Source organism: Eschrichtius robustus, chromosome 17, assembly GCF_028021215.1.
Source record: "Eschrichtius robustus isolate mEscRob2 chromosome 17, mEscRob2.pri, whole genome shotgun sequence".
Lineage (NCBI taxonomy): Eukaryota > Metazoa > Chordata > Mammalia > Artiodactyla > Eschrichtiidae > Eschrichtius > Eschrichtius robustus.
In genome coordinates, this window is record NC_090840.1 from 5,501,355 (window position 1) to 5,573,443 (window position 72,089).

General features: G+C 41.3%; 1 protein-coding gene across 1 annotated transcript; it reads right to left on the reverse strand.

The window, feature by feature from the left end:
• Positions 1-25,093: 25,093 nt before the first annotated feature.
• On the reverse strand, positions 25,094-56,879 carry BPNT2 (3'(2'), 5'-bisphosphate nucleotidase 2). Its single transcript, XM_068525545.1, has 5 exons — positions 56,242-56,879; positions 43,227-43,389; positions 42,063-42,158; positions 32,579-32,740; positions 25,094-31,036 (listed from the first exon to the last, which is right to left on the reverse strand). Exons 1-5 carry the CDS (start codon positions 56,626-56,628, stop codon positions 30,765-30,767), a joined length of 1,080 nt encoding a protein of 359 aa, XP_068381646.1. The 5' UTR covers positions 56,629-56,879; the 3' UTR covers positions 25,094-30,764.
• Between the last annotated feature and the right edge of the window lie 15,210 nt (positions 56,880-72,089).

Here is a 72,089-nt window from a genome sequence, read left to right on the forward strand (position 1 = left end):
CTCCTGATTTTTCCTGAAAATGACCTAATATTTTTTTCACAAGTTCTCCCTATGTGTTGTTTTTCATGGTACATGACATTAGAATTTTGTTGGCATTTTTCTTCCTGGCTTCTTGTTTTAATTTGAAGAACTTTTGATCAGCCATTGATAGATTATTATTGAGAAGCATCAGTGAGCCTGGAACTACATTAAGTAGTTTACATATATTATTTTACATTTTTACAACAACCTTACCAAACAGGTATTAGTAAATTAATTTTATACCTTAGAGTATATATATGAGAATATTGGGACTAAAGTTAAACGACATTCCAGCCAACATAGCTATTAAGTAAAAGAACGATTAGAATTAGGTCTGACTGGTTCCAAAGCTTGTGTATTTCTTCTTCTAGAACTGTCCACTCTACCAAGCTAGTTAGTCAAACAGATACTTGGCATTATTTTAGGACACACTGAGGTGACATAACTTTCTTAGCTTGACTACACAGATGAACAAAACCAGCATGAACGTCAGCTCTTGGTTCGGCAATGGGATATTCAAATAGTGACTAAAAGTACGGTGACTCTTGAAATACTATTTTGGGAAAAACCATGGCTGCCAGCAGGAGCACCGCAGTGGCTTTAAGAACATCATGCCTAGCTACACACTTTATCTTCGCGATGGAAGACAGAAGATAAAAATGCAGAAGGCAGCTCACCTCATCTTCTTGCCTGTCCCAGGAAGAGGGTAAGAGAGAATGATTCATTCCTCTCTTGACTATTTTGACCTTGCCTGGACCGTAGTGGCAGGGCTATTGACACCAGGAATAGTCTCAGCCTACTACTCAAGCATGCAAGAAAGATATTTTTTGTTATTTTTATATAATTCAACCTACATATTATTTTGACCTCCTCCTAATCTGCAGGAGTGACAAAAACTGGATCGTAGTTATTTTAAGAGTTCTGATCTCATTTCCGCCCTTCCCTTAGGGTTGGGTCTAAGTTTCTGGGATATAAATAGTACTGACATTGGGGATGGGCAGCCTTATGGTCTATCTCCTCCTCCCTATCTTTCAGCCACATCAGCCCCTGTGACATGTCCATCTCCCATCTGGTCCTCTGTCAGCAGTGACAGCACAGAAAGCCCCACGGAATCCTTTGGGGTAGAGATCTCCGGGATAACTTTTGTTACTCTTGGGTACTTGTAATATACTCTGCTGCTCACATACCATGCTTCAGGAAAATGCGAGGCTTCCTAGAAACATTATGCAACCGTTTCTCCTCTGGGATCTTGTTATTTCCCCAGGACCATACCTGGGGAAATAACAGGGGATCATACTACTTATTCAAGTTAGTAGCTTACAATCTAGGAAGGACATATATTAAAAAGTCGCTAACATGTATTGACTCTTAGTAAGTTCTAAGAGCTTTCCATGTATTAACTCATTTGATTCTTAAAATAATCCTCGAAGGATGATGCTAGGAAAAGACATTGTACTCATTTTATAAACGACGAAACTGAGACAAAAGGAAGTGAAGTAACCCAGGCAGATCTCACTTGAGAATTCAGACTCTTTAGCCGTTATGATGGATGTTCAGAATGGGGTGGTATAAGATAGGAAAGAGTTAATTCCAACTAGAGCCAGAGGTTGAGGGACAGTGAGAAAAATCCTTCATAGGATAAAAGGCCCTCGAGTGCACTCTTGAAAGACGAGTGTGTAAGTATTCCACAGGCTAGCACCATAACACCTGAGAAAGAAATCACTGTTTTAGTTCTCAGAACTTCGGTCTAAGCAACATTTCTGAGCAGTACAGCTGGAACAAAGGAAAGGCCAAGCGGTAGGAGACAGATCCCAATTCAATTCACCGCTGACTGCTCTGTGTGTCTGCATGAGTCACAGACTCTTTGGTAAATGAAAACGTTCTCGAAGATTAATGACACTGACTACAGTGGCAGTGAGTCAGGAGCTAGATGTCTAATAATCTCCTTCACTAGAGTTTCAATAATATCAGGGGAAGGATGAGAAGAGGGAAATTATTTAGGCAAATGTGACATGAGATAGGGACTGTCACATTAACTCATCCTAAGGACTAGAAAATTCCAAAAAGAGGAGGGAACAGTTTGCAAAGTCATTTCATTAGACTTTATTAGTTCACTAGCCTTCTCTCCAGCATTAGCAGGCGTGGACTTTGGCTCTATAGAGCACAGTGAAGACTGAAGTACCATTTGGACAGGATTCAATTATTTGTTCAGTTCCACAAATTTTCCCCCTGACAATGTTAACAGCATTTAGAGATGTGGAAATTGTGGCGCACAAAAGAAGTTAATGTGAAGGAACACTAACACGGGAGATATTCAACCCGGTTTCCTCCTCCATTGATTATCCCATCAATCTTTTCCCAACATTGTAGTTTTAAGGAAGTCTCCTAGCCTTTTCTTCCATCCCCTCTAAAACCATTGCCGTCTCATTCTTAATACTCTGCTGTTGTCTATTACTGAAGGGTACCAGGGACCTGCAAACCACCGGATGGGACGACCGCTCTCAGACAGGGCTCACTGGACTCTATTTCTTCTACTTCTATTCTTCTTCTATTCCACTCTTCTGTTCTCTAGCTTTCTGTCTCCTCAAATTCAAGGTATCCCCTCAGGAGATGGTCCCTGATCTTCAATCTAAAGCAGCCCTCAAGCTCTGTCCCAAGGCTGTATCATGGCTTTTATGAGCCCTGGGCACTTTTGCCTCTGCGGTCCCTTCCCCCATAAAAGTATACGTAAACATTATATTTTACAACTTCATTGGTATAAAGACAAATATAAAATATTGTCTTTGACCTAAAAGTTGTTTTTCTTCTGATTTTAAAATAAATGGGGAATTCCCTGGTGGTCCAGTGGTTGGGACTCCACGCTTTCACTGCCGAGGGCATGGGTTCAATCCCTGGTCGGGGAGCTAAGATCTCGCAAGCCAAAAAATAAAAAAATAATAAAATAAGATAAATTAAAGTACTAGGTGGTCAGTCCCAGGACGTCAGGGAGCCCATTACCTTATTCACTGCTCTATTCCCAGCATGAGGAAGAATGCCTGGTGCATCAATCATATACTTTAGCCAAGGGAATGTTTTAGAAAGAAATGTATCTGTTAGAATAGGGAAGGGAAAGACAAGAGACGGCAGAGACTGGTTGGGAGGCTAGTGTGTTTGTACCGGCAAGACTTACGGAAGGTCTAGGCCAGGGTAGTGGCCACGTGGAGGTGAAGCAGGTGTTCCTGGAGTGGCACAAGCAGGGCCAGCAAAGCTTGGACACAAACTGGATCTGTTGTAAAGCAGAAGGAGCATCTGAAGGTGACGTCTGTCGCCTAAAAAAATACGTTCACAACCTAGAAGCTGTGTTTTCTTCGGTGGGAATTTTTAGGACTTCAAGCCCAGGAGGTAGCAACTCAAGTAACCCTGAGAAAACTGCTCTGAGGAGGTGACGGGGGAGCTAAGATATATAGGAGTTTTGTGACAAAGTGCAGGTAGTAAGAACAAAAGACAACTGTTAAGAAAAGAAAACCAGACATCCCAAGTTAAGGAATTTAGTGCTTTTCTCTGTATGGGAAGATGCAAGAGTCTGGGCTCACTGAAATCATTCCTTTGACATGCACCTCAGCTCTCTGGGGCCAGTATCCTGTGTTTTCTCATCCTGAGTTTCCGCAGGGCTCACCTAGGGAGTGGCTGCAGTCTGATGGCTGCTAGATGGCAGGTAGGTATTCTTTGTTTCCTTCCTGAGTTCCCTGAAGCTCACCAGCGCACCAACGGAGGTGACTGCAATGGCAGATGACTGTGACATCCTTTGTTTACTGATGTGGCAGGCAATATTCCATTTCTCATCTGCATTCTTTTTTCAGACTACTCTTTCTCCCTAGAAGGCCACCCCCGTCTCCCAATGTACGTGCATCTGAATGCACCACCTGAGCACAAAGCACTAGCAGGTAGCCATTCCACCTTGACTCCGTGCCCTCTCTGGTACTCCTAGGGCAGTATATGAAGGAGAACATTAGTAGATGTTTATTCAGTTGAACTTAAAATGAGCAAAAGGAAAGTGAACATAAAGGGTATCATATTTTATGTCAAAAGATGACAATTTTAACTTCAGAACAGTAAAAGCAATAACCAAACAGCAATAGTCAATTCAGGTAAATCTACTTAGCTCAGTATAATTCTAAGCTTTACAACCATTTAGCATGACAAACTCGCAAAGCTAATTTCAACCTGGATGAATATTTCCATTTCAGAGTTTTAGTCTAATCAAGCAGAGTAAATTAATCAGAAACATCTGCCTTGTCTCAAGAAATGCCTTGATCACTAAACCAGCCTTAATGAGACAAGCAACTAATTATATTATCCCTCTAATACAAGACAAGGAAAGGTTAGGGTAAAGGAAGAATAATGTGCTTTCATGTAAGAAAACACAGATAACGTGCAATGATAATTCAACAATCTAAGGATTTAGAGATGACCTTTGTAATAAAAGGTGTTCCTCTTTTTGTTAAATTTGAGTTTTTCTTATTTCATAAAAAAAGCCCTTATGGTTAGCAAGTGGGAAAGGTGGGGGGGAGGGAATAAATTGGGAGATTGGGATTGACATATACACACTACTACATATAAGATAGAAAGAACCTACTGTATAGCACAGGAAACTCTACTCAATACCTTGTAATGACCTAAATAGAATAGAATCTAAAAAAGAGTGGATATATTTATATGTATAACTGATGCACTTTGCTGTACAGCAGAAACACAGCATTGTAAATCAACTGTACTCCAATAAAAATTAATTTAAAAAAAAAAGCCAGCTTTTTCAGTAGAAATTTTGTATAGCTCAAGCAAGTTAAACTATGAAAATGGAACTAACAGTAATCACACCTCCCAGAGAAAATCACCGTTTACATTTTGTTTTAGAGGTTTCCAGTCATGGTTTTTCTTTGCCGTGTGTGTGTGTGTGTGTGTGTGTGTGTGTGTGTGTAAGGTCATACATTTTTCTGTGTGTATAATAAAATTTCGATCGTAATGTACATAATATTTTTAACTTCTTTATTTTTTGACAATATGCCACACACATGTTCCCATGTCATTAAGTATTCTTCTGTAACATTTTTAATAGCTTAGTGATCCATTTCATTATTGTGCTATACTATACTCAGAATGTTTTCAGTCCTTCACTGTTATAAATAGTACTTTGAAAGGATCCTTACACTTAATTTTATATGGACACTATTTTTTTATTCCATTAATGTACATTCCTCTGTGTGGAATTTCAAGACCAGAGACATACAAGATATTAAGTCTTTTAATAAGTATGGTTAAACTCTTTACAAGATCTTTTTATAAAATTACATTGATATTGACATTCCTTGGGTTGGTCTGCATTCTCACAATCCTATGAATAATGAACAGCAACATACTTTACAGGTAAGGCTGAGCTACTTAATATGCTTAATCATCATTTGCTTTTTTCTTTTGTGAACTTGTTTGCGTATCATTTGAACATTTTTCAGCTGGGAATATTTTTCTTTTCCTCTTTGATGTGAAGAGCTTTTCAAATTCTTATCATGAAATATTTCAAATATTAAGGCAAGTTCGTGTGCACCAAGCACAGTGAGCCAGACAAACTGAAACGTCGGAGTTTGGATCAGCGAAAGGTTTATTGCAGGGCATGCAAGACTCACGCCTTTACAGCAGCTGATGCCCTGAAAGCCTAGCGCTCCCCGAAGGGTTTCCGCAAAGTATTCTTAAAGGCCAGGTGAGGGGAGTCACAAGGTAAGTGATCAGCTTGTGCACAATTCTCTGATTGGCTGATTGTGAGGCCACAGGGTGGTGTCACAGAGGTTAACTGATAAGTCCTTAGGCTCCAGGAGGCCTGGGGCTATGTGCTCAGGGTCCTCAAGTAGTTAACATCTTGGTGGAGGGTTTTCACATCTGCAAAACAACTCAGGAAATGTGCATCAAATACTATTATTCAGGTACTTCAGAGACGAGCTAAAGCAGAGGGTATGGGGAAGGCCTGTCCCCCCACCCCGACCCCCCCCCCGAAGGCCCCATGGGGTCCTGCTTGGTTACACAAATAAAGCATAAAGACTAATATAAAACACCTTTAAATCTACCATCTAGCTCTATTAAATCTCAAGAGTTCAGAATACTTACTCCAGTCTTTTTGTTTTTCAAGCTACAATACGTTACCCATAAAGTCAAGCCCTTGTTTACCGCCAATCTGAGATACAAATTTCTTCCCGCCTGAAGGGAGTCATGTTCTTGAACCCAAGTGCTTTTGATACTAATACCACAGTTGTAGGTGTTTATATACTTATAAATTTTAAGGTTTAGACGGATAACATATAAATGTACAATCTTTAAAGGATTTGAGTCATTAGTGTCTAATGTAAGATCTTGCATCTGTATTTGTAAATGAAATCGTCTTATACAAATCTTTTCTTATGCTTTCATCTTCTGGTTTGGGTATGAAGCTTATACTAACCTCATAATTAACTTGGCTGTGGTTCCTCCCCTTTTCTCTATAAAATATTTTGTTTAAGAAATGGATTATCTGTCCTTTGAAGGTCTGACAAAAATGGACCTATAACACTGTCTTTGTTTTATCTGTAGCTCTATCTGTCCACCATTCAAAATATTATTTACCCTTTTTCTCTCCTTTACCTGATAATAGAAGTTCTTCCAGTTTATCTGGGATATTGTCTTTTTATCTGTCCTGTGTGTTACAAATATGTTTTTCAAAGTTGTCACTCAAGCATCAATTTTGTTTATGGTGCTTTTTCATATAGAAGAATTTTTCAATTTATATCTTTGTATTTGTTTATTTTTAAACTTTTATATATTCTCTAGCACTATTTATTTAAACATTTAGTATACATAAATATTTTTTAAAAGTTAGTTTATATTGGAAACTACGGATCTCCAATAACTTTTTCCCAGGGTGTTACCAGTATTCCAACATTATTTATTGAATTTTTACTCCACTAATTTGAAAAGCCAGTTTATTATTTCCTAAATTCTATTTATGTTTGACTCAACATCTATTTGAATTCATAGATCTGTCCTACTGCTTTATTATTTTATATTTTATAATGTTTTCATATGAGTGAAAGGAAAATGACCCCCTGCCCTATTTTCTTCTTTTTTAAAAATCGTGTGGTCTTTTTTCAGACTCACCTCGTAATCATTTTTATATTCCAACCAACTTTTTAGAACTTTTAATCTAATTTGCATCAAATATATTGACTAAAAATGTATTCAGATAATGTTTTTACAATATTAAGTTTTCACGTTCAGGAAAGTAATGTCTTTTTCATTCATTCAGATTTTCTCTTTTATGTTTGTTAATAAGGTTTCGTTGCTTTTTTCATAAATATCATTTAAGTTTTCTGTTAAATTTATCCATATATATTTATTTGATATTTTCCCAACTATTGGAAATGTAATTGTTTCTTTTGTTTGCTGGTTTGTTTGTTTTCACTCATTTTCATACAGGGTCCAACTACTTGTTTTCTTTAAGGAAAATTGTAAACAAATTGCAAGTAATTATTGACATATATTCTCACCTGATTAAATTACTTGAATTTGATCTCTTATCTCACATTGCCAAAATTCAGCCATGGCAATTTTTCATTTTCAGGTGGTTTTGTGACTTTACTAAGTGGGTCTTGGGGTGCCCGGTAAGCTTGGCCCTTGGCTGGGGGGCTGCCCCATCCTTTTTCAGCCACTCAGTTCAAATCTAGCTTCGTATTCAGTTCTGCTGTGTGCCCAGTACTATGCCTAATGGCTCCATGTCCGTAGTCATCTTATCCTAACAATAGTCCTGTGAGGCTGGAAACATTTGTATCACTCTTAGGAGAGCAATCTCCGGTTCAGGAGGGGTAACAGTGTCAGACCAATCTTCTTGTCACATGAAATAATTTGGCAACTTCATCCATTGCTTTAAAGAACCAACAGAAAACATAAAGGGTATCTTGAGTTCTTACATGGGGTTAAGCCTAGCCTAATGCAGCAGATTTACTACCATGAGAAACTTGGGAATTTAAAGTTAGCGAATTTAGAGAATTAAATTTAGAGAATTTAAAGTTAGAGTGTGTGCTCAGAAAATATGCAGCACAAATATTGCCACTGAACATCAATTAAAAATAAAAAAAATGTAGCTCCAGCTCATTAAGAAGAGGTCTTTTAGTCATTTCTGAACAACTGGCATTCTGTTCCCAATTATACTACTGGCTTATTGAATAAATAAGCATTAAAGTCTGTTTGTCTTCAATAAGAACTAGTCTTATGTTCATACATGGCAAATTATACTTGTGTATTCTCTTTTTTCTCCAGCTCTAATTGCTGGGTGAATGTGATTTGAATCTATTTTTTTAAGAACACTGCTTTATATGTATCATATTTTAATGAGAATCAATGTGATTTGAATCTGTATTTTTTAAGAACATGGCTTCATGTGTATCACATTTTAATGAGAATCACTAGAGCCTGACCTTTAAGGGCTTGAAGAACTGATCATTCTTTTAGAGAGAGTAAAGCTAAAATGACAAATCCATGAACATGGAAGAAATTGACTTAGGGAGGGTTATTTAATTTTTTTATCAATTCCATACCTAAAAATATTATTAATGAAATTTTGAAACATTAAAAAAAACTGGAGCACATAGAAGAATAGGGTCAGCCTACATAATTTATTTTTGGGGGGTTGAGGGGGGAGACAGCTCTCCAGCTTTGAAAAAGAAAGTTTTATTTTTTTTTCCTTGTCAGGTTCTTTTTTTATTATTAATTTTTATTGGAGTATAGTTGCTTTACAATGTTGTGTTAGTTTCTGCTGTGTAGCAAAGTGAATCACTTATACGTATACATACATCCCCTCTTTTTTAGATTTCCTTCTCATTTAGGTCACCACAGAGCACTGAGTAGATTTCCCTGTGCTCTACAGTAGGTTCTCCTTAGTTATCTATTTTATACATAGCAGTGTATATACGTCAATCCCAATCTCACAATTCATCCCACCCCCCTTTTCCCCTTGGTAACCATAAGTTTGTTCTCTACATCTGTGACTCTATTTGAAAAAGAAAGTTTTGTCTACTCAGCTGTTTATACCCGCCATTTCTGTCACTATGAAGAAGGAAATTAACATCATTGAGCACCTCTGTGTACCAGAGCCTTTCAACACATCATCTTGCCTCACTAGGTCTTCAGGATCTGAGACTCGCATACCCTGCTCTTGGTGGGGGAGAAGAAGAGGGAAATGGGATACCTTTATGGTCCTGACAACCAATCAGTCTAAAATAGAGGATGGGGCAGTGTATATAGATAATCTCTACTCTGTGTCCAGCAGTCATGGCTCCTTTTCAGACCGTATAGAACCGTATAGGGTCTTTGTTCAAACACAGCTATACTGGACACGACAGAGAGAAGCCAAGCCCTGAGAGGTGAACCCTGAATTGAAGCCAGGGGCAGGCTGAGCTCACATCGCGAGCCTGAGGACCACCCCACGGAAAGCCCAAAGCTGTGGGGACTCATAAGCTCACCCAGGACCAGAGACTGCCAAGGTCTGGGCCACGCACAGTAGGTCCTTCTCATGCTCAACTTCCACAGCCAGTAAGCACTCTGAAGGCGTCCTTTTGGAGGGAGCCAAGGAGAGGGGGAAGGTTTGGGAGGGGAGGTAGAGCCCCAGAGAGCTGCCCACACGTCCTGGGTTTCCCTGTGCTCCCAGGGATGAAGGATGAGGCATGAGGGGTTGTTCTAAATGCTTCCCACCAGCCTGAGGCAGTGGGGAAGGTGGCTGAAAGCTGACAGAAACTCATCCAAGAGATATTTGTATACAAGCCAAGTCCCTGAAGCAGAAGCCACGGATTTGGGAGTCCCAGGCAGGGTCCAGGTACGGGGCACAGCGGAGCCTGGGAAAGTCAGGACACAGTGTGAGCCAGGCATGCGGCAGAGCCCAGACAGAGACCAGAGACCTTCCCCGAGGGGGCTGGACAAGCCAGAGGCCAGGGGTCCTCCCTTAACCCTGGGTCCCCCACGAAAGGGTGGGGAAGAGGCGAGGGAGACTTTGGACTTACTGGGTATTTATCCAAGAGACACCCAGTTTAAACCAGAAGTGACTGAGTTATGTCAAAGTGGCAAGATTTTCCCGTCCAAGAAATGGAAGCTTCTGGGTTAGACTGAGTTCAGCCACAAAGAAACAACAAAAGTTTTATGTTTGCCCTGATAGGTTTTTAGTCCATGAAATCATACTTGACTGTATCAGATAAGAAAACTCTCTCCTTAGTAAAGCAGGTTTTGGTGGCCTTTCTATCTCATTAGAACCACACAGCAAGCCTCAACTACTTCCTTTATTTCCTCATTCAAGATATTTCTTGAGCAGGGACTTCCCTGGTGGTCCAGTGGGTAAGAATCTGCGCTCCCAATGCAGCGGGCCAGGGTTCAATCCCTGGTTGGGGAAAATAGATCCCACATGCTGCAACTAAGAGTTCACATGCCGCAACTAAGAGTTCACATGCCACAACTAAGAAGCCCGAGTGGCACAACTAAGACCCAGTGCAGCCAAAATAAATAAATATTAAAAAAAAAAAATTTCTTGAGCAGCTAATAAGTGTCATAGTTGGTGTCCTTAAGAAGATCAGTGAAATGCGATTAGCAGAAGATTCAACAGAGGACAGTGATAGCTCCCACAGAAGAGGGTACGATTTGAGCACAAAGGAAAGGGTAGTTAAACCCTTATTAGCTAAAAGAATAAAGCAGTAGGACAGATCTATGAGTTCAGATAGATAGAGTCAAGCATAAATAGAATTTAGGGATTAATAAACCAGCTTTTCAAATTAGTGGAGTAAAAATTCAATAATTAATGTTGGAACACTGGCAACGCATTTGGGAAAAGTTATGGGAGATACCTAGTTTCCAATATAAACTAGAAATTTAAAAATCTTTGCATATATTAAATGTTTAAACAATACAAGGATGTATTGTACAGTATGGGAAATATAGCCAATATTTTGTAATGACTGTAAATGGAGTGTAACCTTCAAAAATTGTATAAAAAATTAAAACAATTTAAAAATTTAAAAAAATACATTTGTAGTATCAAAATAATTAAAAGAAAATATATAAACAAATAGTGCTAGAGAATATATGAACACTTAAAAATGAACAAATATAAACAAAGATATAAATTTTAAAATTCTTCTTCTATATGAAAGAGTACCATAAACAAAATTGATGCTTGAGTGACAAATTCGAAAAAAAAATCTTTGTAACATACAGGACAGACAAAAAGATAATATCCCAAATAAACTGGAAGAACTTCTATTATCAAGGAAAAGAGAGAAAAACGATAAATACTATTTCAAATGATGGACAGATATAGCTGTAGGTAAAACAGAGACAACGTTATAGGTCCATTTTTGTCAAACCTTCGCAGAACAGAGAACCCATTTCTTAAACAAAAATTTTTATAGAGAAAAGGGGAGGAAGGGGAAGAGAAAGAAGGCAGCTAGTAGTTAGCCAGTCAATGGAAGAGCAGTGGGGTCCCATTTCCAAAAGAAGAACTAGCGTTTACAGTACTGAGAGGCAGCAAAGGAGAAGCAGAGGCTGGGGTGGAGAGTGGGGAGGTGGATGACGGAGGAGGGTCGGGGTCCAGGAAGCAAAGACGGTGTGTGCAGTCTTAGGAGATGCAGACTTTAAATAGGCAGATGAGAAAACCAAACACTGGGCAGTGCAGAGAGGGAAGTGGTACCTTTACACTCCGCTCCACGTCGGGTCCCCGCTGCTGGGCAGGAAGCAACCCCTTTGCAGCAAGCAGCAACCGCCTCCAAAGTGCGTTCACCACCCTGTCCTTCACCTCTCTGGGCATAAGTTCTTTGCAGAAAGATCTTGCTCTCCTTTTTTCTCCCCTGCAACCCCCGGAAATGGCCTTTTTAAGGAACATTTAGTTGATGGCAATTTATATTGAAAAAAGTATGCAGGTTTGTGTGTGTGTGTGTTTTATTTGGTGGTATTTTTGTTTTCTGTTTTTTGTTTTATCTAGTGTTCAGCGTTAAAAGATTTCAACCTACTCCTTAGCCTTGAAGGGGTTTTGAGACTCTAAAGTTTTGCCTTGCTCATTCTTTATAGAGTAGGGAAAAGATCCCACATACTGGGAACACAGTGGATAGAAATGTCTAGTTTCTAAAATAGAGATGAGTTGGAAAATTGTCAAAAGTGCTGGTGGAAAGTTTGTCCTGTTCTCGCATCTCGTAAACAAACACTTATGAACTGTGGTGTGTGTGCTTCAAGGTGCTTGGAGACTCTTAACATGTTGGGAGTTTTCCCTTCGCATCTCTTTCCCTTGAGAAATACACAACATTAGCCAAAGGGAAAGCAGATTAGACCAGATGAGGGTTAAAGAGAAGAGCACACGTTCTCAAGGCACTCAAAGTAGGGAAGAGGTGGTTGACAGAGAGACAGAAGGTATCCCGCCTGGTTTGGCCCAAAATGCAAATAAAAATGCAACCTAGTTTCTCTTAAGTATGGCAGAAGCCCCATTTATTTCTGAGAATCCTCTAAATCAGAATTTGAAATAACTCTAGCTCACAGGGTTGTACCTTTGTACCTTCTGTGAAATAAGAACTTACAAAGCAATCTAAAAATGTAAGCAAGAGTAATGCTTAAAGCTTGAAACTATTTTAGGGAATTTAGAAAACCACTTTATATGCAAATTTTGTTCCTGAACACTGAATATCCTCATAAATTACCCATTTACTAACGTATTCACTTACACAGAGGTCTCCTATCCACCCACACGCCGGCATCTTCACGGAGTGCACGTCACGGATTTCAAAGGAATTGAATAAAATTTCTTAAGGTTCCAAAATCAATTTTTTCCCCTTATCACACTGATGGTGGCCAAACTTCACTCTGCCAAGAACTTGCAGTTGAGGCCACAGAGAGAAAATGGGTATCAGGTGAGCAGGTGAAAAAGTGCACGGCTCACCAAAGGGCTCCCCTGTGTGGGGGGTGTCAGACACACGCCAACCACAGGACGGCATGTGAGAGGTTTTTAAAAAAATGGGACTTCCCTGGTGGTGCAGTGGTTAAGAGTCCGTCTGCTAATGCAGGGATACACGGGTTCGAGCGCTGGTTCGGGAGGATCCCACATGCCCACCACAAGTACTGAGCCTGCGCTCTGGATAGAGCCCATGAGCTACAACTACTCAGCCTGTGTGCTGAGACTAGTGAAACCGGAGTGCCTAGAGCCCGTGCTCCGCAACAAGAGGAAACACCGCAATAAGAAGTCTGCGCACCGCCAAGAAGAGTAGCCCCCCGCATGCAGCAACAAAGACCCAGTGCAACCAAAAATAAATAAATAAACTGCACTTACCAAAATTGAAAAAATAAATAATTAAAAAAAAAAAAGAATGCAACCCAGAGGTAAGCTATTCTAGTTCTTGAAAATAATACTTGTTTATTCTGTCAACTACTTTGAACTTGTGTTAAATAATAGTAGAGTTTCCCATGTTGTCAGTCTTTTGGCGATTCATTAAATGTCACCACCGGAAGGGACTGTGGGGATTATTTGGTCTGAGTGTCCACCGTCCATTGGCAGTGGGTAGAAGGTTGGACCTCAAAAGCTCCATCCACGCCCTAGTCCCCAGAAACTGTGGATATTTCCTGGATATGGTAAAAGAGGGAATATTATCCTCTGTGGTCCAAAATATGTGATAAAGGATTTTGAAACGGCTCTATCCTGGATCATCAGAGCGTTCCCTAAATTTAGTGACAAGGTCCTTACAAGAGGGAGGCAGAGGAAGTTTTCACGGACACAGGAGGCGGTGGTGATATGACCACAAAGCAGAGACCGCAGTGGTTCAGACACAAGCCAAGGAAAGCCAGCCGCCGCCAGAAGGTGCAAGAGGCAAAGAACAGCTTCTCCTCTGGAGCGTCCGAGGGACCGTGGCCCTGACGACACCTTCGTTTTGGACTTCTGGCTTCCAGAACCACGGGAGAATACGTGTGCTGTTTTAAGTCACACAGTTCGTGGTCCTTTGTTTCAGCAGCCCTGGGAAACTAACACAATGTCTCCCCCAACGGGGGAGAAAACTAAGACCCAGGGAGGATGGCTGCCTCAAGCCAACAAACACCAGAGACAGAGGCAGAGTTGAAAGCAGGCTCCCTCCTCACCTGGAGCTTCAGGTGGGCACGGGCGCCACCCCAGTGCCCTCTCGGCCGCTATCCTACCTGATCTTTCTACCACGTTGGACACCATTGGTCTTCTCCTCCTCTTCCATTCTTGGATCTCATGGCACCAATACCTCCGATTTCTCTCCTTCCTCTGACCTCGTTTTGTCCGTGTTGTTATTGTTTTGCTTTTGCCTTTTCTGTTTCCCGGTCCACCTTACACGGTTCACCCCAAAGGTTGGGCCCTCAGCCTCCTCCTCCCACCCTGGGCGCTTCCCTGGGGACCACTCCCGGTCCCACAGTTGCGAGGACCTCCTGTAGCCCTTAGTTGTGTTGTCACAGCCGTGACTTCAGGGTTCAGATGGGAACCCCCAGCAAATGGAAGAGGTTAACTCTTGAGGACCCTGAGCACACAGCCCCCAGGCCTCCTGGAGCCTAAGGACTGATCATGTGAACCCCTGTGACCTCACCATCAGCCAATCAGAGAGCTGTGCACCAACCCATCACATACCCTGTGACCCCTCCTCCCTCACCCGGCATTGGAAAGTGCTTCAAGGAAACCCTTCAGGGAGCTCGGGGTTTTCTGGGCATGAGCTACCCTTGCGTGGCCCTGCAATAAACATTCCCCTGCTCCAAACTCTGACGTTTCATGTTGTTTGGCCTCACGGTGCGTCGGGCACACGGCCTTGCGCTCACGGCCACGGCATTAACCTGGAAGCAGCGCCTTCGTGGCGTCCCAGGTCGGCAGTGGCATTTATGGGTCCGGAGATCAGAAGCTGAGTCAGGGCTGGACTAATGAGCCTGGGAAGGAAACGAGGCATTCACGGATTTACCTGCTGACAACCGCATGCCCCAGGGCCCTCGGGCGGCATAGCACCTCCCGACTTTGTCTCCGCGATTGCCCTTGTGGGCTGGGTCTGTGCTTTCACCCTTGTTGTAGGGCTGAGGGTGCCTTGCCCAGCCCCGTATCCTGAGGCCAGGTCAGGCGGTGTGGTGAGTCCCACCTGAGTTAACATACCCCCCGCCCCCCAGGGCATCATCACAGCAACTCAGGGGCTGGCATCTGCTGGCAAAATCCTCCTCGTGTCCAACCTTCCAGCCTAAAGAGGGAGAGAAAGGAGATGCAGGAAGAACTCATGTCGTCCTTTAGCATTTAGCCATTTCCGTGTGACGTGAGGCCACACAGCTGAAGGACAGAATACTGACCCTGCGTGCGTGTGTGTCTTACAGAATTTCAAATCATCACTCTTTTGCCTCGTCTTCCACATGAGAACACAGATGAATGAGATTTTGTCCGTTTGCACAGAGACAAAATAGAAGCGTGTCCCAAACTGCATGCCTTCAAAGGCTAACCTCACAACACCAGGTAAAAAATAAAAATAAATCCTGTCACCTTCTGGAACAGCTGGTGTTCTAGGTACAGGCTCAGATGATCTGAATGGTCTCCAGAATGATTCTTCAAGATAATGTTTTTCTTTGTAAAGCGGTTCTTTCAGACAGTCTTCTGCTTTAGCTCTTTGCATACAGCATTCATCCAAATCAGTTTTCTTCCCTCAAAGGTTTCTTGCCTTTTTTCTTCCCCTGCCTACTCTATATTCTGCTAGAAGCCGTGGTCATCGTGATATCCTGGACCGGAGTTCAGTTAATCAGCGCCCCGCTGGTGCTGTGCCATCTCCACCCTCTTAACTACCCACTCCTGCAAGGCTTCTAGGACCAGATGAAAAGAGACGAGCAGTTTCCTTTAACAATAGAGCTTACTCAAAACAGGATTCTTCAAATGAACTTTTCAGTTAGAAGGTTATACCTGCGGAATTTCAACCAGCAGCAGAGGTTTATTACACTCTGTTATTTTCAATTCTAACTTCAAGGTTTTGAAATTCAACCCCAAACTCAAAGCAACGCTTTTCTAGTTGAGCACAGACAGCGATGCTCTGCTGCCCCCGTGTGGCGGAGTTCGGTATTTCACCCCAAAGAAACCAGATTTACAGCCAAAACAAGAGGAGGAAGAAGCAAGCACTGCCAAGAGGCTTTTTTTTTTTTTTTTTTTTTAAATTACCCATATCTTGATTTTCTTTTACGAACAAAAGGCTAGAGTCAAAAAGCCAACAGCTATTTTATAATATGCTTATAGAATTTTTTTTTTAATTATAAATTTTTAAAAGCCTTCTTCTAAATTTCAAAAGCCTTCTGATTTCAAAAGCCTTCTTCTAAATTTCAAAAGACTTCCACAACTGTAGAAATAGAGAACATTATTTAAGGTTGCTTTTTAGTTCATGCAACACTGACGTGGGAAGCAACAAGAGATATAATTAAAATAATAATATCTATGTGAATAAAGTGAAGTTCCTATTCATCAGAAAATGATGTACGCAGCCTGCAGAAAATTGGGAGTTTAGATAAGATCCTGGGTGTAGGGACAGCATCACCTCCCTGGGAAGTCTCTGTCTGGAGCCCCTGAGGCCGAGGCTGGGTGACAGGGTCTCGTGGATGCTCTAACCTGAGGTACAGGCGCTGTGGCTGGAACAGCACTTACTGCGGGGATCCAGGGAGAAGAACCACACAGAGACAGACCCTTTTCTGGAACCTCGCTCCTCTGCACCAGGAGTCCCCTGGGAGCTTCTGGGAAGCGCTGTGTCTCAGCCGCACCCCGGACCCTACGGAGCCAGGGGCTGCATTTTAACAGCATCCCGGGGGAGTTCATGCATGTTAATGTTGGAGACCCACGGAGCCAGAACAACTGAAATGACCAAGACCCGCCAACCGGGAGGGAGGTGTGGTGGCCAGAGGGGGCAACCGTGGTGACAACGTGAGCCCCATACTAGAAGCGCCAGAGGCAGGGACCCGAACGGCAGGTGGCGGCTTGCGTCGGTTTCCTAGGGACAATGTGGTGACTTCCCAAGGAGTAGAAGCAGGGCTTTGTTACTTAGTGGTGGTCACTGCTTCTCCTGAGTCACCCTGCAGGGCAACCTGGAGGCGTCACCATTAAGAACAGCCGCCGTGGTAACAACAACAATGGAAATTCTAACGGTGACAAACCCAGTGACACTTTGAGTCGCCAGGCCCTGTGCTGAGGGCCTTCGTGCATTGTTTAAGGGGATACTCAACAACGGTAGAGGTAGAGACATGTGTGCCAGGACATAGATTAAGCTAGCGCAGCAACGCTTAAACTTTAGTGTATATGTGAAATATCCTTAGGAGTGTGTGAACATGCAGATTCATGGGTCCCAAGGCTAAACTTCTGAATCGGGGAGTCTACTGTAGGTCCCCGAATCTGCCTCTTAAACTGTGATTTCTGGGTGGTTCTGAGGCAAGGGGTACCAGGATAACATGCAAAGGAAAACTTCCCAATGACAGGGAAGGATGTTGGCTTTAATCTGTTTTCTAGATTGAGTTTACATTGTAAGATACTATTTGCAGGAAAGATCCTGCAGTTCAAAGATGTTGAAAACTGGCTTTAGCTTAGCGTTCACTGCCCCGCACGAGCCACCTCTGAGACCCAGCTCCTGCCGGGCTCAGCCCAGGACACGGAATTCCACCGGGAAGCCCTTGTCTTTCCTAACACGTTGGGGGAAGGGGCAGGAACATTTGAGAGTTGAAGGACCCTGCAGATCTGAGAGTTTGCTGTGGTTTCCTATCCACAGATGCGTTCACGTCGGGCTTTTGTAAAGAGGAACACTCACTACTATTTTTCTCATATTCAATCTCTCATTTTAAATTAATTGATATTCATCTAAATATGCTAGTATGACTTACCCACAAAAAATACAGCAAAGTACGTTAATTTAATAAATAGGCTATCTCAGAACATTTAAACACTAATTGAAAACATAGTCTTTTCAAAAGTCAAATGCGTCAGATGCTCTTAAATAATTGTAATTCCTTAAAAAGCAAACAAAACACTCCTTAAGTATTACAAAAGTTTTATAAAATGCTTTAGTTGCACTGAAAATGCTACTATCATGGATTTAAAAGTACTTCTTCATGATCTCTATTCCATTTTCATCTCTTTATTCTATCTCTTCCTAGGTGTATTATTGAGTCACGTTGTCTTCCCCCCAAATTTCTATGTCCTAACCCGCAGTCTCTCATACTGTGACCTTGTTTGGAAATAAGGTCTTTGTAGGTGTAATTAGTTATGATGAGGTCAGAGTGGTGAAGGGTGGACCCCTAATCCAATATGACTGATGTCCTTATAAAGGGGGAGATTTGGACACACACAGAGAGAACACCACTTGGAGATGAAGGCAGAGATCAGTGATGTACTACAAGCCAAGGAAAGCCGAAGTTTGCCAGAAAACACCAGAAACTAGGGAGAACCATAGAGTCCTTTTCACAGCCCTTGGGAGAAAGCAGCCCGGATGACACATTGGTTTTGGAACTCTGCTCCAGAACTGGGAGACAGTACATTTCTGTTATGAAGACACCCAGTCTGTGGTACTTTGTTACACCAGCCAAAGCCAACTAATGTAGGTATAATTTTACTCACTTTAACCAGAGAAGTCAGGGCAAAGACTCAGACTGGCCAGGGCTGTGGGTACAGGTTGGCCTATGATGACTGAGGCCAGGAAACTGAACAAGATACTCATTTCTAAGCAACAGAGGGTAAGGGGAACCTCCCTGGAATTTTTGGTCCTAGATGTGAAACAACTTTATGATCCTAAAAATTGCTGATGCAGAAGTCAAGGATGTTAAATAAACAAATTCATCACCAGGTTTTTAAAAATGCTTTTTTACTTGCTCATTATAATAGAGAATTCTTAGGATTAGACCATTTTTTAAAAAAATCATTTCTAGGGCTTCCCTGGTGGTGCAGTGGTTGAGAATCTGCCTGCTAATGCAGGGGACACTGGTTCGAGCCCTGGTCTGGGAAGATCCCACATGCCGCGGAGCAACTGGGCCCGTGAGCCACAATTACTGAGCCTGCGCGTCTGGAGCCTGTGCCCCGCAACAAGAGAGGCCACGACGGTGAGAGGCCCGCGCACCGCGCTGAAGAGTGGCCCCCGCTTGCCACAACTAGAGAAAGCCCTCACGCAGAAACGAAGACCTAACACAGCCAAAAAAAAAAAAAAAGTATTGACATGAGAAGTATCATAACTTAAAAAAAAAAAATCATTTCTAAATGTTGGTACTCTGAAAGCACAGAAGCTTTTTATTTTTTTATTTTTTTATTTTTTATTTTTAAAATTTATTTATTTATTTATATTTTTGGCTGTTTTTGGGTCTTTGTTGCTGCATTCAGGCTTTCTCTAGTTGCAGCGAGCAGGGGCTACTCTTCATTGCAGTGCGCAGGCTCTAGGCGTGCAGGCTTCAGTAGTTGTGGCACATGGGCTCAGTAGTTGTGGCTCACGGGCTGTAGAGCACAGGCTCAGTAGCTGTGGCGCACGGGCTTAGTTGCTCCGCGGCATGTGGGATCTTCCCGGACCAGGGCTCGAACCCGTGTCCCCTGCATTGGCAGGCGGATTCTCCCCAGGCCACCAGGGAAGTCCACAGAAGCTTTCTGAATACCAAGGACTCCCAGTAGGGAGCAGGCCAGCTGCTCCTCACGCTACCAGAGCAGTGATGGCTTTGCCTGGACTCCTGGAAATCTACAGAAGAAGAAGGATCAAGGAACTGGACAGGGATATAAGTTTTAAGCATCAAAACAGGGTGCAGCCCAATCTGTGGCCCACCTGCCCCTCCCCGACTCAACACCCCCCAGAAGAGCAAGGTGCCAGGAAGAGTGGCCGGCTGGGCTTCAGGCAATGTGTGAGGTTCCTGCGGCTGCCAAGCTCCGTCTTGTTGAGACCCGGGCCCCCAATCAGGACAGAACAGTGAGAAACCCGAGGACACGACAGTTGTCAGTGCCCTTGATAGCCGGGCACTGACCTGGGATGGGTCCCCTCACCCCATTCTCGCAGATAAATCTTGTTGATTGGATTTTTTTTAAATTTTTGGTCGATCTTAGTTCCCCGACCAGGGATCGAACCCATGTCCCCTGCAGTGGAAGTGCAGAGTCTTAACCACTGGACCTCCAGGGAAGTCCTTATTGACTGGATTTTAGTAGCTATGGTTTCCTCTGCCCCACCTCCTTCCTTCTTTTCTTCACAGATCCTGTCTTGCCCCTTGGACAGGAGAGTTTGGGACAGGTGAGGCCATATGACCCAACCAAATCAATCACATTTCTTTCCAGGACTTTCTGTACAGTGAGTGTGGAAGATTGTTCCATGCATGTGGGCACTGCTGGAAGAATGTGGGTCTGGGCTCCCCATTTTGTGGAGAAAGAAGGTCTATCAAAGGAGAGAAGGAAACAGCACACCAGCAGAGAGGAAGAGGGGGTGAAGGGGAGAGGAAGGGAGAGAGAGAGAAAGAGAGAGAGAGAGAGATGACCACGTCATTTCAACAGCTGACCTTCTCAGCCCTAACCTTCTCTCTTGGGCCCTTGAACCAATGAATTGTTTTCTGTTTAGGTGAATTTGAGTTAATTTCTGTCTCTAGAAAGCAAGAGAGTCCTGTCTAATAAATACAGCATGGAGTAAAAGCCTTCGGATCAGACAAACAGAAACAGGGGCTCAGAGAGGAGATGTGCATCCTTCGGGGCCGTGTGACTGTTCTAAGATCCTCCCATATTTTATCTCATTTCATCCTCATGACAACCCCATGGTTGGTACCTTGCCCAAAATCACACAGGTAATAAGCGGAGGGGTATTCAAATGCAGGCACTGCTGCACCCGAGTTCTGGGGGCGAGCTTTCACACTCATCACCCTTCTCTCTGGAGATTCCTAACTCCTGTCTCTGACTTGCCTCGATGGTCAACTATTCTTGAACTTTTGCATTAAACACAGACCACCACTGGTTTAGTACATCCACCCTGCCACTCTCCAGGAGTCCAGGGCTGAGGGTGACCTGTCGCTACTGGAAATTCACCTCTTGCTGTTAGTGCGGTATCCTTTTGTTGTCTGACAGACCTTCCCATTTTCAGTGTTTCCTCTTGTTGATGTATCTAGTCCTCTGAGGTTTCCAAGACTATTTGGCTTGCGGTCCAAAACAACTGTTTGAAGAATGTTTTATCTCTTCCCCAGAGAATAAAAAGCGTATTGGAGAAAGATCCTTTGTCCTCCTGCCCCATGGCACTCCACTGCTTACCTACCAAGAGCGGCTTTGGGAAAAACTATATCCACTATTGAAAACATTTTCTGTGACAATGTTCTCTTTGAAAAATTAGGTCTGGTCCTCTGCCAGTCGGAGATTGGATGTAACCAAAGATCTTAATCCGGCTAGAGAACTGAATTCACTGAAAACAGAAAAACTTTCAAATGTGAGCTGTTTGCATTCCTACTGTGAAATAAGACGTGACCCAGGACATATCTGGGAAGATCTCCCGTCAGAGCTGTGGAAATCTTGTTTCACGATCGGAAATCTTGTTTCACGATCGGAAATCTGATTTGGGAAAGAAACCACTCTGCTCTCTGTTCAACAACATGTGATCCATTGTTTCCTGATGTTCTCATGTTAATCCCCAAGGCATGACTGGCGGGCAAACAGCACTGGCTGGGAGGAAGGCCCAGAAGTTCTAGAAGGTAGATGGGGACCACGTGAGGTACTGGACTCCACCAGTGAATTCACTGTGAATCATGTTTCCTCTCCATTTGCTCCAAGCTTCAAACTGTTCCAGCAAGACAAATTCATATTTGTGCAAGTGGCAAAAAATAAAAAATCAGATGTGACCTCTGAAATGTCATGTGGTCACAGGATCACCCCTCTTTCAGGAAAACTTGAATCCATGTTGAAGCACTTTGGAAACTATGAAATGATATTCTTGATAAGAGCCACCCAAAAGACTTAGAAGGGAGGAAGAAAATAGTCCTTGCCGTTATTAAGCAGCTGAGACATTTAAAAATGGTTCTGTGCTTTCAAAATACTCAAATTCTAGAAGTCTTTTTAAAAATAGTGGTCTACATCCCAATTTTTAAATTAGGATGTAGAATAGAGTTCTCTATTATTTACTTATATGAACAAATAAAAAGCATTTTAAAAACTCCAATTATGAAGGGTGGTGGTGGTGTGATGAATTGGAGATTGGGATTGACATGTATACACTAATATGTATAAAATGGATAACTAATAAGAACCTGCTGTATAAAAAAATAAATAAAATAAAATTCAAAAGTTCAAAAAAAAAAGAAGGTAAGGGGACTTCCCTGGTGGCACAGTGGTTAAGAATCCGCCTACCAATGCTAGGGGACACGGGTTCAAGCCCTGGTCCGGGAAGATTCCCACATGCCGCAGAGCAACTAAGCCCGTGCGCCACAACTACTAATCCCACGTGCCACAACTCCTGAAGCCCATGTGCCTAGAGCCCATGCTCCACAACTAAAGAAAGCCCATGTGCAGCAACGAAGACCCGACGCAGCCTAAAATAAATAAATAAATTTATTAAAAAAATAAATCCAATTATGAATTTGCTTATTTAATGTCTTTGACTTCTGTATCAGCTGTTTCTAAGAACATAAATCTCCAAAATGCAAAAACATGTTACATTGAGTTTCATGTCCATAACCAATAAATTCTTGGAGGCATCCTTTATTATCCGTTGCTTAGAAATTAATATTTTTTTCAGTTGGAGAGATACTTTTGTGGCCTTTTTTGTGGATAATGTCAACCTGTGGAGAGACTAGTCACCTGACTTTGTATCAGTTTCATATGGCAGCCATGCATTGCTGAGAGAGGAAAGTCCTCTGAATATTTTCTCCCTGACATCTGGCATCCCCTTCAGGTGTATATGTCTTAGTTCAGAATTCCCTGTCCACCTGTTAGGCACATACGTCTCCTGCCCACAGTCTTCAAATCCCCTTGTTGACATGCTACTGAACAGGGGAGGCGGGCATGATCTTATTGCACTATTTGAGTCAAACATTTGGGGCCACAATGTCTCAAGAACTTCCAGTGTGTCGTGAAAGATCAGGAATCCCAAGGCCTGGAAAGGTGACATGCAAGCTCTCCATAAGTGAGCACTGGCCCAGGACCCAGAGCTGAGTAGCAGCTGGACACCAGCCCCCAGCACCCATGGGGCTACCCCTGCTGATGGCCACAGTGGAAAACTCAGAAAACAAGCATCAGATTAAATCCCACACATTCAATTCATTTCTGTTTTAGTGGCAGTGATAGTAGCGTTAAGAATAGCCTTACAAACTCTAAATCCATCAGGGGAGAAAGCTGTGTAATTAGAACCTTCATAAATACTTGTGGTCCACTTGGTACTGAAATATTAATTCAGAATGCTAATGTGTGTACATACAAAATTGTCACGTGTAGATATTTTTCCATGAGGAGAGGAAGAGCTTGCACTACAGAGCTTTAATATTAAACCAAATTAAAACCCAAATATGCATCAGCTGAGGAATGGATAATGAAAATGTGGCATATCCATACAATGGAATATTATTCAGTCTTAAGAAGGAGTGAATTACTGATACATCCACAGCATGGATAGATCTTGAAAGCATTATGCTAAGTGAAAAAAAGCTAATCACAAAAGACTGCGAATTGTATGATCTCATTTATATGAAATGTTCAGAATTGGCAAATCTACAGAGATTAAAAAATCAGTGCCATTGCCTCGAGCTGAGAGATCTGGGGGTTGAAGGGAAAATGGGGGAGGAACCACTAGAGGGTTTCTTTTGGGGGTGATGGTAGTGTTTTAAAGGCGATTGTATTGATGGTTGTACAGCTACGTGGATATACTAAAATCCACTGCATTATGTACTCTAAATGGGCGGTCTGTATGGTATGTAAGTAGTATCTCAATGAAGCTGTTCTATTAAAGAAAAAAAAGATAACCTAGGGGTTTATATTTAACCTGGACTCCAAACCGGTGTTCCTCAGATGTGAGCAGGCATCAGCATGAAACACAGATTGCTGGACCACTCCACCACCACTGCTTCTGATGCATACCTAAGTTCCCAGCGGATCCTGATGCCCTGGTTGGCAACCACTGCCCTAAAACAGCAAACTTATGAGGCCAGAGAAGCGCTTGCCCCAAACAAATCCCTACCTCCTGTTTCTACATGGCCCTGGATGAGGATAGGCTGACATCTGAGGGGATAAGAGAACTTGCAGAGCATCAGCAAAATCAAATAATACTGCAGGTATATTAAAACCCATCCAGTCACATATACACAATGGAATATTACTCAGCCATAAAAAGAAACGAAATTGAGTTATTTGTAGTGAGGTGGATGGACCTAGAGTCTGTCATACAGAGTGAAGTAAGTCAGAAAGAGAAAAAAAATACCGTATGCTAACACATATATATGGAATCAAAAAAAAAATGGTTCTTAAGAACCTAGGGGCAGGACAGCACTAAAGACGCAGACGTAGAGAATGGACTTGAAGACACGGGGAGGGGGAAGGGTAAGCTGGGACGAAGTGAGAGAGTGGCATGGACATATTATACACTACCAAATGTAAAATAGATAGCTAGTGGGAAGCAGCCGCATAGCACAGGGAGATCAGCTCAGTGCTTCGTGACCACCTAGAGGGGTGGGATAGGGAGGGTGGCAGGGAGACGCAAGAGGGAGGGTATATGGGGATATATGTATACGTATAGCTGATTCACTTTGTTATACAGCAGAAACTAACACATCACTGTAAAGCAATTATACTCCAATAAAGATGTTTAAAAAAAGCAGAAGCATTCAGGGACAGAAAGCAGTATAGTTGTTACCAGGACGGGGGGATGGGGAGCGACTGTCCGAAGGGCACACGGTTTCTGTTTGGGCTGAACAGGTTCTGCAAATGGATAGTGGTGATATTTGCACAACACTGTGAATGTAAATGCCACCCAATTGTACACTTAAAAATGGTTGAAATGGCAAATTTGTTATGTGTATTTTACCATAGTAAAAATTTTTTTAAAAAAGGAAAAAAAAGTAGATGCAGCACACCATCTTTCAGACATGACCAATTTATTCAGAAAATTCAAATTTCAGTTTGGCAAAGTGTATCCAGGGGCAGAGTTTGGGATGATCATTTCATCGGAGGCAACCACATTTTCTAGAGCTATTTGGCCATGGGGTAGTATCTGAAGGAAAGAAAACAAAACTTTAAAAAATAATTTAGGGTGTGTGGGTGATAAAACATAAATATTTGCAGAGGAAACCAAACAACCAGCTTACACAACTGAGGCATGAGAAATGCTGATGCTAGTAGAAACCCTTTATTCCATTTAGTTCGACAGACATTAAGCACCTAATTTGTTCCAGACACTGGGGTAGCTGCCGAGGCTGAGGTGGAAGTACAAAAATCACCAAGACGTCATCCGTGTCCTTAAGAAGTTTACAACAGCACATGCAGAAGTGAGGGCTACAGGTGAGGCGCCAAAAAGCCTGCTCAAAAACCTGGAGGGAGGAGAGTTTACCTTTACTTCTCAGTAGAGGCTGAAGTCGGGACCCTCTTAAATTAGGTGGTGTGGGTGAGGCAGGGGATAGCATGCCCAGCAAAGAAAACTCTGGTGTCTAAGCATATCTTGGCAACAGGAAATGGTCTAGTTCCTCCACAGCCTTCAGTGTGTGAGAGGGGAAGGGGTATTCAAAGGTATTTAGTTTTATTTTAATTCCTCTCATCATTAGCCCATTATAAGAGATTGACTAGGAAGTGAAAAATGATTAAAAAAAAAAGACACACCACATCCAAGTTTGAAGCGGCAGGGACACAGACGGGAAATACCATTTCATAGTGTTAGTGTAAACTCAACTGCTTGTGTATATCCATTTAGTAGCTTAAGTAAAACCATCAAAAGAGGAAAAAAACCCACTGGCAACACCACAGTTCATCACGGCAGAACACAGTCTCTCCTGTTAGACTGTAAAGCTAGTTTTGGCTACCGCCAAGGGTGGATGCAAGGGCACAATGGAAATTGAAGTCCATATTTTACACACAAATTAAAGTCTATAGACATTTCCAACTTAACTGAACATAGATGACGAAGAGGGCTTAGAAAAGATAATTTGGGGAGATAGATGAACTCTTTGCAGGCTGATCTAAAGATGACTTGGGGTGCTGTATCTCCTATTTAAAAAAAATACAGGATGAACAAGTCTGAATAATAGTTTACTATATGTATAACATACACCTCAAAAAGAATTCTAATGCAACATACTACTAATCAAACATCACAGTTTCTGCTTTTGCAATTTACACAAATTACCTGCATTTTAATACTTTAGGGAACCCTTACAAACACAATACACAACAAGTTGTAATATTATTCATCATCCTTAACTTCTGAAAGTTTGGGTTATATTATCTTAAAGGAAAACTAATATTTATAAATCTCATTTTCCCACAGAATTAATTCATCACTCATTTTTAAAAATAATTTTTAAAAAAGAAGCTTCCCTGTAAGCCTTTATCAATGGTAAATTGGAATGCAAACACCTGCTAGGCTTTGATGAAATAAAAATAAACAACTTATTATGACCAGCACCTCATAAAACCAAAACCTCCTTTTGAAGTACAAAGTTCAGTTCTTCTTGCCCTCTTAGTAAATGCTAATCCGAACCCTCTCCGATCTAGGAACCATCCTGGTTTATGTCACATACATACAGTATTTTTTAACATTAAGAAATTCTTGACATGATACCATAAATAGCTGTTAGAACCAAAGTGACTCAGAGTACTAGAATAGATATAATGGCACACTGAAATGGTTTAAGAGTAAAATTAAAAAAAATCTATCATGGTCTTATTAATTCAAATTAAAAACCAAAGGATGAAGTATCATTTCAGACCTATATACATCAACATGCCAGTTCTTATAAAAATGCACTTTAGTTGTATATGCAAAAATAATTTTATATTAATTTTATTTAACTTTAATGAATCTTCCCCAACTCTAACATTAAAAACATTAAAAGAACTTAAATTTTAATGGCAAAAGTTCCTGTTTTCCCCATCTATTAAAAAAAATTTTGTTTTCCCTTATTAACATACAATGCCCTGTTGTTAAGGCACAACTTTTTTTAGGATAAAAATGAAACCATAGGTTTATTTTACACAACAGTTACAAGGCAGACTTTTGTAGGCATATGCTGAGAATAATTAAATAAGTCTTAAATTCAACCAAGATCTAAACTGAAAAATCACTGCTTCTATCCACAAGCAGTCAACACATAGCCAAGATAAGTAGTTGCAACTAGATTCCAAACTGTCCCTGTTTTAAACCTGCCAGAGCTTGTCTCCAGAAGGCCATTTTCAAGCTGTTATCAAGGAGAGGCAAGCTGGATATTTTCTTTTCTGAGGAATAGGGGGTGGCACTCCAGCTTTCTTTACGTATGTTTAAGCTATGAGAGACAGCTGTCACCTTCAAAGCCCGGGTAAAATCCAACTTTTGAATTAAACATCTGAGACAGGGCAGATGCTTGCTTGGCGGCCTCCCTTGGCTACCCTTCCCCTGGGCTTTCTTCTTCCCTAGTCTTTTCTTAGCCACTGCCCCTCCCACTGCCTCTGACTCAATTTGCACAATATTCAAAGGAAGCACCCAGAAAACAGGAAGAATTTGCACAATTACTACTTAAAACACACAGACCAAGACGCTTGTTACTTCATTATACAGCCATTAAAAATTCAATATTTAGAATCAAAGAAAAACTCTAAAATTGGGGAAAGGGGACAATTGAATAACAAAGACAAATATGACCCATCTTGTAGGCTCTGATACTCTCAACTGACATAGGGATACCATATGAAAACTAATAGAAAAAGCAAGTTTTCTCCAGGAGGCATAGCCAGCCAACTCTTGTGTTTTCTGCATTTTCATTCTTTGAAGGATGGGTCAGAAGAAACGCTTTGTAAAGACAGAGGACTTGGGTTACACTTGACAGTCACTTTGGTGGTTTTGAAGGTGATTTTCCGTTACTTTTTGAGGAGTCTTTGAAAAGTAATAGTCAGCTAGGACTCTGCCAGGACTACTCTCTCCGTCGGAACTTTACTAGAGTCTCCGTTCTGCCCTAAGATTTCAGCAACCAATCGTGGGATGTAGGTCTACGAGAGAAATCGTGGATTAAGTGCTGGGGAAGAGTATACTGGTGAAGAAAGAGAAACAGAAATAAAAGGAGAACATTAATCAACAGGCTAGGGTGATAGGGAACAAGGTAGAGACAAAGAGGGGCTGAGGAAGGGGACAGTTGATGGATCCTGAGGTTATCAGTGTCAAGATGAGGGAAAGGGAGACAAGGAATTGGGGAGGTGAGGATCACTAAAAGTAAACATTTTAGAAATAACTGTATTTATGTCATTCTTGGGAGATATTATCTGTCTCACTTATTCATGAAGGTGTTTTACCGGTATGTCCTGGCACAATAATGTCTTACATAAATAAATATAAATACTGTTCTTTGTACTTACATTAGTTCTATAATGTATACTGACTTTCAGAAACAAAATGTTTTAAAATGAAATTTTTATAAAAGCACTTAAAAATCATCAGTACTATACTATACCCAACAAATCACAAAAATAACGCATTTAACTGTCGGCCAGCATCTTAATTTTTGCGCACAACACAAGCCCTTCACAAAGTCATTATCTACATGTGGTTTAATAAAATTAAAAATGAAACCAAAGCACCACGCTTGCTAATAAGAACTAGCCCCATTTCCTAATACGCTAGTCCCTTTTCCCTAAGTTTGACACATTACAATGAAAACAAATGCTTGTACCGCAGGACTCTGGAAACAGCATATTCCTTTGCCATCCCTCCTGAGAAAAAGGCTTTCCTCATCTCGTTGCAAAGAAAGATGCAGTCTCTAATATTCTGCTCAGAATTCCTAAGTCCTGTTTAAATATCAAGTGTTCCAACTACCAAAACTTTGAATGAATTTTCATGAACAAAACGCTACCTATCAAGGCCCATTACCCTACCAGATTGGTGACCAGTTGCTAGAGACGGGGTGGTAATGTGTGTATCACACTAGGTCCGATTCCCCAATGAGGAATTAGGACCTTGGACAGTGTCATTTGCAAACCTAAAGTTGTAAGCACATTCCACCAGGTGGGGATGCCCATCTTCTGGTCAACTTTACCTCCAAGATGGGAAAATAAATGGAAAGTTGATTTAGGGTTAAAAAATTTAAAGAGAAAAAGAAAGAGAGAGAGAAAGAGAGAGAGAGAAAGGAAGAAAGATATAAAGAAAAGAAACCATGAAACCATAAGAAATCCCTCTCCTTATCAGTGTGTTATGGAATAAAACCATAGCAAAGTCACGTGAAATAATGCTACTGTTTACCTGAAATTTCCAGCTATCACACTGAGAGAGATCAGACATCCCAATGAAAGATATCCTACAAAGCAAGGTTCAAATTACAGTGACACAGTGAATATGTCACAACCTTTCTTCCAACCAGATTCTGCACACTTCAACTGGAAAAAAATTCATCAAAAAGTAACTTCAATCTTCATTTTTTTTAATATGAAGAGCAGATACAAAGTATCTCAAAAGTTAATACTTTGTTTGTTTAGGTTAGATCCATTTATTAATGGTAAAACTAACCACGGCAAAAGCAACCTTAACTTATTCTTGATAATGAGAGAATCTCTATATACAAACCTGGCAAATTTTTTAAAAAGTACTATAACAAGGCTTTTGAAAATAATAAAAGCTAGCTCAATTCACGTAATGTCAAATAACTTTCAGTTAATAAGAGGATCATTTATATTTTTATAATGCCTTATACAGCATATTTTATCCCTAATGAGAAAATATACCAAATTCTAATGCTAACCCTGAAACCTTGATCCAGACCTTACAAGTTAAAGACTAAATGCCGGTCAAGAGGGAAAGGATGGAACCATGCACCGTCCATAGGGCAAATGAAAATTACCAGCAAGATGGCAGAAGTGTTGAACCCAGAGGTACAAACGCACTTTTCTTTATAAAAACAAAACAAAACACACACACACAGAAATTACAGTTACAACGCAACCATCATGTATCTATATTCTCTACTAGCTGGTGAACCTGTTATTAAAATTTCAAAGAAAAAAAACAATTTAAGCTTTTTCTATTTTAATCCATAAGAAATATTCGGTAAGCGATAAATAGAGAATTTGTTGCATATTAATGAATTTGTAGCTTCTTGTGCTTTCCATCTGAACTAGGGGTAAAAACCCCCAATTATTTTATTTTCAATGAGATATAATTGTAAAGTAATATTAAACATCTACACAAAATCAATCCTTTCTTCAGCCCAATTCTATATGAAAGTACTAACAAACAGTGAAGATTCATGATATTGTGTGAAAATGGTGACTCACAACAATGCAGACTCGACTATAGATTTTAATTCACAAATATATATATATATATATATATATGCGCCTTGTGTATGACAACTGTACGAAAATAGTCTCAAAAATAAAGACAATACTTGAGACAGGAAGCAACCCATTCTCCCTGATCTTGCATCCTATCACAGGGAAAATAAGTCTCTGATGCTTCATAAATACTTTAAAAGGTTCAGGATGGCCTTCGCCATGCAGTCTCCACCGATGCTTTGACGCCTCCAGCGTTTCAGGCTGACCGTTCAGCTCTGGAGGAGCTGCGGCCCGTAACCAGCGCGGCTTATTTATGTCCCGTCTTCTCTAGACTGGGGAGTTTTCTGACCAGGGCTTGGTGGTTCACTCTGATGCTGGCAAGGAGCCCCCCTTCAACGCCGTCGGCGCCCGTGTAACTGATTTCTTCCCCACTCAGGGTAGTCATGTGCCCCCCAAGGGCTTTTAAGATGGCGTTGCCGGCACATATATCCCACTTCTTGATATATGTCACATGGATATATAGATCAGCTTTCTCTTGACTCTTATCAGGCACATCCAAGAGTGCTAAAACTTTATAACCTACAAGATAAACACAGAATTTAGGTTACTGTCTGAAAGATTTGAAGAAAGGATAAGCTCCTGTTTTGAGTACATTGTTAAAATAACAGCACAGGGTGTGCAGGAGCTCTCTGTACTATCTTTGCAACTGCTAAGTCTAAACTTATTTTAAAAAATAGGTTTTTTTTAAAGTAATAGTGCAGACGTTAAACCCAAATGAGCAAAAAAAAAAAAAAAAATACCGCAAAGTAATTTATTAAGCTGTTCTCAAATATAAACAAATATACGCCTATAATTTTTTAAATTTAAATCTACTTTGTGCTTGTCTTCTACAGGGTGATACCTTCAACATGAATCGTTTCCTATGGACTATTCCACTAAAGCTAAACACCCACAGGTTTCCCTTGAGTCTCCAGGAAGGCTGGATTTGAAAGAAGAAAGCACAAAATAATGCTACTATCTTAAGTCTTTTTTGTAATGAGGCAGAATTTTAAAAATAAAATAATAAAATAAAACAAACCCAGAAGAAACTGGGTCTAAAATCTAGTTTATCCCATTCCTACTGGGCATTTTGGATATCACCTTTCCTAACCAACCTAAGAGCCTGTAAGAAAACAATAAAGCCATGTTAAGAAAGACACGTATGGGTCAGCAGTAAACTAAAACTGTTAGGCTTAAAGGTTAAAAGCACTACTTTTCCCTTTATTACTGTGCTGAAAAGGTTTTCAAACACAAATGTTTCTGACTATAATTTGCTATCTGTTTGAATTAAAACACTTCTGTCATATTAAACAACACTCAAAACAAGGGTGGACAAATGACCCATGAGCTAAATCTGGGCCATGGCCTGCTTTTGTACAGCCCTCAAGCTATAGATTTTTTTTTTTTTTTTTTTTTGTATTTTTAAAGCGCGGTTAAAAAAAAAAAATCAAATAATAGTATGCAAAAGAGATCATATGTGACTCACAAAGCCTAAAATATTTACTATCGGGCCTTTCAGAAGAAGTCAGCTGACCCTGAGCTGGAACACAGGGAATGCAATAATACAGAATCGACATTAAGCTGGATGGGCACTAGACTCTGTGGCTCCTCCCAGACACGAAAGCTGAGGAGTTCCGGGGCGTTAACAGTGACCAAGGGGTTAGCCATTCTAATAACACTTCTGATGATTCCTGGCAGCCTGCTGCTAAATAAAGCGTTGTGATGTGCTGGATCTTGCTTTCTCTCCTTGCTATTCTTACAGTTAAACTAATAGCACAATTATTTCACAATCAGATCATATATATAGCAACCATCAATGTCAGAAATAGGCTTTTGTAGTATTTGAGGAACAGAAATCACCATTGTGAGACTGTTTCTATTGTGAGACTGTCTCTACCGAGGAGGCACGTGTGACTGAAATCCCGCTCTCGAGATCGCCAAGTAGGAGACCACGCCTGTCTTGAAAGCCCACTGTCCATTCTCACTTTCTTCCCAAGGACGGGACAACCAAATCTGCCTCCTGACATGGCCTTGGCCACGCAGGGAACACTGCACAGGCACCGCAGGGGAGTAGGAACATACCAGCACCACCCGCCGGGATGATTGTAGTCTGGTTTCCGAAAGTCTGAAGAGCAACCTGCTTGACCATTCCTGAATGTGAGCGAGACACAACGATCCTCGGGGTCTTCTCATTGTAAGAGGTGCGGGCTTTCACATTTGACCCACGGTCTACCATCGCCCAAGCTGGAAAGAAAATGTAATAGCCAGTAATGGCACTGAAGCTTTTAAAACCAGAACTCAAAGTACCAAGAGTGACTGAAAAAAAACTTCTGCCGAAGAATTACTCATACTTTTTTCCAAAACAGGAAGCTTCTGTTTTCTGAGTACAAGAGTAATATGTTTATTTTTTTACAACAGTCACATATTAAGACAAAACTAAAAGAGGCTATGCAATCCTGCCCAACCAGAAACAGTGACTATTAACTCCTTGGTTTAAGAAAGCCCAGGCTCCGGAGCTCCATGCAGGGGAACTGCCGAGTCTTCACTGGGACCATGCTGCAACTCAACTTGTCCCACTTCCTTCCCTCCCTTCCACAAATCTGATCCCAAGAGCACTCTATAGTAAACGTCCTGCACTCTAATCTCCACCCCAAAGTCTGATTCCTGGGCAGTCCAACCTGTGGCAACCTACGACATAATTCAAAATTTAAAAATGACTTTTCTTCTATACTACCTTTTCGTCTGATATATTCACGGTTTCAATTATTTGTATATTGGCTCAATTTCCTAATGAGCTTTATAAATATAAAACAGTCAAAGAGGTAAGTGAGTTAGGTTTACATATCTGCTACATCAGAGAGTATAAAAAGAAAAAGCACTAGATTTCAAAATAGACCAGAAATTTTTAAGAAGGTGAGGAGATTGCAGAGATGGCTTGAAATGTTTTTCTTGGTTTGGAAGTTTTCTTTACTGACTACCAAACTATACAAGAAAACAAACTTACTCAGAAATATCCCAATGAGATTACTGTTCTAGTAGTCACTCACTGGGAGATAAAATATAGTCCACCACAGCTAGCAATGTCGGCAGCTACGTTACCACTTACTCCTGGCTGCAGAAAAAAATTTAAAAAACGAACAGAGTCTAGGTTTCTGAGTTCCCCAAGCTGATGGCAGTCTCTCAGATTCTTCTCACACATCTTTCCAAAACCACACACAGCAACAAAGAGAACAAAAACACAGTTAACTACTACCTAAAGAATAAGTAGGAGACAAAGGATAGCTATAAACACAAATTTATCAGAAAGAAGGGGAGTAAATACCAAAGACCAGCAGAGTAAGTACTGCAGCTGACCCTGTATAGGGAATATGGCAGGAGCTTCACGGAACTGCCAAGACGTCAGTGGTGGCAAACTCAGACAGCAACAGCCAGAATCTCTCCCCGGAAGGAAAGGTCCCATCTAAAATGAGAACTACTGAAAGGAGGCCTGAGACTCGGCAACAAAGCAGTGAGTAAAGGAGGCTTGGAGAAGACACAGAAACAAAAGTGACGTCTCAAGAGCATACTGGATGAAGTACAACATCTTTTAGGACGTTTCTCTAAGAGAGACAATTTGGAAGACGGCAAAGAGGACTAAAAAGATGGACGGGGTTGAAGGTAAGGGCCCTATTGAAACAAGAAAGGGTCAAACAAGAATGAAAAAATGTGAAAACAAACAAAAAAAGATGCCTACTAATAAAGCCAATGCCTTCCTCACACTAACAGAAAAGAAAGCTCGTGAACCGAGAACTACCCCAACCCCTGTCCTGCTACCACCCTTCCCTCAATTCCACAGAAAATAAGAAATATAGAACTGCAATGTCTATTGAAAAAGAAGAAAACATAAGGAATGACGATTAAAACATTTCAGGCTACTTGAAAATTTCTACAGAGTTAAGACTATAATGCAACACTGCAACATGGTTAAAAATAAACAAGCAACAAAAAAAATAAAAAGAATGCTATGGAACAAATAAAAAAGAACAGACAAGAAGAGATAAATAAACAATAGGAAGATATGAAATGGGAACTCATATAACACAGGAAAGAAACTGAAGAAAAAAAAAAGGACAAAATCGTTAAAGGCTTAGTACTAAATCACAGGATACACAAGGGACAACAGAATTGCCCAAAAGCACAGAAAGCAATACGAAAAACAAAAAATAAATGCAACAAGTAAACACATAAAAGGGACCAGAGTAAAAGTGATCCACATGGAAGCCAGTGAAAGAAGAGTCAGCATACATAATTAGGAGTCCATGCAACAGAAAAACAAAATGATGAAACAGAACTAATCTTTAAAATTATGATTCAAGAAAATGTCCTTGAAATAAAGAGAACCTAAATGTCCACACTGAGACATAATATGGAGACAACTGCCCAGAATGCCAACTCTGAATCTGAGATAAGTCGTAGTTCTTTTATGAGACTCTAAAGATAATGTTCTTTGGCATTCCAGGCAAAAAGACCAAGCTACTTACAAAGAAGAGAAAATCAGGTTATAAGCCTTTTTGTCAAGATTCAACACATGCCTACACAGATGTCACACCAGTTCAAGAGTTTATACCATTTAACCAAGAAAAAACGGTGTATAGTGGATTGAATAATGTCCTACCAAAGTTCAGGTCTACCCTGAGCCATCAGAATGTGACCTCATTTGGAAATAGGGTCTTTGCAGATGTAAAGCTGAGGTCATAATGGATTAGAGTGGACCCTAAATTTAATGGCTGGTATCCTTATAAGAAGAGGAAATGCAGAAATACAGAGACAAAGAGAATGTGAAGAAGGAGACATGAATTGGAGGAAGTGTCTACAAACCAAGGCACGCCAAGGAATGCCTGGAGCCACCGGAAGCTGGAAGAGGCAAGGAAGGAGTCTTCTCTTGAGCGTGACACTGTCAACCACTTGCTATCAGACTTCTGGCCTCCAGAAATATGAGAATACAGTTCTATTGTTTTAAGCCACCCAGTCTGGGGTAATTTGTTATAACTGCCCTAGGAAACAAATACAGTTTTAAAATACATATATTTTATAACTAGCCAAGTGGTCTTTCCAAGTATCAACACTATAGAAAAAGCTTTTCCCATGTAAGAACTCAAGTAATTTGGCATTCAGGAGCTAGCTCTTCTAAAGTAATCTATTAGAGGACAGGCTTTATCCAACCAAAGGATGACTGAGGAACTCTCAGCGAAAGTACTGCTGGTAAGCACTGAATAAGTGTAACTGTGGGTTTAAGAGAAAGCCAAAGATAGGAAAAAGGTGTAGAAATGTTACCTCAGAGTTGATTACTGAGACTTGAAGGACACCATTTAAATCTGAAGATTTGAATAGTGGAGTAGAAAGATAAACATCCAAAAAGTATGATTGACTAAAATGGGCTAGTTGGTCAAGAAGGCTAAACTACGCTAATTTAATTGCTGCTGCTAGGAGAGAACCAACAGCTAATACCTGAAGAAGATGACTATATAGTGGTATTTAAAGAGAAAAGTATATATTAAAGTATTAGTAAAAAATGCAACAACAAAAGAACAAATTAAACTTAAAAAATAATAACTGTAGTTTGAATCACATTGAATATATAAAAATCCAGGAGATAAGGATATTAAAGAGAGAGAGAGAATGCCTACTCTTGCCCCAGAATAACATCTGTTTGCACCGGAGGTGGTTTTTACCCTAACCCTAATTTGAAAATTGGTAAAGGAAAAGAGTACGGTGTCTTTGAGTAGAAACCACGTTTTACGGTAAATAAATAACCCCAAGTTGATGGAGAACTTTCTCTACAGAACTTCAGCTAACATATGTAGAAAAAAACAACAGAACAGAAAATCTCATTTTACATCTTAAATAGATCTTAAAACTATTATATGGAAGGTTTAATGGAATCCTGATTTCAAATGATGCCAAAATCTCTCTCTAGATTACCTGCTGATAGCAAGAGAATCACCATAATTTTATAACTGAGAAGTCTGGTCATGAACACCTTAACCATCTTATTAACATCGTTAATAGCGAGATGAGACGTATGTCACGTAATGTGATGCAGTAGGAAGTACACGAAGAGTACCTAAAATGTGTTCTTGAGAAAAATATTTAACCTTAATCCAATCAAGCCTCCAGATCCGTTACACTTTATAAGAAAAAGAAGATGAAAAATAAACAAGTTAAATAACAGCCTGGGAAAATAATCAGAAGAATCCAAAAGGCAGGACATTCTATGACAAGGGACCTGATCTCCTCAACAAGTCAATGCCTGGGGATAAAGGGGACTGGGGGCTGTTCTAGGGTCTAGATTAGAAGAATTTAACACAGCAGCCTAACAACCAAAAGAAATGCTTGTCCCTTGACTGGATTTTGGTCTGAGGTAACAGGTTGTAAAATCCAATTGAGGAACAACTGGGGGAAATGTGACTATTGGATCAATTATGGAATAATTCTTAATTTTATTATTATATTAATAGTACTGTTCTTGTTTAGGAACATGTTCCTTTTAGACATGCATATTGAAATATAAAGGGGTAAAATGTCATGATCCTTGTAATTTTTTCTAAAGTACATAGGCAAGTAAATGAATAAATAAATAAAAGCAAATATATAAAAATGTTATCAACTGTTAAATCTGGATGGAGTACATGAAAATTCATTATAATTGGTTTTCTTGAATTATTCATAATAAAAGTAAAATAAGAAATGAGAAGCAAAAAAATCCTCTAAATTCTTTTTAGAGATGATCAAAAAAAGTTTTATTAAGAAGTGAATTTACAATGCTGCATCTCTAGAGGTCAGTATTGTGTAAGAGAATAAAGACTATATCTCAGTAGATAGTACCAGAGTAATTTTAGATAAGAATTACTAATTTAATATTAAAAATATATATTTCAGATCACATAAACTCAAGACATTCAGTCATAACACTTATATGGACAGAATTATTTCAAGCCCCTTAAAAAAATACAGTAGGTACTTAAATAAATATAAATGATTGATGTTGATGATAAGGTAGTAGTGATGAGCTAAAATAGCAGTCAACAGAATATGTTTAGTCTATCTATAAGACATGCTAACAACAAGTCCAGTAGGAAATAAAAAGTGGTTGGTACTTTTCTACACATACTTCAGACATTACAACTTATTTTAATAGCTACAAATTTCCACTGAGTGGATATACTACACCTACTTATACATTACTTCATTAAAATATGTACTATTCAAGTATCTCTTGCTTTTAAGCATTTCACTCAGTGAATTAATTCTAATTACGTCTGATAAGAATTTTGATCAGCTTTGTTCTAACTGTTGCCAGCAACAATAATATCTAGCTCCCATTATAGTCAAGTGTAGCTAAATTCTGGTAAATACACAATACTTGACAGTTTGTACTCTGCCAACATCAATATACAGTCTGGAAGTGAAAACAATAGTCCCAAAGAGGGCACAAGCCAAACAAACCTTCGATCCAGGAATGGAAGGTCAACCCACACCTAATTAAGGGCGTATTGATTCTTTTGGAATGTTTGCTGACTAGCAAGCACCTTATGTTCCTAAGCCTATGAGGGGGGCGTATTATATATTCTGATGGAATAAAGGTTTTTAAAAATGGAGGTTCTATTATCGCCATTCTCCCTCCTAACATGAACAGATGTGGAGACCAGGACCTATCTGCCTCTCTGACATCAACTTTCTCTGCATTTTCTCTATCCCAGTTCTAATTCTCTTTGGGCAGCAGGCTCTGCTAGCAGCTAAGCGTGCCACGTGACATTTGGCCAATGAGATGAAGCCGAGGGCTTCAAGTCAGTCTTTCCAAATAGAAAGAATATCTAAGATAGATCTTTTGTCCCTCTTCTTTGCCCTTTCTTCCTGCCTAGAATAGAGCCATGGTAACCGGAGTCGCCCATTTTTGTGAGCATGCAAACAAAATGCCACCTTCTAAGAAAAAAAAGCAAAAAGAGGAGTCAGGCATTTTAGAGAATCAGAAAGCCACTGAATCACTCCTACCCTGTGGCCGTCTTATTAGGTGAGAAAAATAAAGCCCTTACCTGTTTAACCACTGCAACCACGATTTATTTTATACGCAGCTAAAGGCAGTCCTAACCGACAGAAACAGGCATGAGGGACATTGTCAGAAGAATGAGAGAGGATCTCAAAGACTTAAGCCCTGTACATAACCTTTATGTGCCTGTTTTCTCTTTTTTATTAAAAGAAAGTCACCTATTTCCTATTTTATATTCTTTCCAGAGTTACTTTGAGACTGAAATGAATTTATGTCAATACACTTCACTAACTGTGAAAATACTAAACAAATGTAAGATACTAATAAGGAGTGGTTAGCTCTTACAGTAACATTTTAAACTGTATGGTTTTCTCGACAAGAGCTGCTAAGGCCCTTTTCTCATCTACAAAAAAAGACAACATTTTTCCTTGTCACCCAGAGTTATCGAAAGGTTCAAATGAGATAACATAAATCTGTAAACACTATACACATGTTAGGAATCATGGAGTTATAATTACAAAAGTGGTGTGATATACCATTTGCACGAAATGTCTGGGGTTGACTCCTCTACTTTAGCTGGATGATCTTGAGGAACATACCAAATTGCTGAGTCTCATTTTCTCACCTGTAAGTGCGATGCTAGTAGTAACCGTGTCCCTCCCTCAGGAGCCGGACGAAGTGTAGCGGTACTGATACGTTACACTCCAATATCCACTCTCCCTGTGTTCCCTGAGGGACAGAGCCCCTGAATTTCAGCTTGGATGGCCACTGAAAATAAAGACTACATTTCTTCACCTCCCTTGTGGCTGGATTCCAGCTATGTTTTGATCAATGGATGTGAGCTGAAGTGATGTGTACAACTTACAGGTCAAACCCTTAGTGGGAAACATCTTCCGCGTCTGCCTTCTAGCCCTCTCCACTGCTGGAAAGTGGATGAAGCAGTAAGCCATCCTCAATCATGCAGATGAGGGCAACTAACTTTAGTACAGCAAAACAGCAAGAGAATTTGTGTGAGAATTTGGTACCAGGGAGCTGCCATGGCCGCCCTGGTCTGCTTACATACAGGCTGCTGGAGAAGAGAGAAATAAACTGTTTTGTTCAATCTCCTGTATTTTGGTGCAGATTATTACACAGCTTCAACTAGAAGTCTAACCTGTATACTAACTAATTTGGTAAGGACTACACGAAATATGTGAAAGCCATCCATAAACGACTGAGCAACTATATCACTAACCTTAAGGCACTCTACCACAGTAATGGCATGAAGCTTCTGTAGCTCATCTAGCTGTCAACTGAAAAACAACTACCTGAACTATGAAAAGGAGTTAAAAGGTCAGATGACACAAAGCAGATTTCGTTTTGACATGCAGAGCCAATCCTCATATATATGTTCAGCCTACCTCAGAGCAGCTAGAATTCGGGTACAAGGTTATTCTGCAAAACAAATCATCTAGAGTAATAAAAAGTTAACTTTGTCTCTATTTCTCTCCACTTGACAGACAGCATTTTTATGCAGTGCCAGCCACACCAATGAGACGCGATGGATGAGGCTGGAGTAAACGATAAAACCATACGGATGCCGATGTGTTAGTCTCCTAGGGCTGCCGCAACACGTTACCACAAACTTGGTGGCTTACAATGAGAGAAATTTATTTTCTCACAGCCTGGAGGCCAGCAAGTCCAAAATCGCGATGCTGGCAGCGTTTGTTCCTTCTGTAAGCTCGAAGGGAGCCTCTGCTCCGTGCCTCTCTCCTCGCTTCTCATGGCTGCCAGCAGCCTTTGGTGTCCCTCGGCCTGCACGCATCCCTCCAGGCCCTGCCTCCTATCACATCGTCTGACCCCTGGTATGTCTGCGTGCTCTCTGTTTCTTCTAAGGATGCTCTCGTTGGTTTAAGGGCCCACCCTAATGCAGGATGAGCTCACGTTGCTATTCACCTCAATTATATCTGCCGGGACCTTATTTCCAAAAAAGGTCACATTCTGGAGTTCTGGGTTGTTATGAGTTGAACTGTTTTCCCCCGAAAGATATGTTGAAGTCCTGACCCCCAGCACATCAGAATCTGCCTCTATTTGAAAACAGGATCATAAGTTACTAGCAGATGTAATTAGTTAAGATGAAGTCATGCTGGAGTAGGGTAGGCTCGTAATCTACCATGACTGGTGTCTTTATAAGAAAAGACACACAGACACAGACACACAGGGAGACACAAGACACACCAATGACAGAGGCAAGAGACTGGATTTACACCAAGAAACCCCAGGGATTGCTAGCAAACTACCAGAAGCTAAGAGAAAGATATGGAAGGATTTTTCCCTGTAGGTTTCAGACAGTACGGCTCTGCCAACACCCTGATTTTGGACTTCTAGCCTCCAAAACTGTGACAGACTATATATCTGCTGTTTAAAGACACACTGTTTATGGGATTTTTAATGGCAGCTCTAGCAAACGAATACAGGGATGGGTGTGAATTTGCAGGAGACATTATTCAGCCTACTGTGACCGGTCAGCAGGGCTGCTTTTAACACTGGCAAAGTAGCTACTGTCCCCATCAAGAACTTCATCACCTTCGAGAACACTGGAGTCAAAAGGGCCATAAACCTAGCCTCAAGTTTTTGACGGGAGTTACCAATTAAAAGTATGAGGATTCCCTTCAGACTGTCAGCAATGCTGCTTATACCACTAACTGTTTCCCTCCACTTCACCACCCTGAAAATTCACGGTGTCCTCGTGGACTTGTAACCCAGAGCGCACACCATCACTGATATCTGGAAGACCATGACTAGCCTCTCTGGCAAACTGCAGATCCCAAAATGTCATCCCGGGATTCATTAGCTCCGGCAAGGCTTTGGGCAAGGTCATTCCTGAGCTGAATGGCAAGCTCTTTGGCATGGCCTTCCATATTCCCACTCCCAACACGACTGTCATGGATCTGACCTGCCACCTGCAGGAAGCTAACAAACATTACTGCATCAAGAAGGTGGGGAAGCAAGGGTCTAAAGGAGCTCAGAAGGGCGTCCAGGCCTACAGAGGGACTGGCCTGATTATTAAGACTTTCACAGTGACACCACCCAACTGTAATGCTGAGACTGGCACTGCCCTTAACCGCCAAAATATCAAGCTCATTTCCTGATATGACAACAGGTTGGGCTAAGTCCACTTCACGGTGGATCTCAGGATGCACACAGAATCCAACGTGTAAGAGCCGTGGACCTTACCCCCAGCAAGAGCATGACAGAAGCAGAGAGGAGCTCAGCTGCCGGGGAGTCCACGCCCAGTCGTATTCCCCGACACACGAAGAGTCGTCCACCTTCATTTAACACAGTTTCTACTCTCTAAACAAGGTTTAGAAAGCTCTGCTTTGTCATATATTATTAGTACCAACAATAAAATCCTCACTGTATCCAGGGAGGGGGTGAGGTAGGGTAGGGGACTGACTTTAACAATTACTGAGCTACAGCTGAGATTCCAACAGGACAGTAAATACTACAGACAAATGGTTTAATAACGTTAACTCTTGGAAGCTCTAGCATATTTCTTACCTGTATATTGAGAAAATGGCTTATGTATTACTCCTAGCACAGGTTTACCATTTACAGCCACACACACCATAGTAGTAACATACTTTCGAAGATCCTCTACAAGAAAAAAAAAAAAAATCCAATAATAAAAACTATTATTAAAATAATTTTAGGATTGAATTTAAAAATCAGTTTCAAGCATTTAGAATAGTCCCTGTACAAGGGATGTGCTCACTAAATATCAACACTATTATATCATCAAATCAATTGCAGTCTAGGAAAAACTTTTTACAAACAAACCCCTCAATAGTCCATATTTCTACTATTTCTGCAAAATATTGTTTTATAATTTCAGTTACTATCAGATATACACACCTAGTGTCTTCTCCTTGTTTTCCAAATAGTTCTCTACTGAGTGTCTGTTTTGGGTCAAGTTCCGTGCTTAAGCGCTAGAGTGCAAAGGTGAAAAAGCAGAAGCCTCCACATTCAGAGAACGTACCGTTTAGAAGAACAGATATATAAGCAATCAACTTTTACGTACCAAGAGAACAAAGCAAACACAGAAAACTATATATCTCTGCGTAAGAAATAAGGACTAGGAGAAGATCCACAGAAATGAAATAGGAGCTAGGACTAGGTGAAAAGAACAGCAATAGGAGGTGGGAGAAGTAATTCTGTTTTGCTGTTTACTTGTTCCCTGGGTGCCTAGGATTTACTGTCTTGAATTCCAAGAACAGATGCATATGCAATAAAACCTAAATTCCAAAAATCACAAGTGAATATTGTATTCTGGCTATATAAATAAATACCTCAATAATGAGCACATCAATAAATAAATCAATATGTAAATAAACACTTCAATAAATTGGGGTCCGACAGGAACTATTTTGTTGTTGTGACTGCTAGAAACTTTTCCCTTCACTAAAGAATCAGTGACATAGTGAGAGGAGGATGCCATAATACAGTGGTCTGAGGGGAAAAAAAAAAGGTGGAGAATAACTGATCCACTCCAGAAGCTGCATATCACAGTGCTTTAATCCAGCTCTCTGTCTTAAAATCTAATTGGAAAAGTTGTGTCAGATTGGTAAAGTACTTACCACCAGGAATACACCACCTGCCCTTGTTCTGGTTCTCCAATACATAATGGCAACATAAAGTCTGAGATCAATTTTAATTTAAAATTACCCGTATATTCCTGTGTAGCATCAAGTGGGTCAATCCAGACAGTAACACTCTCTGCTGGTACTTCCTGAGGAGTGGCTATTTCCTTCAGGATGTCCTCAGGAATCTTACGATCCCATAAGATAACCTCCTGATCAGTTGCGTCCACATGTTCCTCAGTATTTATCTGCAGTAAAAATAGTGGACAGTTAAAAAAGTTTTAAAGTTAGAAAAAAATCACTACCTGGAAAAAACACAATAGAGAACAACAATTCAGACAAAATCCCATAAATTGAAAGTAGATAAATATTTTTATTTCAAGGAATGCCACTGCAAAATGAAAATATGTAAGAAATTCCAGCGACATTGTCTTCCAGTGCTTTCCAATCTAATATTCGAAATTAGCTTGTTGTGTAAGCAGGACAGAGAATCTAAATATAGAGAAATATAAAAAGAAACTAAACATCAAGGGAACAAGCTATTTAAAAATTAATAATATTTAGGAAAAATAATAGATCTAAAAGTGTGAAAATGGACTGACAATATTATGGAACACTGAACACAAGTAACTATAAGAGTCAGAAAGAGAAAAGTGACAATGGGCTTAAAATTATGCCTTAAAAACAATATGACTTAAAAACAATGATAAAGATGTCAATTCTCCCATCTGTAAACTGTAGATTTAAAGCAACTTCAATCAAAATCCCTACACTTTTTTTAACCCCTTCTTGGAAACAGAACAAGCCATTTTGGGGAAAGGGAAAAAATATATATATATGATATATCATGATATATATGTGAGAGATATATATATATATATATAAATATCATGGTGGGGTGACTTTCCTTGACATATTTTGGCTTTTTCCCCCACAGCTTCACTGAGGTATAATTGACAAAAGCTGAATGTATTTAAAGTGTACAACATGACGAGATGATATACACATACATTGTGGAGTAAGAACCACAATTAAGTAAATTGACGTATCTACCACATCACGTATTTACTTTTTTCTTTTGTGGTGAAAACACTTAAGATCTACTCTGGAAGCAAATTTCATGTATATAATTCAGTAATATAAACCACAGTCACCTTGCTGCACATTAGATCCTCAGAACTTATTCATCTTAGTTATAATTTGAAGTTGGTTTTTTTTTTAAAATAAATTTATTTATTTATTTATTTAAGTTTGGCTGTGCTGGGTCTTCATTGCGGTGCGCGGGCTTCTCACTGCGGTGGCTTTTCTTGTTGCGGAGCATGGGCTCTAGGCGTGCGGGCTTCAGTAGCTTTGGCACGTGGGCTTCAGTAGTTGTGGCCCGCGGGCTCTAGAGCTCAGGCTCAGTAACTGTGGTGCACATGCTTAGCTGCTCCGCGGCATGTGGGATCTTCCCGGACCAGGGCTCGAACCCGTGTCCCCTGCATTAGCAGGCGGATTCTTAACCACTGTGCCACCAGGGAAGTCCCTAATTGAAAGTTTATACACTTGACCAACATCTGCCCTTTTTACCCCATCCCCTAGACTCTGGCAACCACCATTCTGCTCACTGTTTCTACGATTTTGACTTTTTTTTTCTTTTTTCTTTTAAGATTCCACATGTAAATGTGATACCATACAACATTTTACTTTCTCTGTCTGGTTTATTTCACTTAGCAGAGTGCCCTCCAGGTTCATCTATGTTGTCCCAAATGGCAAGACGTCCTTCTTTTTAAAGGTTGAATAGCATTCCACTTTATGTGTGTGTGCGTGCATCACATTTTCTTTATTCATTCATGCATAGATGGACACGTATCTATCCGTTGTTTCCATATCTTAACTATGACGAATATTGTTACAATGAACTTGCGAGTACAGATATTTCCTCCAGATACTGATTTCATTTCATTCAGATATATATCCAGAAGTGAGACTGCTGGATCATATAGCAGTTCTATTTTAATTTTTTTTTGAAGAACCTCCACACTGTTTTCCATAATGACTGTACCAATTTACATTCCCACCAACAGTATAAAAGGTAAGAGTTCCCTTTTCTCCACATCCTTGCCAACACTTATCTCTTGTCTATTTGATAAAAGCAATCCTAACAGGTGTGAATTCATATCTCATTGTGGTTTTGATTTGTATTTTCCTAATGATTAGTGATGTTGAGCACCTTTTCATACATCAGATGGCTAATTAGATGTCTTCTTTGGAAAAATGTCTATTTGGGTCCTTTGCCCATTTTTTAATTGACTTATTCTTTTGCTGTTGAGCTGAGTGACTTCCTTACATGTTTTAGACATTAACCCCTTATCATATATATGGTTTGCAAATATTTTCTGCCATCCTATAGGTTGCCTTTTCATTTAGTTGACTGTCTCTTTTGCTGTGCAAAAAGCTTTTTAGTTTGATGCTGTCCCACTTATCTTTGCTTTTGTCTTCCATGCTTTTTGGTGCCTTCTGCAAAAAAAATCATTGCTAAGACCATGCTAAGGAATTTTAGGTTTTAGGTATCACACTTAAATCCTTAGTGTATTTTGAGTTAATTTTTGTTGCGTGGTGTAAGATAAAGGTTCAGTTTCATTCTTTTGCATATGGATAACCAGTATTCCCAGCACCACTTATTGAAGAGACTATCTTTTCCCCATGGTGTGTTCTTGGCACCTTGTCAAAGATTAGCTGGACGTATATGCATTGGATTATTTCTGAACTCTATATTAAATTCCATTGGTCTATGTGTATGTTTTATGCCACTATCATATTGTTTTGATTACTATAGCTTTGTAATATAATTTGAAATCAGAAAGTGTGATGCCTCCAGCTTTGTTCTTGCTTGGCTACTCAGGTCTTTTGTGGTTCCATATGAATTTTAGGATTGTTTGTTGTATTTCTCTGAAAAATGCCATTGGAATTTTGATAAGGATTGCACTGAATCTGAAGATTGCTTTGGGGAGCACAGATATTTTAACAATATTAATTTTCCCAATCCAAGAACAAGCAGTATCTTTCCATTTATTTGTATCTTCTTCAATTTCTTTCATCAACGTCTTTCAGTTTTCAGTATACGGGTCTTTCACTGCCTTGGTTACATTTATTCGTATTTTATTGTTTTTGATGTTATTGTAAATGGGATTGTTTTCTTAATTTCTCTTTCAGATAGTTCATTGTTGTTAGTGTACAGAAATATAACTGATTTTTGTATATTGATTTTGTATCCTGCAACTTTACTGAATTTGTTTATTACTTCATAGGTATTTTGGTGGAGTCTTAAGGGTTTTCTATATGTTAGATTGGCTCATCTGCAGAGATAATTTTACTTCTTCCTTTCTGATTTGGATGCATTTTATTTGTTTTACTTACCTAACTGCTCTGGCTAGGACTTCCAGTACTATGTTGAATGGATGTTATAAAAGCGAGCATCTTTGTCTTGTTTCTGATCTTAGAGGAAAAACTAAAAGCTTTTCACCACTGAGTACATTAGCTGTGGTCTTGTTATATATGGCCTGTATTATGTTGAGGTATAGTCCTCCTATACTTAATCTGTTGAGAGTTTTTATCATGAAAGTATGTTGAATCATAGATTTTTATCTTTCATTCTGTTCAAGTGGTGTATCACCTTGACTAATCTGCATATGTTAAACTGTCCTTACATCCCAGGGGTAAATTCTACTTGATCATGGTGTTTAATCCTTTAAATGTGCTGTTGAATTCAGTTTGCTAGTATTTTGTTGAGAATTTTTACATGTATATTCATCAGGGATGTTGGCCTGTAATGCTCTTTTCTTGTAGTGTCTTTGTATGACTTTGGTATCAGCGTAATGCTGGTTTCATAAAGAGAGTTTGGGAGTGTTGCTACCTCTTCAATTTTTTGGAAGAATTTGGGAAAGGACTGGAATTAATTCTTCATTAAATGTTTGGTTGAATTCACTGAAGAAGTCATCTGGTCCTTGGATTTTCTTTGTTGGGAGACTTTTGACTAATGATTTAATCTTACTAATTACAAATCTGTTCAGATAGTCTATTTTTTCCTAGTTCAGTCTTGGCAGGTTTTTGTTTTAAGGTATTTATCCATTTCTTCTAGGTTATCCAATTTGTTGGCATGTAACTGTTCATAGTAGTCTGTTATGATCCTTTGTATTTTGCAGTATCAGGTGTAATGTCTATGCTTTCATTACTGATTTTATATATTTGAGTATTCTCTTATCTCAGTCTCGCTAAAGGTTTGTCAATTTTACCTTTTCAAAAAACCAGATCTTAGTTCATATTTTCCACTGCTTTTCTAGTCTCTTATTTCTGCTCCGATCTTTATTATTTCCTTCCTGCTGCTAATTTTGGGCTTAGTTTGTTCTTCTTTTCCTAGTTCCTTGAGGTGTGAGTTAGGTTGTTTGAAATTTTTCTTTTTTCTTAATGTAGGCTTTTTTTTGTTGTTTTGTATAAATTTCCCCTTGGAACTGCTTTTGCTACATCCCATAAGCTTTGGTATGTTGTGCTTCCATTTTTGTTTACTTCAAGATATTTTTTTCATTCCCCTTTTGACTTTTTCTGAGTGTTGTTTAGTTTTCACATATTCGTAAATTTTCCAGCTTTCCTTCTGTTACTGACTTCTAGTTTTACATCATTGTGGTCAGAAAAGATGCTTGATATGATTTCAATATTCTTCAATTTGTTAAGACTTGTTTTCTGGCCTAATATGTGATCTATCCTGGAGAATATCCTATGTGAGTTTGAGAAGAATGTGTATTATTCTGTTGCTGATGAAATGTTCTGTATATATATATATATATATATATATATATATATATAGGTCCATTCAATCTATGGTGCAAGTCTATTATTTCTTTCTTGATGATCTGTCTGGATAATCTATAACTGAAAGTGGGGTACTGAAGTCTCTACTATTGTTGCATTGCTCGCTTTCTAGCTTCAGATCTGTATTTGCTTAATATATTCAGATGCTCCGATGTTGTGTGCACAGGTATTTACAACTGTTATATCCTCCTAATGAAATGACCCTTTTATCATTACAGATTGACCTTCTTCGTCCCTTGTTATAGTTTGCTTTATCTCAATCCCCTAAAGCCAGGCCAGGTGCCGAGAGCCTCTCACTTGTTTTCTCTAGGGTGGTGCCCTGAAATGCTCAAGTCTGTGAGCCTTTTCCCCACCCCAGAGTCAAGGTGACTTTCTGCATTTGTTCACTAGCCAGCTGCAAAGGCTTAATCTCATGGTCTGTGGGAGCATGGGCCAAAATCAGGCCAAAGCGGGTGGGTGGTGTGGGTGAGGCGTGTACTGTTGGGGGTGCTCACAGGCCACTTGGGGGGGTTTGCAGGTAAGGAGTCCCCAGTGGCTTATGGGCAGGCTTCCTGACGGCATTTGCAAAGAGCTTAGTAGCATCCGTTTGATGAGTTCTGAGTCCTGACTTAGGTGCTCCCACAGTTTCTCCCAACCCCTCAGACTTGCAGATCACCTCAGTAATCTAGGTGAGGTGAAAAAAAAGTAGGCCTTTGGGCCAGTGTCTTGCATGGCTAGAAAAGCCAGGCACTCACTCACACACTCCTGTGGGTGAAATCACAGGCTGAAGGGGTCTCTCTCTCCTGGCACTGAGCTGTGCTACTGACAGAGAGGCAACGTAAGAAAAGTGAAAATGTTCCTTTTACTCTCTTCAATGCATCTATTTTTGGATTTTTTTGTCTCAGTAATATGCTGAAACTTCTCTGCTGGACTCCCAGACTCCCACAAAGAAACTCCTGTCCGTGGGTGACTGACAAAATCAATGTTCTATAAGGGAATGACAACAGAGAATTCCTATACTACCAGCTTGCAAATATCACTCTAAAGTATTTTGGTTATAGAGCCCACGTTCTTAATGACAATGTTAGGCCACCTCAATGAATGAATGCAGCAGCAAGAACATGCAAAAACCAGAATAAACTTAAAACAAATAATGGATGTGACACCAGGAAAACAGAAGCAGTTCCTGGGTCTTGATCACTCTAGTTTTACAAAAATGGTAGTGCCAAGTCTGAGTGGCAACCACTGTGCCTTTTTTTTTTTTTTTAAATTTATTTATTTATTTTTGGCTGTGTCGGGTCTTAGTTGTGGCACACAGGATCTTTCATTGCGGCACACAGGCTCTTTGTTGCGATGCATGGGTTTCTCTCTAGTTGTGGCACGCAGGCTCCAGAGCATGCAGGCTCTGTAGCTGCAGCACACGGGCTTCTCTAGTTGTGGCACGCAGGCTCAGTAGTTGCAGCGCGTGGGCTTAGTGTCCCTGTGGCATGTGGGATCTTAGTCCCTGACCAGGGATCGAACCCGCATCCCGTGCCTTGGAAGGTGGATTCTTAACCATTGGACCACCAGGGAAGCCCTATCACTGTGCCTTAACGATTAAGATTTTTGCTTGGAGTTCATCAGTTTCTTCATATTCTTTCAACTGAGTATGTGCTAACAAGTTACAGAACTTTATTTGAAAAGATTTTCACTGAGAGTCAGGTAAGGGAGAAACAAACAGCGTAAGAGAGTAAGAACATCAGCACAATTACCTGATCTGTTTTTGCACAACAGCTATTTGTTACCTGCTACTACCACTTCACACCTACAAATTTAATAAACACTCCCACCATTGTAAACAGCCTTACCAACAGTTGTTAAAGTCAAAACCAGTAAGTCTTCCTCAATTATTTTCCACATTCCACCAGCCAGTAAGCCCTGGAAATTCTAGCTCTTGATTCTAAATATCTGTCACTATGTATACCAAGAAATATATCCTAGTTTGAACCACCCTCTATCTCTCACTTGGATTCCAGAAATAGCCTTTGATTGCTCTTGCCTCCAATCGTGCATTCACTGATTCATTCATTCATTCAACAACAATTTAATGACTACATATTCTAAACTGCTTTGGGCAATGGAATATAATAGTGAACAAAACAGATCAATTACTGCCTTTCTGAAGCTTCACTTCTCAACCCAGCAACCTGCCATCTTCCTAAATCACATCATGTCACTCCCTGCTTAAAACCTTCCAATGGTTTCTCATTACATCGAGATAAAATCCAGACTCCTTACCATCACCTACAAGGTTAAGTCCGGGATGATCTGGCTCCAATAACCTTTCTCTATTTGTGCCCTTATTTACTACACTCCAGACTCACTTGTCCTCTTCTGATCCTCTGGCCTCAGGGCCTTTGTACTTGTACTCTTCTGTTCATCTACACTCTCCCCAAACCTCTGCATGATGGTCTGCCTGCTCCTCGTCACTCAGTTCTCAGCCCCTATGACAGGGCCCCAGAGTGGCCTTCCCTGAGCACCATGGCCAGAGCAGGGCCCCACCCCACCCCCACCCCTCTCCCCACACGATCTCATTCTTCTTCAAAGCCCTCATTAGTATCTGACGTATGTGTTTACATGTTTACTATCCATCTTGACTCACTAGAACATAAGTTCTGTGAGTTCAAGGACACGGTTTCCTTCATTACTACAGCTCTATCCCCAGTGCCCAAACCAGGGCCTGGCTCAGTAGGTGCTACATAAATACTTCTTGATTGACAACATTATTCTTCATCAATGCAGTTTCATTTCTTCCCTGTAAGACCTTCCGCTCAATCTACTCTCATCACTACTGCCTATCTGTCTCAGTCCTCACCAAGGAATTGAAGAATAAGAAATCGAGACCCTAAAATACAATTAGTGGCATTCATATGACAGTTCAGTTACTCTGGGGTCAAAGAAACTTTTGGTTAATGCCTTAAGAAGGTAGCATTTACTGCATTTCTCCCTAAATCATTATATCCTAGTAACTTTTTAGATATAATGCCTCACACTGTGCTTTCAGTAGGCATTCAATAACTATTTTCTGGACATATATAGCTCTCTAGCTGTCTTCTTCTCCTTTTACCTATAGAAGCCTTTTACTGCCAACTATAACCTCTCAAATATACCCCTATAAATAAACATGCTCTGGTGTCTCACACTTTAAAAACAAACATATGAAACAAAATATCCACAGAACCCTCTCTTAGTCCCACATAATACCCTAGCCAAGTTCTTTAGAGCCCAATTTCTTGAAAGACTTATCTTTACTTAATGTCTCTATTTCCTTACTTCCCATCTTTTTAAATTTTGCTTCCTTCTCATCAAGACACCAAGAGAACTCTCACAAAATTTACCAATGACCTGCATACAGAACCATTATAAAGAGTATGTGTTCTGCATCAGATTGCCTGAGTTAAATTCCAGCTCCTCATTTTACTGGGTATGTGACTTACCTAGGCTAGTCACTTAATCTTTCTGAGCTGCAGTTACCTTATTGCTAAAAGTGGGTGATAACTATACCTTCCTATAGGGTTCTTTGGGTGAATCAATGAAATACAATAGGCAAAACAAACAAACGGTATAGTGCTTAACACAGAGTAAGCACTTAATAAAAGCGGGCTGCTAGTATTCTTACTAAATGATTATTTTCAGTTTTTGTTATCCTTGGTCCTAGGCCCTGATCTTCCCTTTCACGCTATATTCTCTCCCGAAGCACCCCTGTCCAAAACTGGTTTCAATTAATATTACAACACTGATGACTCACAAATTTATATTTCTAATTCAAATGTCTCTTCAGAGCTTAAGACCCATATATTCAACTACCACTTTAACAAGTCCCCTTGGACCTTTCAAAGGCAACTCTAACTTAACACGTCTAAGATGCCATTCACAACGTGCCCTCTTGTACTTGTCATTCTCCACTGCCCTTCACCACCAGCAAAACACCAACTGTGAAAGCCAGAAACAGAAGTCATTTCTGACACACATCCCTAGAAATTCTCTCGTATCCTTCCACATATATCCTCTCTACAACCATGACCCCCAATTCAAAATGCACCATCTCTCACTTGAGAAAGCCTCCTAACTGGTCTACCCCCTCCAAACCATTCTCTAAGCATCTACACCATGAGCTCTTCCAACCTTTAAAAAACTGTAGTTAAGAGTACACTTTATTTACTACTCCTATGCTGCCTTATATACAGAATTATACAGACCTGAGATAATACCCAGACCATTAAGTGAAGCTCTGTGAGCCTAAGATGATTTCCCACCAGTGTAACCTTTGGCAAATTATTTAGCCTCTCCAAGCCTCAATTTATTTACCTGCAAAATGGAGGTAATAGCACTTAACCTCCTATGTTGTTGTCAAGAGTAAATTAATAATGGTAAGAAAAAGCTTAATTCAGGGCTTGCCATTTACTGAGGACTAAATAAATGTTGGCTAGTAAAACAAGCTGAGTATAGCTTTCCCATTGGCTGCGTTTGGGTCCTCATCTCTCACGAAGTCTATTTCAACAGTCTCCTAACTGGTCTCACTCACCTCTCAATGCCCAAAGCCCAAACAAAGTATGGCATCATGTGGGCTTCAAGAAAAGTCAGGTAAATCTGGCCTTCTTTTAGTACTCTAGGATTAAACTAAAGATCAGGTTCAAACTTCTTTGAGATTAGCATAGGATCTAGCCTCTGCCTACCTTCCTAATTTCTTCCACAGTAAGTCTCCGATGTGCAACTGATTCAAGCTCGTCAGGCTACTTGAATTTACGACACTACCACCTCTATACCGCCTGCTCCTTTGAACTTGGTTTTTCTCTGTCTGTGATGCTTATGTCTGTACTGATTATCAAATTACTAGTTCTCTCAATTTTATAGAAGAGGAAACTGTAGCCCAAAGAAGTTAAATGACTGGCCAGGATCACCTAGCCTGGTGACAGGACAAGACGTTAAGGCAAGTGTTCTTTGCACTATATTAGCACTTCTCAAACTTTTCCAGTGAGTACTCCTGTTGAGAGAGAAAAGTCTCTCATCCCAGAGGTCAAGGAAGGCACAGACCCAAGACTCCTACCAGCTTGGAGTATCATGCTTTATCTTCAAATAAATTATTGTCAAAAACTTTTAACAAATTGAGGACAGGAGCCCCTTAAAAAGAGAGTTCCCTGTACATTAAATCAAAACTATAAATCTAAATGTGTTCCGTAGTGCAAATCCACTCCAAAAAAACTATCTTCAGCCTTCATTTTCATCATTATCCACAAGCATACAATGAGAGACAGTGTCATACAAACGGCTGCAGTTACTATTATTTTCACACAATGAAATCAAGCATGGCCAATGTAAAGGCTGCCCTGAGAACTCTCCCAAGATCCCAAACGTGAGAAAGACTGAAGACAAAAGGGAATCCAGAGATCCTAGGCCAAACCAGAGTTTTCTTAGGACAGCATGCACCTTTTATTTATTTATTTTTTATTTTTTTGCCGCATAGGGCAGCATGTGGGATCTTAGTTCCCCACCTGGGGTCGAACCTGGGCTCCCTGCAGTAGAAGCACCGAAAGAGGGGAGTCTTAACCACTGGACCGCCAGAGGAGTCCAACATGCACTGCTTTAGAGTAGGGCTTCTCAACCTCGGCATCAATTGAAAAATTAGGCCAGATAATTCTTTATTAAGGGGGACTGTCCTGTGCATTATGGGATGTTTATCCTCTACCTACTAGATGCCAATAGCATTCTGCCCCTAGTTGTGACAACCAAAAATCTCCAGACATTGCCAAATGTCCCCTGGGGGCAAAACTGTCCAGTTGAGAGTGAGTGACACCTGCAATATCCTCTTACTAAGGAGTGAACAATTAAGATAGGCGAGCTCAAGCCTCTGACTCCAGACAGGGAAGTCATGGGAGAAAGGGACCTCTCTCCATTTGCATAGGGCACCAGGATAAAAGAAAAGAGGATCTGTGGTTTCTCAATGCTAATTTTCCATGGGGACAGAAACTGAGTGGGATTCGACTTAAGACCCTCACCAAAAAATTTCAGGTGCAGCTTCAAAAACACCTAGACATTTAAGACTGTACTTCTGGGTGTTGGAGGAAGGGAAGGAGACAGGAAAGAATGTAGGGCTGAGTCACTACCTAGATGGCAGTAACATCTGGCCTCTAGTCTAACAACTACTGACAAAAGGAGACGGCTCACCATGACACCATCCTACTGTGACATTGTGTAAACGAACATAACCTCCTCTATTCCACTAATCACCATCCAGCACGAACACAAAAGGCACGCAAAAGACGTACACGCAAACATTCAGTCACGAGAACACAAAAAGCTATTTTACATAAAGGCAGACTTCAACATCTGTAAAAAGCTTAGTTTTTGTGTTTTAACAAAATGCAGCTCATCACCCTTGGCAGCTATTCCCCCAGCGTTTGTTAAGAAGGGAGGAAACAAATGCAGAATCCTGTGGAAGTTACCCAAGGCAAAAGTTCTGATAGATGCGCGGCGGGGTGGAGTTCACATTTGAACACACATGTACATATGGATATACATTTTCAATATTTGAGAATATTTTTGTACTGGCCTTTTTGAAAAAGTCAACTCTGCTGCTATATTTCACTATTATTGCCTTTAAGTTTCTACAATTTTACATTTTCCCCAGAAAATCATACTACAAGTTTTAAGTAGCCTCCTAAAGGTAGTTCATATAAACTGTGGAGTGGAGTGTCATGAGTCTCAGGTCTCCCACATGGAAAGTGAGAAAATAAAATTTACTTCTTAAAGTTGCTGTGAGGATCAAGTCAAGTCCTATGTAGCCAGGATCTGGACACCTAAAATACACTCAATAAATGGTTACTATTACTACTGTTATAACTAGCATATATCAACTTCTCTGAAATTCCCGTTTTTTTCCACAAACTCTTGGGGAACACCATGTGCTTCGGAGAAGTGTAAAACAAATTTTACAAGCACATCTTACATCCAGATGCAAACACAAGATAAGTATTATTTGTGATGATAGAGCACAGTAGGGCAAAAGAAAAACCTGAAATGTTCTATGTTTCGTTTGAGAACTATCATGTCAATTACACCAGGTATCCAGCAGCTCGTGATATGAGAGCCAAAGTTCCTTCCCACTGCATAAAAATTTTTAAAAAGGAAAGACAAAAAAAAAAAAAAAAGTAAGAAAAAAAGACCAAAGAAAAAGAAAAAGCAGTAATATGACAGACTGGAGAGAGGGTTAAACAAGATATGTAATTCTACAATGACAATACTCTTAAGTCTTACAAGAACAGTAAAAGGTCAGATACCTTCCAAAGAAGCTGGGGTTTACATCTCACTGTTTATCTAATCAATAAAATTCCACTGGAAACAATTTTTCTTCCCCGTCGCCAAAATCTACTGTTAGGTGAGTTAAAACATAGAAAGTACCGCCACACTATGGTAGCTCTTCCTCTGGATTGTGAGACATTTTAAAAAGCTTTATTCATTCAACAGCAGCTGCGCTGAAATGATGAAGTTTAAAGTATTAACAACAAATCCAAAATGTCTGGATTTCCCTAAGAAAACGTCAATTCCTGCCCCAGAAACGTTCTCCAATCCTTTACTCTTTGGGGTAAATAAGGGATAGAAGGCTGAAGTTGCTGGGAAATATACTTCGAAACACTTCCTTGAAGGGCCCCCCAAACATGTGCCATTAAGAGGGTCCTGATGAGACCACAGCTAAAGTAAACCGTGGTCACACCAGCCACAAATGTCCTGCACACCCAGAGCTCTGCAGCAAGACGTCTACCGTGGCCTTGAGCCGGTTCCTGGCAGGTCCGTCAGAAAACGTGTACTTTACAGTCACGACCCTTCCAGCAATTAAATGAGAGGAGGCTAGAGGGCCTTGAGGGTGCTAGTCCAACCCTTTCACTTGACAGAAGAGCCTGCGGCAGGGAGCGAAGTTAACTCTCTCTGCCTTTGGAGAGCAGGGCCCACCCAGAAGCCAAAGCTCCAGATCCCAGGTGCCAAGCGGGCGCGCACACCTGGGGAGGGGCCAGAAGGTCACGCGGCCCGAGTCGGACGCCCCGCGACCTCACCCAGCTCTTCCGCGAACTCTCTGTTATGACCTTGAGCACCTAAACCTGTGCGTCCCCGTGTCCGGATCTGCAAAATCGGAGCCAGAGCCGGGACGCCTGGGGCTGCTGCAGGAGTCGACGCGCCGGGACCCGCGCCCGGGACCCCGCTCCGCCCCCCCCGCCCCAGCGCCGGCTCGCGACGCCCACCTGCACGTTGGGGAAGGCGGTCTTGAGCAGGTAGAACATCTTGCGGTTGGACAGCACGTCCCCGCTGGTCATCTTGTCGTCGGCCCCCTCGCGCGTCTTCCCCTTGGATTTCTCGTGGAGGACGTTGCTCTCGCGGACGCGCCGCACTTCGTCGCCGCCCCGCACGGCCGCCAGCACCGACACGGCCAGCATCTCGCGCAGGTCCACCGTGCCCCCGTCGGCCGAGGCCGCGGGCCCCGCCGCCCCGCCGCTCGGCTCGCCGCCCAGGCCGAAGAGGCTGAAGCGGCCGGCCAGGAAGCCCGAGTACAGGTGGTAGAGCACGCCGAGCCCCAGCAAGCAGAACACGGCCACCCCCAGCGGGGACAGGCGGATGCCCATGGGGGCCATGGCGGGAGGCCGGGCGCTCGGGGCGGCAGCCCTCACAGGCCTGCCCGCGCTCCCGGGTCGGGCAGCGCGCGGACTACACCGGCGCCCGCTCCCCGGCGCCCGCGCGCCCCATCGCTCGCTCCCGGGAAAGGCCGAGCCGCGCCGAGGAGCCCCTCGCTGCCTTTCCGCGCGCCCGACTCCCCCGGGCGGCGCGCTCCCAGTTACTCAGCCGGCCGGCGCGCCTGGCTTACACGTTAGCCAACGGCCGTGAGGTGAAAGGGGAGCGTGGGTGTGTATCCGGGTTACGCAAGGGGGCGGGGCGCGGGTGAGGGGCGGGGTGAACCAGGCCCCTCCCCCTGGGCGGGGCGACCGGAGGCGGGGCGGCCGGCCGGTAGTTCAGGGCCGTGCTGGACGGCGGCGGCTTAGTTATTCCGGTCTGACGGCGGTATTTGGGTTTTCAGATCACTCCGGGATATGGCGGGGCTACTTCCCAGGCACGGAAGGATGCTGAGTGCCGTGTGGAAATTTAAATTAAATCTCTCTTTGAACGACAGCGTATGACTGAAATAGAGCCATAGGGACAGTCTGGACGTCCCATCACTCTTGATTATTGAGGAACGGAGGACGTTGCAATCCATTTTAAGAGAAACCTGTGCTTTTTTTTCCGTCGGCGCTTGTGTAGGCAGAGCCTGCAGCTTTAAATCGCCTCTCTTCCATGTGGAGCGGGAGTTGGGCGGGGATGGGAGGAATTTTACTTGGCTCTTTATTCTTTCGGCACCCCAGTCTAAACGTTTATGCATTTATATCTGTCTGTCTGCATAGATTTTTCCCTTTACCTTCACCCGCCAGAATAAACCATCCTCTAGGCAGGTGAAGAACTTACCTTGATTCTGGGCTTTCACGATGTGAGAAAACACTCCGGGCTTGCCTCCCTGCCACGTCCACCTTACCCATACAGTACCTTCCAGAGGCTGAGGGGGCAGAGGAATGGCCTGCGATATAAAGGTTGTCTCAGGGTGGCCCGTCAACCTAGAGTATGTAATCTCTGGGTCAGTAGAGCCCCTTCAAATGTACTTGCAGAAGCATTTAACAGAAGTAACTGCCTTCTATTATGCCACTGATTTTAGCAATAATATGAGTGCTTACTAAATTTTAATAAGTATTATAATAAGCGTTAGTAAGTTTATCCTCCATCTTGAAAGTGAATATTAAGGTGAGCAGTATCATTTTAAATGTTAGAATATTTGCACAAAATCAACTTAAAATGCAACCGGTTTTACTGTTCACAGCCAAAAGTCATTGGTTTTAAATGAGCTTTAATATTAACGACCTTAAAAACTTTAGGTATACAGAATGGATTATGAACATTTATTGCTGAGCAAGTTGTTAGAGACAGCTGACTCTTACCACTTCCTCTGAGTTCAGAGCACCTGTAGAATTTGCTTGTGGTTATACAGATACAATAAACAAAGACTATTGATTGCTTGGTTTCCTCGCTTATAATCACAGCACTAAGTCACGTACAAATACAAATCAATGTAGGAACAGTTTCTGGAGTGTTGACGGCACCAAATCTTAAGGAACTGGCACTGTCTTTGTCAGCTTTGGGGAGCAACTTCACAATTAAGCAATGCTACTTTCCAAAGAAATCTGAAAGTGAAGGTCACACAGGGTAATTATGGTTACCAAATCCAGGGATAAATATAAAAACCAGGGTGGAAGTGAAGGCTTCAGCTCAACCGAATCACCTGAAACTGCACCATGAGATCAGCAAAAGATGTGAGTTGCGTAGTAGTTATGAAAATATTAAAAGCATTATTGGAAAGTCTGGCTGAGGTTTGTAAAAATAATCAATAGTATATTCCAAGGATAGTGCAAAGGAATACTGGGCTATGCTCACTGTGGCACTATACAAGGCCTTCGTGAGACACAGAGGGAGATATTAAAAGCTCTGAGGCATTTATACTGCAGGAAAGGGATTAAGACTTGAGAGGGAAGATGACAAGGGACATGCAAAGAATGAAAGTGAGTTTAAAGATCGTAGTTCCAAGTGCTTTAGTATTCAGGTAACAACTGATAATAGCTAATAGATATTGATAAAAGACAGCATGTAATCCTTAAGAGAAACTTTATGACAAGAAGACCAAGTTACATGCGGGACAGCGATACTGTCTTAGAACCTTCATAGGAATTTTTAAAAACATTTTTATTGGAGTATAGTTGATCTACAATGTTGTGTTAGTTTCTGCTGTACAGTAAAGTGAATCATTTATACATATACATATATCCACTCTTTTTAAGATTCTTTTCCCATATAGGTCATTACAGAATATTGAGTAGAGTTCCCTGAGCTATACAGTAGGTCCTTATTATTTATCTATTATATATATATAGTAGTGTGTATATGTCAATCCCAATCTTCCAATTTATCCCTCTGCCCCCCTTACCCCCTGGTAACCATAAGTTTATTTTCTACATCTGTAACTCTATTTCGGTTTTGTAGATAAGTTCATTTGTACCCTTCTTTTCTACATGCCGCACGTAAGCAATATATGATATTTGTCTTTCTCTGTCTGACTTACTTAGTATGACAATCTCTAGGTTCATCCATGTTTCTGCAAATGGCATTATTTCCTTCTTTTTTATGGCTGAGTAATATTCCATTATATATATGTACCACATCTTCTTTATCCATTCCTCTGTTGAAACTTCATAGGAATTTGATTGAAAGAAACTTGCGTTTTCAGTAACAAGTTGCTAGAAGCTTGAAAAACTGCATACATACTAATGAAAATTAGTATGAAATTTAATAGAAAGCAAAACAAAACAACAAACTGATAGCATTTCTTCATGTTTAAGTATTAAACTTCCAAAAAGAGTATTATTTGTATATTCTTCCCTTAAATGATTCGATCCTATAAAGTCAATAATTCTGTTTTTTAGTAGATCCAGTGATATTGGTGTTTGCTTCTGCCACTAAAGTTCTGTCTTTGGTAAATCATACTCTTCTTGGGACAATGTCTTGCATATGTTAAGATTGTGGATGGTCAGTTTCTGAAACATGGATCTATGTCCATTCTTAAAACTGATTTCCCCCAAGATTTAGAAATACTCAACTAAATGAGTAAGTTTTTCACTTCATATAAAGTAATATGCTAGCATTATAACCCTTACTGTGGCCCTGACCTTAGCAATAATACACTTATTTAAAATAGAGGCAATGTTGTATGTATGTACAATAGAAAACTGGATATAATTTCTACCCTTTGAAATTATAATCACTCTAATCCATATGATCAACATGAAGCCAGGTAGGTATCTTACATATCTTTTTATCTGTTGACCTAACTCAGATCTTTTGCATGTATGAACTCAGTAAATATTTATGAAACTGGATTTTTAACAAAATTTTGTCTATTGTGTAAAGTGGTTTTTTTTAAATATTGAATTTAGCAAATACATTAAAGACCCAACATTCATTTTGTCTGTTCAAAACACTTACTTCACAAGGATACAAGTAAGCTGAAATAAATATTAGCTTTGGAGCTGTTGAGAAGTCAAATATTTGTTAATTTTTATGTGTGTTTTTTATTAAATCCAGTGCTTGGCAAAGCATCAGTTCAGTTCATAACGTAAAATTTCCAACATTATATTTTCTTCTGTAGGTAGTCTGAACTCATATTACACATTTTGCCCATTATCAACCCCAAACCTAAGTAAGGTAAAATAATCTTCTTAAAACTCCATTTAGTTGGGACTCCCCTGGCAGTCCAGTGCTTAAGACTTCACCTTCCAATGCAGGGGGTGTGGGTTCGATCCCTAGTCGGGCAGCTAAGATCCCACATGCCTTGTGGCCAAAAAACCAAAACATAAAAGGAAGCAATACTGTAACAAATTCAATAAAGACTTTAAAAATGGTCCACATCAAAAAAATCTAAGAAAACAAACCAACCCATTTAGTTAAAAAAATATATAGTATCTGGAATGTTCTGATTTGCAAAAAATAGCATTTGAATGTGTTCATCAAATATGATTAGAATGTACAGTCTATGGAACTGTGTTCAAAATTTATATTACAGAAGAACCCCAGTGTAATACACATTACTATTGCACAGATTAATATAATTCAAGCCAAGTCATGTCACCCAGAATGTAAGAACTCTATAATTTAATATCTTAGCCTATGTGTCTCAAACTTTTTGCCAATGAAAAAAAGGTAAAAAAAATTTTTTTTTCACTTTATAGCTATAACAAAAGAAAGCTTCACTAAACAGTGCTTACCCTATGACCTGAAATATCCTTCTGTGGTTTTAAACCCTCTAAATCGATTTTATGATTCTATTCCTGGGTCACGGTTGGGAGACAGTTCTCTGTGAGTCTCTGTGTTTTCTGTTTGTCTTTCCAGCAAAGGCACTGACTCCCTTTTCAAGGATTTATCTTTGCAAGGATGATGGTACAGCAAAGAGCTTGGAAAGACAGAGATGGAATCTCCCTCCAGGGAGAAGGACACATTTGTTTCCTGTACATTATTATTTGTTTCCCCTACAAAAATAATGGCAGGCACGCTTACTACCAATTATAAAAGATTCAGGGTCCCTAAGTTCAAAGTTCCTCTCCTGTTAGGCAAGCCACTGTGCATGCGTGCAGGAGTCTTGACGCTCTAAGTGTCACCCCGTGGGAATTGGGGCTTGAGAAACAAGTGGGAATGCTGACACCCTGAATGCCGCAATTGCTTTGTCTCTGAGCCAGGAGTCTCGTGTCCTCCGCCAGCTTCCATGAAACTGGCAGGCTAACTTACTAGCTGCCAGTAGGGTGAAATCTCAGACCCTTCACCGCTTTTGACAGTCAATATCCCCACATCGTCAATTAAGTCATAAAGCCAATTTTCACAACTTGATTTCTTCATCTAAGTCCCAAAGCAAATAGAAAATACATTTTTCTGCAGCACGAACTTACTAATGATACTATATTCTGCTACAAAGTGTCTTCCAGAAACACCTATCTCGTATTAGCAGAACTAAGCCTCCTGTTCATCTGTCTTTACCCTAGAGCCCCATTCACCCTGCCTGTCCTCAAGGCTTTTGTAGTTAGAAAAGGTGAGACACACCCAGATTGCTCTAGGTGATAAGGGTTTATATAAGAATATCCGCAGTCATGAGGAACCCCAGGACCCTCTCGGCAACTTAGAGTCATTCTGTGTCTCAGTACTTCTAAAGCTGGAATATTCAGCAGATCACAGAGTACTTCAAGGATGACTCACAGTCATGTAGAATACAAAGGCAGCCCCAGTGATCCGCTTTTTCTTGCCTGCCTCATGTTCACACCAGCCTGAAAGGGTCACTCATACTAGCAGTTTCATGCCAAGTTATTTCTCATGGTGTAGTTCTGTAATGCATCTACGTGGGTGTACTTGGCACTAGTTGAGTCATTTTAGCCAAGGTAGCAAGATTACTTTCATTTGACATCCCCACACTTGGTAAAAGCCATAGTTAGTTGAAAAACAACGGCCCGATGCTTCCCTTTGCGGGGGGCCATGGACAGCCATAGTCATCGTGACCCATCTACTACAGTCCCTCAAGTAACATTTTAACATCCTCATACGTCATTACGAAGTTACAAGTTCTTCCCTCCTTGGGAAGACAGCAAGGGCCTCAGCCCGTCAAATGCAGAGCCTGGGTTCTCAGCCCCTGCCACCGCGCCTGCTCCGTTACAGGGCACGATCTTCCTCTGCCCCACCCGCCATGTCTTTTAGAATTTAATTAAATCACTTTAGATTTGCATATCATCTGATTCGGATTGCACTTAAAATTTTTTCTGACTTCCTGAGCGCTTCTGAATGATACCACATAATTTTAAATATTTTCCAATTTCTACACTGTGAGTCACTTCCTACCATGAACAACCCTGAAAGACCAATTCTCGGGTTTTATACTCTGCATGTTCTTCAAGCCCGGTCTTAGCTATCACAGTGCCCAGGAGGCGTCCCTGGACCTCATGCCCTGTGCGCTCGCTCCCATAGCAAACGGGGTGCCTCTGACATTTTGTGCATTTCATCATATCATCACTGCCTGGTGACCCGGCTGCCTCCCTCCTGGACTGTGAGCTCCTTGTGGGCAAGACCCACAGCCTATTCGGGGACGGTGTCCCAGAACCCAGCACTGCGCTTAACGCATACTCAACAAAGAATTTTTTATGTGTTTTGTTCACCTCCCCACGCCAACATTCACACGGCCATTGCCTGTCCCCCGATTCTTCACTGGGCCTTGTTCTCAACTCTTCTCTGTTCCTCTTCCCGTAGGTTAGTAGAATAAGGGTAACCATCTCTCAGATATAAAACCTTATCCAAATCAGGCCAAAGGGTAATAGGAAGCAAGGGAGGAGGTAGAGTTTACTTGATTTCGTTTCAGATGTGCATCTCTTTCTCTTTAAGCTCAGACTGCTCTCTTTCAGCCTCTGAAGAGATGTCAGTTAGAGAGACATACCTTTGGAAACAGGGAGCAAACTTATCTTTGATATACTTGGGGCAAGTCAATGAAAGTGGTGAGATCAGCGAGTGCCTCTGAAGAAGTGGGCGAAAGGTAGACAGATTTTCAGGATTCTTGATTCTCCGGGATACCAATTAGGAAATGACCGGCAAAATGCAATTACTGTAGATAAAGAATAGGAAGCCCTAGGGGACCTTGTGCCGCCATGCTCTTTTTATACTGCTCACATCCAGGGGCGGGCTAGCAGGAGGAAGTTGACTGCAAGAGACCCCTAGGTGACAGAAGTGTTCTCTAATTGTGGGAGTGGTTACCTGATTCTATACATTTGTTAAAATTCAGCAAATCAAACTCTTAAAATTAATGAATTTTATGGTATATAAATTATACATTATAAAACTGATTTTTTGCAAGAAAGGAAGGAGGGAGGGAAGAAGGAAGGAAGGACCAACAGGCCAAGTCAAGAAATAGATGGTGCATATCATGCCAATGTAACCCTTTCGAGACAAAGTAGGGCGGGGGTAGAGCTGACATCGGCATTTCTGCCATGGTCATGGGCATGCCATACTGCATGTCCCAACAAGACTGCTCTGGTGGAATGTTTTAAGAGGGCAAGAATATCTTCAATTCCTATCTTGCACAATCTGCAAGCTCATTCTCCCCACTGACTTGTGAAGGTCGAAATAAACACAGAATAATCGAGAGAGAAAAGACAACCCTTCCTTTCGTCAACCTAGAATGCAGATGACTGGCTGGGGAATGGGTCACCCCGTATTCCTTTCGAAGGGGCACATGGCAAATGAGTATCAATCATGCTGGTGATAAAGTCCCCCCATCTGGTGGATTTGTGACCTGGGGTCCTACAGAGATGAACCTGGATAAGAAAAACTAGGGCAGCATTTAAAAGTGAAGCCAATTGTCTACATTAATCACAGCAAGGCTATGGCCACATAGAAGGAGGGGACAAATGCTCACTCCAGAATTGGGAAAGGTGCTCCTCTGGCATCCTAACCGAGTGCTTAACGTGACTTCAGCCAAAGCTGCGATGTCGGGGAAAGGGCTCCTGGGGCTGAGACTAGAGGGAACAAAGATGCAAAAGAAAAGCACAGTGTTTTGTTTCCATGAATAACAGGATGAGGTTGTTACAGGGGGTGTTTCTTTCAGTTGCTGAAGCTATTTTCCCTTCCGCTGCGCCCCAAGTCCCAGCAGCCCCCCGGCCCCATACAGGTGACCCTCATCCCCCTCCAGCCTCCCCCGTCAGCCCATTCCCTGAATTTCTATGGTGTGCCTCACCTTTACCGCTCACTTTAGAACTGCGTTGTCTTCCTAATTATGCATAATATTCATAACTCTCCACCAACACGATCCAGTCTCATGCAATCAAAGAAACACACTCTGGCCACCAAGAATTCTCATTCTTTACCTGCATTTCTCAACACTGTGAAGACCACGTTTTACTCTTCTACCATCCACTTGCTGCAGGCGCTTGGCAGACATCGACTTCCTGGGCTGTTTCTGGCTAAGGAAGTTCCTTCACTGAGGACTGGGAACCCTGGGTGGGGCAGCTGGGGCCCCCTGGCCCCTGAACTGGCTGACACAGGGAGGTCCCTGTGTTTGCACTCTCCAGGCTCCCCTGTGGGACAGGGCCAGCTGCCCATGCCCTCTCCCTTTCCAAGACCCTTCCCTCCCCATGCCCTCTCCCTTTCCAAGACTCTGGCCTTAGGCCACTGTCCTGTGGCTGCTGAGGAAGACTCGAGGAGGGGTTGACATCAGCTCCCACCAAATCCCTTCCAGGGGCTCTGGCCTTGGAGGCAACTCCTCACCCCTGCTTTCCTGTGCCTGGTCTGACCAGCCTAATCGGGCTGTGCCAGCTGGCATAGGTCTGCTGTTGACTAAATGTGTTTTAAATCAAAGCCATTTGTTTTATTTATTGGGATGATTATGTGAATGAAAAATGTTGCATGCCGTATCAGTAAACAAAGGATGTTGCAGCCATCAAGCCATCACATTACAGCCGCCCCAATGGTGAGCTCTGAGTAAACTCAGGAAGGAAAGAACACCTGCCATCTAGCAGCCATCAGACTGCAGCCACTCCCTATGGTGAGCCCTGAGGAAACTCAGGTTGAGGAAGCACAGGATGCTGGCCCCAGAGAGCTGAGGTGCATGTCAAAGGAACGATTTCAGTGAGCCCAGACTTTGCATCTTCTCAGACATAGAAAAGCACTAAATTCCTTAACTTGAGATATCCAGTTTTCCTTAATTAACAGTAATCTTTTGATGTTCCAACTACCTGGTCTTTGTTGAAAAAACTCCTATATCTCTTGGCTCCACCGTCCCCCCACCACCTTGCCTCTTCTGAGGAGTCTTTCAGAGTTATCTGAGATGCTGTGTCAGGGACTTGAAGTCCTCAGAATGTCCGGTGAATCAAACGTAACTCTCAACTTTTAGGTTGTGCATTTTTTTTTTTTTTTCAGTCGACAGTTAGTTCTCAAAGGCTTGTAAGCTCATCTTCCTTTCTAACTTCCTCAAGACCTGGCCCAGACCTGGCCAGGTCAACAGTGATTGTCAGTTGATGACATGATGCCTGGTGCCTGGAAAAAAAGAGGGGGCGGTGTCCCAGGGCGTTGACCACATGCAACAGGAGGTGAGACATAAGTTTTCTCACTGTCTGGGAGTTTTGACGGATTCCAAAGCTGAGAACAATGGGAATGAAGAGCCCGTATGGTCTCAAGAAAGAGGCTGGTCAGCTCATCCCCACCCCAGACCTACTGTCAGGGTCCCCAGGGAACCAGACTGACCTTCCCTTTCACACGGACCAGGCGCACGATCGGAGGAGGGGATGGTGAAGATTCCTTTAAGCTCTCTGCTGGAGGCTGTCCTTCTACCACCTCCTCTGCCTTAGACAGAATGGTAGGGGTTTGGATGGAACCTTGCAGAGAGAAAAAACATTTGTGCACTAGAGTGTGAGGGCCCAGGGAGGAGAAACATCTAAAGATGGGAGGTTGGTGGTGAGACCTGGGACACCAGGGCTGAGAGACAGGCTTGTCCGGAGCAGCCTGAGCTCGCGGAGTCAGGCAGGCCAGGGGCCGGTTTTCTGCCCTAGACCACGTGGTTGCCCAGAAAGCGGCCAGGCCAGGGCCGACTGGAGGTGAGACTGTCCGTGAGCCCTGCCTGCTTGTCAGGCCACAGTGACCATGACAGAGGGCCTCTGGGAGATGAAGCTTCCCAGGCAGGGGCTGGAGAGCATGTCACGCTCAGCAGGGAACACATCGATTGAAGGTCCCCTGCTGGGGGGTGGGGATGGGAAGCTTCAGAGAACCCACAAAAGTGCCCCAGGAGAGACGGAGCCAGAATCTGGGCTTCCATCACCCAGAGGCAGCAGCGCCAGATCAGGACGCCATCATATAAACGCTGTTCTATGTCACTGCTTTTCCTCCCTCTGCCCCAAGAGAGTGGTCGGAGAATGAAGTCCACGTGAGGGCCCCCAGGGGAGCCGGCCTGACTCAGGGGACTGGAGAGGTTAACCTCATGCAAGAAGCACTTCCTTGGATGCACATTTTCTAGTTCATCCACAAACCGAGGAGCTATTTGGCCAGCATGCATTTCAAACATATTTAAAAATGTTTAAATAGATAGGTTTACAAGTGCACCATGTTTCATTTACATCGATAGAAACCATATGGAGAAAAGGAAGAAAGGCAAAACACGGTCCAGACAGTGTGCTTTAACCAAAACACATCATCAGAGAGCTTGTGAATGTCCGTCTAGGAGACCAGAGTTGCTTGATGCAGAAGCCCACATGCTATCAAGTGATAGAAGCTGCTCCCATATGTCTTCTTGGCTATCCCTACAAGAGCTGGCCTTGGAAAGTTCAATGCCAAGATCCTAACATCTAGACTTCTTGGCCTCCATCTTGGACCCTGTACTAGGGACGAAAACCTTCACCCTTGTCCCACCAGTAGGCTTTTTACTTGAAATACAACTCCTTGACTTCTTGCTTAAGTGCATTTTGATCTAGTCTACCAATTCTGAGATTCCGAGATTCAATCTCGACTACCAATTCTTAACTCTCAATATTCGCTCATATTTCATTAAGAAGGTTCCTTCCAATTTGCGTATTACCTACCGAAGGAAATTTATATTTTAAGATATTTTATTAAATTTTCTTCATCCACTTAATGAGACAAAAAAGCATGCAATATAAGTTTGAGAACTGAAAAGGATGCCTCAGAAATAAAAGGCTTTTCATAAAGCACCTTTCCAGGAAGAGACAGTTTCCTTAGGCAGGTGAAAGGAGAGATGCTGGGGACAGACGGAATTAGGCACATCATCCAGCTCTGCTACTACTGAGACCCTGGACAAATCGCTCAGTCTCTTGGAATGTCAATGTTCTCATAGGGAATCACAAGGTCATAGTTGAGTTTTCTATGGGATTAAGAGAGTTCATTTATATAAAGCACTTTGCACAGTGCTTACCTGTTAGATGTTAGCTGCTGTTGTAAAATGGATCCCAGGTATCATGGCCCTTATCTTGGAGTCAATAAAACCAGTCTCTAGAAGAGGGATTAAGAGCCTGGCTCTGTTGCTGTCTGTCTGAGTGGGAATCCAGGTTCTACCATTTACTGGCTGTATGATCTTAGGCAAGATACTTGACCTCTCTTATCTAGGTGGGCAAACACACACACACACACACACACACACACACACACACACACACACACACACACACGGGACACCAAGGAATCTTCAGAGAGAGCTTTGGAGAGAGAATTATAATCCAACTCATAGAGAGTGTGGCGGGTTGCAAGTAAAATCTTTCATTTGGTCAGCCTGTGCCAAGAATGATCTACATGTGTGTTTTATCCTCCCTGAGTGCCCCAGGCTGCCCCCTCAAAGCCCTCAGAAAGCATTCATCTGACCCTCTTTAATGTCATATGTGTTAATATTAGATGATACCTTTACCTAATGCTATGGAGTAATTTCTAGATATATTGCTAACTTCCTTGACCTCCTCTCATTTTTCCTCTTTAAAAGATTTCTTTTTCAGCTCTTCTTGCTTGTTGGAGTCAACTCGGCCTGCTTTGGAAAATATGAGGATATTTTTGTAGTTAGTGCATTACATTTATAAATTGATTTAGGGAGAATCAACCTACTGATAATATTGAACTTTCTTATCCCAAACAAGGTATGTATCATTCTATTGCTCAAGCCTATTTTTGTGTCTTTCAGGATTGTTTTAAAATTTTCCTCATCTAGGTATTAGACATGCCAAGTTATGCCTAGGTATTCTATTATTAATACAATTATTATTTTTACTGCTGCAAATGGGGTCTTAACCAGATATGATTTTTTTCTAATTGCATAAAGTAAAGCATTAATAATGGTACAGAAGTAAGCTTGTTGGAAAGAGAAAAAGAAATGTAATATCTATAAAGCAGGAATCTAGTCCAAAAAGAGAAATTAGTCCAGAGGGTTGGAGGAATGTCTTCTTACATGAAGTAGCAGCTTCCATCAATGAGACAATTTTATTTTTTTAATTTATTTTTTAAAAATTTTAAATTTTATCTATTTATTTTTGGCTGCATTGGGTCTTCGTGGCAGTGCGCGGGCTTCTCATTGCAGTGGCTTCTCTTGTTGCGAAGCACGGGCTCTAGGCGCGCGGGCTTCAGCAGTTGTGGCACACGGGCTTCAGTAGCTGTGACTCGTGGGCTCTAGAGCACAGGCTCAGCAGTTGTGGCACACGGGCTTAGTTGCTCTGCGGCATGTGGGATCCTCCCGGACCAGGGCTCGAACCTGTGTCCCCTGCGTTGGCAGGCGGATTCTTAACCACTGCGCCACCAGGGCAGCCCCTAAATTTTTCTTTCTTTACTTTTTTTTTTGGCCGTACCGCACAGTATGTGGGATCTGAGTTTCTGGACCAGGGATTGAACCTGCGCCGTGCCCCCTCTTGCGGAAGTGTGGAGTCCTAACCATTGGACCGCCAGGGAATTCTCTGATGAGACGCTTTTAGATTGAAGCTCAAGGCAAAGGACTCAGGATATCCCTGGGGTGGCTCATGACCAGTCTTTCAACTGGCCTTGTTTCTTAGGTGATTTTAATTCCAAAAATTAGGACATTTTGTCTGACTTTTCAGAGACCTCAGTCATAAGCTGCTTGGGCATGAGGGGGGATTTAGAAAGCAATCGTGAGGAGCGTATTCAAATTTAAACACTGAAGCGTTTTCCCCACCATTAGTATCAGTTGGACCTGCTTGTGTGTCATGGAAGCCCAGACAGGAAATATCCGTGGCTGTCACCCTCCACCTGCAGTGGCAATGACCTCTTCGAAACAGAAAGAGTAGGAGCCAGTGATCTGGCAGGTTAGAGACTGCGCTCAGCTTGACGTGAAATTTGGGTGACGTTTGAGGACATTGAGGCAGTTATGAGGGCGTTGAAGGAACTTGGGTGCTGAAGTCCTCCACCCTGGGAAATGACACTGACCATAGCCTTGTACTTGAGGACAGCACAGAGGGAACCATGGAGAGTCTGCAGTTCCATGAAAATGCAGGACATGGAAACAACAATGATTCGAAATGGTCATCCATGTTGCTAGGAATTTCAGGCAAAATAATTTAAAGCCCTTGTGCTAAATAATTGTACTGTCTGTGGTCCTATTGCATAATAACTCCTTGTAATTATTTACACGGTTATACAGCAACACACCATTTAGGAGACATGGAAACTTAGCAAATGACCTAACCTCTCTCTGTCATTTTTTTTTTTGCTTTGTAAAGATACTACCCACAGAGCAGGGAATTAAATGATGGAAGAGACTTTTAAAAAGCCAGCACTCCACCTGACTGAAGGCTTTCCTTGCATGTGTGAGACTCCAAGAAATACATGGTGTGTGTCCGAGGGTCAGGGGGTGGGGAGGGGAGGCACTAAATAGCTGAGTAAGAAGGTAGAGATCAAAAGTCAATAGAAATTATATTTTTACTATTTTTTCCAGAACTTATTCATTTTATTTTTTAAAAATTTTAATTGGAGTATAGTTGATTTACAATGTTATGTTAGTTTCTGCTGTACAGCAAAGTGAATCTATTATACATATACACATATTCCCTCTTTTTTAGATTCTTTTCCCATATAGGTCATTACAGAGTATTGAGTACAGTGTATTTTTACCATGAATAAGAAACCATTTATATGTATAGGTTTGTAAAGCCTGAGAAAACTCAGGTCATAGCTAAATTACTACAGGTAGAAACTTAATAATGTGGGAGAGAGTAGCTTTATTATATTTTGTAATGATCAAACTACACCTGGAGTTCTGTACTAAAATCTGGACATTATATTAGAAGAGTGTAATAACAAGTCGCAGAGTACATTTTAAGTAAATCTTTTCCCCCAACTCCATTAATTATGGGGATTCACTCAGCAGTCATTCCTGGACAGAAGAAAAGGCATTTCTCCTCAGGGAGAAATCTCGGAGGGAGGGAACCACGTGGGGAAAAACCCTCCTCACCTCTCAGGCAACCCCGAGTCCTCTCCCCACCCCAACCGGTGTGTATACCCATCACCAGCTGCGGGTCACTAATACACAAGACAGTCTGTTTAGGAGCGAGTGGCCAGACCATCTCCTGTTAATGTTTGGGGCATTTAATTATATTCCGGCTTCAGACTAGATGAAGATTAAAGGCAGACATCATAGCTGTCAGGGGGAGAGATATTATATTATTATAGAATATTATATGTATAATATAATATTACTACGATATTAGAGTACAATTAAGATCAGTTGGGAAGAAGTTATATAAAGGTAAGTTTTTGTTCAAAAGAAGGTGAGCTTCTGTCCAACGACTATCTCTAACAGTGCGTAGCTTAGAGGCAACATGGACCCCTGTTGGTTAAAGGCGGTCCAGCAGAAGCCAGGAGACTACCTGGTGGCAACATAGAAGGAATGACAAAGTGAGTAGGAGGGTCAACTACGTGACCTTGAAAGACCCTGCGATTTACAACTGGGCTAAATATATTAAGTCTATTGCTTTTCTTACAGATACCAAAATATGACTTTCTATTTCGAGGGGCATTATATATACATGTATAGATGGAGTACTTCACAACCGTTCCCAGATAGGTTGTTAGAAACGCTCTTATTCTTGAAGAGTTGAAGACTCTTGAAGAGTCTTCTGTTTAAGTTTGAGCAAACTAAAAGCTCTTCAAGTACAGCTGAGAAAAGTTTCTCAGAGAAAAGAAGACAAGTAATAGTTAATTGTATCATTTACTTGACATAATATTAATTTATTATCATGCCACTTGGGTGTTGTTTAAGGGTCATTGCTTTATATTCACAATTTGTCTTGAAAGTAGCCCAAATAATTTTCACTGAAAGCTCATCACCCAATTTATGAACCACATACACACTTCTAAAATTATAATGATATGATTCAATGTTGAATGAGCTCCATGAATCTTCTCCCTGAATTCTTAAGCACTGCTCATAAAAAGCACACTGTTGTGATGGGGCCATGAGGCTCTCGGGAGAGTTGATTCTTGCATTTCTCATGGAGCGTAGAGCTTTTGACATATTATATTAGTCAGGCTATGGTTGTGGTTCAAATGGGTTTTTAATTAAAACTAACAAGGAAAACAGGAATGTTGGATGGAAGAAACAATCACTTAATAATGAGATTTGTGGTAGAAATATCATAAACCCCACTTCATGCTTGAATTGGATTGAAAACATTCACAAGTACGTTTATAATCAGCCTTAATGACTGTTAAAGCTCTCTGCCTAAAATAAAGGAGACTAGGAAAACCAATAAAATTTATCATTTATAATAGGGGACATAAATGGATGTAACTGAGCTTAGATAGCAGCTGTCAAAAGGGCATAATTCTAGCTACTGATATGTAAACAGCTCCATCTTCTTTTCTTCTGTATCCCGGATTAATGTTGCACAGGATATGGGTGTTAGGTACCCAAGTCTAACATTACCAAATTTGACTTTCTTATGGCAGA

What these genes read in the sequence shown, in the direction of transcription:
- BPNT2 (XM_068525545.1), bottom strand. Translation starts at nt 56,628, where the DNA reads ATGGCCCCCATGGGCATCCGCCTGTCCCCGCTGGGGGTGGCCGTGTTC. An exon ending in TGCTACACAGGAATATACGG is followed by an intron (nt 42,159 to 43,226) that starts GTAATTTTAAAT and finishes TTTTTCTTGTAG; the next exon opens with AGGATCTTCGAAAGTATGTT. An exon ending in GCCATTTTCTCAATATACAG is followed by an intron (nt 32,741 to 42,062) that starts GTAAGAAATATG and finishes TTTTCTTTCCAG; the next exon opens with CTTGGGCGATGGTAGACCGT.